Genomic DNA, 58,615 nt, shown 5'->3' on the forward strand with positions numbered 1-58,615 from the left:
GAGATTCTATGGTTAGAAGATACAAAATTTCCACCGCAAAAAATATATTTATCGATATTAATTTGATATTTGGTAACATCACTATTGTGATGGTATTTATCGATATTAATTCGACATTTTGTAACATCACTATTGTGATGTGTCAAAATGGCCATCAGTGTGTCACTAGTTATAATAGTAGCATAGATTAATGATGACTATGATGTACGTCAGTATTATTAAGAGACACTGTTCAATAGAAATTATTTAATAACATTAAACTCTTATTTCACAATTCTCGGTAACATCGTTTTACTTACACATATTATTTACAATAGCGTTTCATATACATAATATAATATCTAATATACATTCAATAATGCTTTATATCTACAGACACCTCGGCGCCAAGCTTGTACCGGTTACAATAGAGAATATAACTAACACTTATATAACTCAGCGAGCGGCAAGGACCTACCTGAAAACTAATAGCAGTATTCAATATTACTACGATTTTATATTCCTATACTAACTGAATATATTGCAGTGCACTGTTTTATAATTTCTGATTGATGGTTACTACAGGCGGCCATCTTCGTGACGCCATAGTGACGCCCGGCACACTTAAAAACAACCAATGAAAGTACCGTTTGCATAGCAACGACTGCCTACGTCACAACGTCTTTATAATATCAGAGTTTCGTCACTGTTTTAACGCGCGGGTTTATATTATATGAGACCTATAACTGCATATAAGTATTATTTAATAAATAATATTATCGATGATCATCCATTATTGATACAGTATTTTATGTAGGGAGCGTTCTTGCAAAGGCATTTCTTATGAAGAGTCCCAGATAACTGTCGGCGCAGCGCCTAAGCATTACTTCAAATAAGAATTTCAATAGCTGCAGATATATGACATATCCCTTAGATAATTTATACCTCTAGTCCTGCTGTTAGACAACCGATAAAAACAGGCCAGAAAAAATCGTTTAGTGTGCGTGACAAGCTACGTATTACACTCGCGATTTGTATGAGACTTTGTGTTAGTGTGTGTGCATTGCTCAAAATAGAGCTTAACTTCTAAACTCAACTTTTTTCGACGTCGTTTTCACAGCTGTCATAGCCTTTCTAGTTGTATTAACGATCTAAGACATATGACATAAAATTTAACAAAAAATAAATTCACAAAGGGCACCAAAACAGATATAGACCAGTGTCTGTATAACTACATAAAGTAGGATTGAGATTTCTTCACACTAAATAATCATTTAATATAAAGTAGCCAGGTTTAAAATAATCAGATTTAGGAATTCAACTGGTGAAGTTCACTAGTTACTACACGCATCACAACACAATCACTATTAGACAGTACTAAACCATGGGCACGCTATGATGGCTGGTTTCATATTTGGTCTCCGCATAGTATAAGTATCCTGAAACTTTATAACTACATTTGAAGGCACAAATTGGTGTTCTTTATCGGAAATACTCATATAATGATATTATTGTGACCCTGACTTCTGATAGATAGCTTATATTTCTATTATGAATATCAATGATTTTTCCAAGTCATGTATATTTTGTAATATATATTATTGTATTAAATACATAGTTGTCTGACATCAATAGTACAGAATATGCGTAATGGCTCAATAACTTGTATAAAATAAGACTTTATTAAAATTACTTATAATATAATAGAAAATTTACAATGTCTCACGTATGTCTAAACGGCCTAATAACATTCTACTAGTGTTGACTCTACTCAACACGAACCGGTAATTGTATATAAATATTATACTATAAAAATATACAATAAAAAGACTCTGAAAAGCGTTACCGGATATACTCGAAGGGAATGAGTGCGAGTAATAAGACTAGTCATATAGCAAGACATGATCGGTTCGGGCGATTATCGAATAACGATACTTGGGTGTTCCGTTTAAGTATAGATAATGTCTTTATTATGCTATAGCACATATAAAATAATTCATAATAGCTATAAAATAAATGTTTACATCAATTTAAACTTTACAGTACAGTACTATTAGGGCTATTTTTCATCGGGACACCAAGGTGGTGCAACCAGTCCCACCACCGTGGTGTCCGGAAGCTACCAAATTGTCATGACGACTCGGAACTGGTTGCGCAATCAAACGGACACCAGGTAAGTACCTCCCGGTTGCGCCACCATTGCGTCCCGGTGAAATATAGCCCTTAAGGTTTAGGACGTTAAAGCGACGCACCAAGTCAACGGTTCACGATCCTCAGACAGCGGACTCTCTATCCAGCAACGGCGGAGCGCGACGCAGCGAGGAATCGCTGCTGCGAGTTCCAAATATTCCGATGAGCCACGAGCGGATGGCGAAGCGGGGCAGTTTGCCGCGCTCCTTGTCGTCCGCCACGTTCTCGAGGCTGCGCCACTTCTTGTAGAACTCGATGTAGTCGGAGTCGAGCCGGCGGCGGGCGAAGCGGTTGGTGAGGCTGGCCTTGCGCAGCAGCGGCTGGTGCTCGGGCGGCCGGCCGTTGTCGAGCGGCCCGCACACGGTGGCCACGGCCTCGCGCTGGTCGGGCAGCGAGCGCCACGTGGGCGGCCGCGGGCGAGGCCAGCGGCCCAGCGCGTCCAGCGAGCGGGCGCCGCGCAGGCCCGCCTGGCCGCACAGCTCCTCGCACGCAGTCGACGACGCGATCGAACTCAATGCAAATCTGGAAAATATAAAATCAATAATCATTAGTTCAACAAGTGAGCAAACTTATTTATTGCTGCGAGTGCCGACTTTAGCTCACGAATTGGCGAAGTAACCTACAATTCTAATATCGACTTCTGAGGTAGTAAGTGATTTAAAGGCACGAGACAAAAAAAATTTTTCTCTCATGTAAAACATACAACTTTTTACCTCGACTAGCGAGAAAAGCATTATAGGTTAAGAAAAACCATTAAGATAATAAATTTTTGTGAAAATGAGATAATACGCTAGGCTAAAATGAGTTTCGGAACGCACCGGATCGATCGCATTGTTTATTTTTTTTAACGCGGAGTAATTGACGAATGTATGGTCACGTGGGGTTCGAACAGAGGCGTGCACATCATATAGGCAATGAGGCAATGCCTACCTCATTATGAACCCAAATAAATATAGCACTTGTGTTAAAGTTAATTTAAAACCTACGTAGGCAATCTACAGTTTGCATGTCCGAAGCAAGCAGCGTTTCATACAACTTATGTCGGACTGTACTAAATAAAGCTCAACTACGACTTGTTAGATCTATGGCCCAATCAAGAGGCTAAGTGTGTTAACAGCGCAACTAAATTAACTACTTTATTCACCTTAGTCAATGAAATGACAATTTTTGAGTGTCACAAGTTTTTTCTTTTTACCAAATAGTGATATTCTCGTAACAAACCAGGAATAAGATCTTATTCAAATGATTTGAGTTTTCTTTAGTATTATCTCCGTCAATATTTGTCTTCACGAGAGTCTCGTGCCAGATCTTGGCAACTCAACATGTCCTGAGGATGCCTCGTATAGAGGCGAAACACGTGTCGAATTGTTTAAAGACAAATATTGGCGGAATTAACACTAAAGAAAACTCAAATCATTTGAATAATTATGGATTTCCGCAAAGTAACGCCTACTTCAATAAATAGCATCTTCTGTCAAAAAGTTCAATTTTGTTTTTTGTAACACAAATTGACGGTTCAGTTCCGATTGTGACGAAGTTACGTTTCGATTTAGGGAAATCTATGTGTGTGATATAAAAGATTATGTAACAAGGGGATAAGGCAGTGTCTTATGTCACGGGTACAGCGTGAATCGTGAGCGTAATGGTCATTATTTTTCGCTTTTCAATTTAAAAAAGGTTTCAATTAATACTTTTTTGAAGTTATACTTCTTTTGGCGCTATGGAGAAAAATAATGAGAGTGAATTTTTACGATGCGCGCTTACACCGACACCTGAATTCTCCGTCGTGAAGTTAGTTCTAGGTGGCATGAAAATCGATAACTATGTTCAAGTTGTATATTTTAGTTTTCTTATATTTAGAACACGTGTTTCGTAACAGTACAATTAAACAGTGTGAATAAATAAATATTATTTTGGTGTTTTTATTAAATCAATTTCATATAATAATAATAATAATAATATATTTATTTGCAAAAAACATAGTATACAATGGTGTTTAAATTTAAATAAATAATAAGAGCTTACATGTTTTGCCAGCACTATTCCCAGCATGCAAATATTTAAACACAATGAATATAATCAGAATTTCATTTCCATAAATTCCTTAATACTATAAAAATTATAATCATTTAGCCAACTATATAGCGTATTCTTAAATAATCTAGAATTTAAATTTTTTATGCTACTCGGTAACTTATTATAAATACGAACACAATTACATACACAACTTTTATTATATTTGGTAATTTTTGGAACATCATGAAGAACGAGTCTTTGTGGATCACGTCGTTTCCGCGGATTTAGATCATTAGCTGATTTAAACAATTCTTTATTTTTTTTACAAACATACATATCTCGAAGATGTAAAGCAACGGCAAAGGTAACAATCCTAGTTTTTTAAATATGGGTTGACACGATTGCTCAGGATGCATCCCGTACATTGCCCTAATACACTTTTTTTGAGCAATAAATGCTCTGTTGATATCTGTGCTGTGTCCCCATAATATAAGCCCGTAGCGCAGTACCGATTCTACATGTGCGTGATAAGTCATTATAACAGTTTTTAAGCTTGTTACTCTTTTGACTTGCTTAAGCGCATATACGAACTTATTTATTCTCTTACATATATTATCTACTTGCTCTTTCCAATTGAAGTTCTCATCTATTATTACTCCTAGAAACTTTGTATGTGCTTCTTCTTTAATTGTCGTTATTTTTAGTTGTATATTGTATTTAGGATTATAACATTTATTGAAATTGATATATACGGATTTATTAAGATTTATTTTCAAATTATTTATATCAAGCCATTGTATTAATTTATTTATAGTGTTATTAATTTTAATCTCATGATTATTGATACAGTTATTATTTTTTTCAGACGCTACAACGACTGTGATATCATCAGCAAATAACACACATTGATGTTTGGTTATGTTAATAATATCATTTATATATAATAAGAATAGGATAGGGCCCAGCACACCTCCTTGTGGAACGCCACATTTATTGTGCTTGTATTCGGACAAGAAAGGGACCATATCTCCATTGTCATCTATCTTATCAATAACGACACATTGTTGCCTGTTGCTAAGATATGATGCTATCCACTAAAGTGTAGGACCCCTGATACCGATTAATTCAAGCTTATCTAGTAGCAGATTGTGGGAGACTAAGTCGAAGGCTTTCGAGATATCAAAAAACAGTGCAGTAGTTAGATTGCTATTGTTGATACTAGAGTGAATACCGCTATAGTCGCTTAATCTTCTGTACATGCACTTTTCATATATCTTAGACAATATGGGTATCAAAGTTATTGGACGATAGTTATTAATATTACATTTTTCACCTTTTTTAAATAATGGCTTAACCAATAAATATTTCAGGGCGTCAGGAAAAGTGCCCGTCTCAAACGATGTATTTATTAAATGTGTTAAAATGGCAGTTAATTGATTAGCACACTCTTTAATAATTTTGGTGTTGATTTCATCATAACCTACAGAATTGGAGTTAGTTAAAGACATTATTTCTCGTCTAACCTCATTTTCTGTCATGGGTTTTAGGAACATTGAGTTTACATGGGCACTAATATTATATGATTTTTTAATGCTTTTTTGTTTTGTTTTATGTGTTAAATTAATGTAGTGATTGTTGAAGGCAGTAGCAATATCAACGGGTTTTGTTATTGTCGTGTTGTTAACTATAATTTTCTCTATGTTTCCTTTGCAGTTTGTGTCTCGTATTTCATTTTTAATTACTGCCCATGTGGCTCTACATTTATTATCATGTTTGTTTATATACTTAATGTTTTCTTTTTTTTTTGAATTCACAATACATTTTTTTAGAATATTAGAATATGTCTTATATCTATTTTTATTACTAGTATTTTTATTTTTATAGTATTTACATCTTAGTTTACGTTTATTCAAACAACTTTTTTTTAAGCCTTGACTTATCCAGTTTTGTTTATTTTTATTTTTGTTATTTATTTTTACTTTCACTTTTGGGAAGCAAAGATTGTAAAATAGACATAATAGTTCATGAAACTCACTGAATGCATTTGCGTCATTTTGCATATATATATGTGCCCAGGATAAATTGTTTAAGCATTCCCTGAACTTGCGAATATTGTCCAAATTATAATCTCTTTTATAAATAAAATATGTAGTACTTCTTTGCGGCTTTTCATTAACAGTAAAGCTTAACATTTGGCCTGTGTCATGGTCAGAGAGATAAAGCGGCATGACTGTTGCGTTAGCATTTGGAATATTGCTAAGAATATGATCTATGCAAGATGACTTGCGAGTAGGTACGTCTATGTGAATTTTCATGTTAAAATTGTAGGTTATGTCTCGTAAATGATTAGTAATATTGCCTTTTTTTAACGTGTTTATATTAAGGTCCCCTGCTATAACTATACGCATTTTAAATTTATATTTATTAGTCGAGTAGCTTAAAAGGTCGTTTAATTTACATAAGAATTGGGTGGGATCTGAGTTAGGTGTTCTGTATAGGCAAATAACTAGCAGTTTATAACATTCAATCTCTATGCCACAGGCTTCAAATGTGTTTTGGGTAGCATATTTTTTTATGTATGGTAAATCTTTGAAAGGAATGTCGTTTTTTACTAAGATACAAGTACCTCCTCTTTGCTGTTCTCTGCTGAAGTTGGCAGCAATTTGATAATTATATATTTTGATAAAATGCTCATATCCTTTTTTTATAAAAGGTTCTGACAGGCATATTACATCTGGATCTTTCTGTGACGCTTTTAACTGCTGGACTGTTATTTCTAATAGTTCCCGTTTTGATAAAATACTAGCAATATTTTGGTGCATAATATGAAATGTACGGGTGTTAGGCTCGAAAAAGATTGTTTTTATTTTTTTGTACAGGGAAGTAGTAAGGTATCGTACCTTTGCTTACATTTTCGATAGATGGCGTGGGCTTAACATTTTGTTTATTTTTATCACAGTTTTGTACATCGAAATAGAAAGGAATTGTGCCTTTTTTAGGCTCCTTTCTACACGTAGTCGTGTTGCCGCTAGTTGCATTACGCATAACAAATTCCCTAATATTCTTAGGGTACAAGTAGGTCTCATCATAGTCGTTACAGTCTATTACATAATTTATAGAGTTACAGATCTCTGAAAACTTAAAATATCGACTGTTAATAAAGTAGCTTTTTTTAAACTTTTTACATAAATTTTCTATACTGTAATTCAATTTTGAAGTGTTAAAGGAGTGACTTTTATAAGCATTTAATACAATTATTCTATTGTTATAAAAGGACTGCAGTATTAATTCTAATTGTAATGTGACTTGCTTTAAATTGTTATCATTTTCCCCTATACATATCACTAGTTTATCGTCCGGATTTAAGGCTGTTCTTATGCAGTTCTTCACTATGTCATAACATTTCGCGTTAGGCTTCGTTTCCACAAAAACTCTGTATTTTTCATACTTAGTATTGCTTCTCGACTGCAATAAGGTTGAGGCCAAGCCGACACATTGTTGGGTTCCGAATATAAGTATTCTTCGTTTAGGTTCGTGCTCGAATTTTCTTGTTGTGATCGAAAGGGTGCATGTATCGGGTGGAGGAGACGTTGTCAATTTGAGGTCCCCACTTTTATTGTGCAAGTATTGTGTTAGTGTCTCAGTGTGTGTAGTGTTTTATTAGAGTTGAAATTTCAATTTTAGCGCTATCCAACTGCTGCTGTAGATCTGTAATTTGTTTTTTCAGGGACAGTGTTCTATGTTCGTAAATAGGGTTGCCGTTTGAATAATTTTTGGGCGAAGAAGGGGTGGATGTTGTGCATTGTGCATTTTTAATACTGCTATTAGACATATTTTCCACTGACGAAGAAGTTTGTTGTGATGATTTTAATATATTGTTTTCATCAGTCAACCTCTGTACTAGACTTCGAAGATCGATATACGAAGGTGATAGTATTTACTAATAATTTATTAGTATATCTATATATATTGAATGTTAGTGATAAAACTGATTTGAATAAACTGTTTTCAGTGCATTTATAGATTTGAGGTTAATTGTCGGCATGTTTAATAATTTTATATAATTTATTTAAATCATTAATTAAAAATTATTACATTATTATCTAAAATTTTTTTTTTGTTTTGTTTTATTACTGGTATATTAAGAAATTTGATGTATAAATAAAAAAAAATCTATACTTGTTTATATTAACCTTAAATGCTGATTGTTTACACTATCTTTGATCTTAACTATTTGTTAAAATTTGATTTATTTTTCCATACGCCAAAGAAGTATAACTTCTAACGCGTGGACAAAAGTACACACATTCTTTTTTTTTATTTTAGTGTACCAAGTACAAATTAATTCAGTTCAGTGCTCGAGCCTTTTTTAGGGGTCCCTAAAGCGACAGAGTCCCTAGAGCCTGAATGAAATTCAGTAGGGGCTTTTAATGACCAACTTAAAGTCGATAACTAGTCACAGATTTCATTTTTGAGCAGCATTTTTTCCTATTGCTAAATGAGAAGTAAACAAATGATATATCAAGCAATAAGCGACACAGCAAACGTTAGCTCACCTGTTCCGATGCGAGTCCCGCTCGAGCCGCCTTGCCCCGGGCGGCAGCGACGTGCCGCTGTGGAGCCTCTGTCTCATGCGGCCGCCCTCACGCAGCTCTGACACACATCGAGCTATTAGTGATCACGTCGTCAAACTGTCTGCGTTCAAGGCATACTAGCCAGCTTGCGACTTAATTCTATATTATTAAATCCACACAGCATGCAACAACACTATTTCACACTAAATTATCAGTACATATTTTACACCCTTCTCAATAACGTTTCAACAATATAAGTGGCTTGTTTTATCTACTTGCATAACATTATATTGCATTATATACCTACCAAATTCATTGTTTGTAAGTACCTACTTCAAATGTTAAAATATTAATTTCTCATTTAAGTGACAATAGGTCTTAATGAGAATAAAGTTATTTTAAACCTAATAGGCATCAGATAGCTGAAATTTTGTCATATTACGTGTTACTATCGTCGCCTTAACGCTTTAACAACAAATGACCAAGATGGGGAATTACAAAATGCAAATCTCTCTCAGAGCGTCATTTGTTTCCGAAGCGGTAGTAGCATCTAGTGTATTAGAAATGATATCAAAAAGAATTCTAAAGGAATCAATTTTTAGAGAATGTATGCCTTTTTATGCCAAGTAAAAAGAAATATGTTACAAAGGTATTTGCAAAGTACATATTATATCTTGTACGATGGTACGGACTAAGTGACCAAATAGCACTTGATAATTTTTTTATAAAAATGACGGATGAAGAATGGAGGTTGCACGTTGTTATACTTAGAATCTTGTACGTTGTGCAAACAACGAAACCGTTACATATATATTGCGATCTTATTATTAGACTTTCTATGTAAATGTAGTAATTAAAGCTATTATGTGGGCGATTTTCCTGCTATATGGTTTTGATAAAATAAATTTAACACTAACCTTGCGTCTTAACAAAACTTTTCGAAAGGCTTGACGGTCTTTAGTAGTTTTAATTTGTACATATAAAGTCTACCTATCGTAACTATTTAAATTAGATCTCACTAAAATGGCCACCTATCTTATATTTAAACCCTTAGCGATCTTGATTAGTAACTAAGTGTGCACACGAAAAGGAATGCTCTAGAAAAAATAAGTTCGTATTTGTACCCGATATAGATGGATGTCTGGAGTCAGTCAAACGGGGACTACGGCGTGGTCTGCAAAACAACGGTCTCTCCTCTCCCTCCACAGGCCTCTTCTGTATCGCTTTCTCTGTCGCACCCACCAACCAGTACGTTTGTAGCTATAAATATAAATAAAATACAGAACGTAATAAAATGTTCACAGGTTTGTCCATAATGAATTGTGTCTATATTATATTATAATAGCAATATATTAATCTTAAACGGCTCAGGCTGTCTATTCATTAAGCAAGGAAATCAGTACATCTTAAGAAATAAAATTTAAAAAAAGGGGATTTTGTCATTTCTTCAAACAAATGAACTCAAAATTTCAGTTTAACACACATTAATGAAATGTACTTATAAATATTAATTAAATTCAAAAGCAGTGCAAATTTGACACTAATCGCAAAAGATTATTAAAACAAAGTGCACAAATAAAGAAAATCAAAATTTTATGAACGATGCGGGATTCGAAAACGGTTAGCTCAGTTGATTAGAGCACCGGCACGGAACGCCGGAGGTCGTGGGTTCGAATACCGCATCGTTCATAAAAATTTTGTATTTCAAATTTTATTTGTGTATTGATCCTAGAAGTGAGTGATCACTTTAAAAACATAACATATTGTTTAAAACAAAGTGTATAATATTACTATAACGAATGATATTTGAAACAGTAGTAAAATAAACAAACATCAGAAAATACCGTTTTCCAGAAGAAATATAATACTGACGCATAAATAGAATACTTTTTTGAAATGAAAGAAATTTATTTATTGCGTCGAATACAGTACATTATATTTATACATTATACATTATATATCTTAAATTTATTGTAGCGTCTTCTACACAAATAAAATTAGAAAAACGATGCGGGATTCGAACCCACGACCTCCGGCGTTCCGTGCCGGTGCTCTAACCAACTGAGCTAACCGTTCGAGTACCGCCTCGTTATAAAATTCTGTTTGCTTTGTTCAACTCTCAGGTTGTGGCTTCATCTACAGGATCTACTTTACAGTTGATAACCTGCTCAACCCCAATATTTGCATATTAGGAAATTGACTTGAGATTTCGCTCTTTTTAATCTAAAAACATAACATATTGTGTAGTGTCTTCTATTCGGCAAATTTAAATAACCATGCAAATTTTTTTTAAAGGAATTAAATCCCGATGTGACTTTTAACACAGACTATTTCACATATTTTAAAGACCGAATTTGATTATTTGATAAGATCGCTGGGACGCAGGTATCGCGAGTTAAGGCGCGGTCATACCTCAATATTAACAAAAATTCGTTTCTTAGAGAGTCGATTACAACATAACGTAATGAAAATATTCCGACGCAAAAAATACAGTGCACAAAGAAGGATTTAATGATAATTTTTAACCGAATAGAATATTTATATATAATTTGAAATATCCAATAAAAAATTTGGAAGTTGCTTCCCAAAAATAAACTTTGGAGTCAAAAATCTCCGAATGTTAAGCGATAACAATATTCTTTTTTTAAAGAACTTAATAGAATTAGTACTTTTCTAAAACTTAAACCGAACAATTTTTCAATTTATTATGTAAATTTTGAATAAACAAAAGAAAACCAGTAAAATAAATGCCCATTTGCTTAGCTTACCCACATGACCAACACAAATAATGTAGGGTTGGTTGTAGCGTTTACAATCCTAGTCAGCCTTACGTGGTTTCGATTTTACCATCATTCATAAATTTAAGTACAATTTAATTTTCATATTAAACTCCAAAATTAAGGGAATCTCCTTTACTTTTACGAAAAAGGGCTTTTAGTATTACCTAAAAATTACAAATTGTATGATAATCACTTGAAAAAAATTAAGTTCCGTTTAGCGATCGTCTTCTTTCATTATGTTCCAACATTCTTAAAAGTGTTTTCAAATAAATAGAAGTGAGGATTTATGTTGGACAAATTTTTATTTCTAACCTTAACAAGCCATAATAACACTTAATGTTCAATGAAACACGCTGTACATTTATGTAGGTATTATGTTTTAGAAAATTAATTTGAAAAGAAATGAGTAGATTATTGATAAAAATGGTAAAACTTACCACACCCTTGCCCTTGATGGGTATGGAGCCCCGGGGCTCGACAATGTATCCGCCAATTTTATCGAGCGCTTGCTTGCAGCTAGGCGATATGTGAATGCGCAAGGGTTCTCCGTTCGATTCCATTCGAGATGCCGTGTTCACGGTGTCGCCGAACAGGCAGTAGCGCGGCATTGTTAGACCGACAACTCCTGCCACTACGGCACCTGTGTATATATTAATATTAGAGATGAAACGGATATCCGTTAACTATCCGGTATCCTGCCTATCCGGCGGCCTTAATACTATCCGGCCGAATACCGGATAACTACCTACTATTCGGCCGGATAGGCATCAGGCCGAATTAAAAAAAATCTGCATAAAAAATATATTTTTTAAGTAATTATTTGCTTTATTTAGTTAGTTTTAGTATCACTTAAGAAATATAATTAGTTTTAGTTGTGTAAATCACACTATAGTAAATTAATGTAATAGAAAAAAATTAATTAATTAGTACTCATACTGCACTAAAGGCAAATTATGGTGGATAAATACTAATTTCTCTGTATTTGCTTGAGACGTTGCTAACTTCGCTCATTAACGAAAATAACCGAATCTAACCGAGTCAACTCGATAGTTCGCGCGCCGCCTACGCAAGTCTGTGTTTGTGTGTGCGATACACCAAACGGCTAAGTTCCGCCGGATATCCGGCGGCCGGATATTCGGCTACATGGTTGGCCGAATATCCGGCATCCAGTATCCGGCCAAACTGCTATCCGTTTCATCTCTAATTAATATATAAAACGTAAGTACAGACACACAGAGAATCCTTAAGATGACAAGCGCAGTGCGACGTGGTCGTGTTTAAGTGATACTCGCGGTACAGCAACTTTTTTATTAAAAGGCATAAAAAGGCATTTATTTTCTCAAAATTGATTCCTTAAGAATTCTTTTTGATGCCATTTCTGATAATTACTATATACTACTACCGCTTCGGAAACAAATGGCGCCCTGAGAGAGAAGAAGCGGCGCAAGAAACTCTCCCAGCATTTTTTTGCGCTCTTATCAATAAAAATATACAATATTGTACAGTCATTTAGTTACAAGCAATCCCTTATTTCTAGTGTTATAATAATGAAAATCACTATTAAGAGCATAAAGGTGACGATTTTTGTGAACATATATTAAATTTTCATAAATGTACTGACAATGAACAGTCATAATATTGATTTCTTTAAATCTTTCTTTGAGAGACTGTCTATAACCAAGCTGATATATAGCACGAACAGCTCTCTTTTGCAGAGCACACTATATCAATGTTACACTATTACAATAAGAGACGAGACGAGCATGACGTTCAGCTAATGGTTATTGATACGCCCTTCCCGGTACAATGCTGTGCCGGTCAAGATTCTTGAAAAACCCAAAAAAACTGAGCGGTTGAATTACAAGACGTTAAGTCTCATTTGTCGAGTATTTTCTCTTGCTACGACGCCCTTCAAACCAAAACACAATAATGTTTACATATTATTGCTGAACGGAAAAATAAAGCCATTGCGGTACCCATAATCTAGCCTGCATCCTATGCAAAGAAGCCTCCCAATATTGTTAGTAAACAATATATCGGTACCTGTATGGATGCCAATGCGAAGTTTAAGTATTTCGTTAGGCCTGTGCGATATTTTATGACTCTTAACAGCATTCAGCAGTTCTAACGCCATGGATGCTATCTCACCCACGTGCCTGTCGCTGTTCCTTATTGGAAGGCCGGACACCTGGAACATAGTGAATCTCAAATAAATAATCATAGCACAGAAACTAACTTTTTCCAAATCTAGTTAACAAATTATTATGTTATTTTCTTATATAATAAGGAAATTACCATGGCGATGTTAATGCCTAATCTACATTTTGTTTGAAGAAATATTCCTTAACAAACAGAGATCAATAAATCAGATGATAATGATAATTAATTTAAAATTAAGCTTTTATTCAATATGTCCATTTAACAAAGCTTCAAGCGCGAAAGAGATGTATATATTTTCAATTTGCGTTTGAAGCCTTTCGTATTCTTCTCAGCACTCGTACATTTCATACCCACTTTATGGGAATCACTTGCGCTGTTAGGAGTTACCATGTAAGGTGTGTATATCTTGAGCGCAGGGGGTATGTCATGGTGATAAATTAAAAAAGCTTTCATAATTAAAGGCATACACAAAATTTGGGTTCTGTGCTGTTGGATAATGAACAATTCCTTTATTTAGACATCTGAATGACGATCCAAGGTATGCATATGGTAGTAAAACAACATGTAGAAATTTAAAAAAAATCTGTGAGATAAAAGAGAAAGTTGCGAACGAACCTACACAGCAATTTAAATATGGCCGAAAAGATATCTTAATGCAACATACCACCATATAGGCGTCACCGATCGTCTCCACTTTGTACACATCGTAGCCTCTGATGATCCTGTCGAACACCGTGTACAGGTCGTTAAGGAAGTTCACCACTTGTAGGGGCGTGCTCTCGGCGGACATCGCGGTGAAACCTACGATATCACTGAAGTAAATCGTCACAGAGTCGAAGGACTCCGGTTCCACGCCCTCGCCTGTCGTCAGACGCCGGGCCACGGACCTGAAACAATACTTACTCTATGGACAAGCACGCGTCAATACTATAATTAATTACCATCACAATAATAAAACTCGCCGCCATTTTGTTTTATACAATTCTAATCATCATCGAGTTTGCAACGACTTTTATTTGAATGACCGTGTATTCTTACTGTATCAAAACGTATGATGGGTTTAACTCATGGCTATATTTGTTTTGCCTCTACAGTAAAAGCAGGAATATCTATTGTAAAACTTCGAACTGTGTCGCAGTAGTTTTAAACGCCGCAGTGTTCAATTTAGAACTGAATTTACAGGACGTAATCAGTCTAGTAATAAAGTATAATGAATGACATACTAAAGCATAAGCCCCTCCACCTCTCGTGACCTTGAGCCCACTCATCTTCAGCAGTTGCAAAGTCTATGCCCCACTGTGCGTTTGACCGCATCGTTGATGAGTTACAAAACTTGTTTATGGCCTCTAGCTTTTCGGGTTTATTTTTTAGACAGCGCATAGTATGAAAATATTTACTCGGTGGACACAGATTCATTTACTTTGAGACTCCACATAAGAGCATTTAGACACAGGTACTGCATTAAGTTTACTTCTAAAATACTACTACAAATTCATCAAGGAAATACTCTCGCTTATTCTCTTCTATTAAGAAATATAAAATCCTATAAAAATAAATAGGAAAAGAATATAAAATTCATGCGATTTATACAAAAAAAATATGTAACTAAAATCCTATTTAGGTAATTATAGAACTACAGACGGTGGACGCTACCAAACAATAAAAAGTTACACTATCTACAATAAAAAAAAAATACTCACCTCCCCTGCTGACAACGCTACTTCAAACTTACATATCAATTAAACGTAGAGCCATCAGTATAAGAGCTACAAAGAGGTAAAAGCATGCGTCGTTCACAGAACTAATAAAAACAAATGGTAGGTTAGAAGCACCAACACCGACCAAAATGCTTCACAGTTCACCCCAAGCAAGCTACTACTACTTGTGTTAATCAAAACAGTGCAGAGATCGCTGTGAGACGATGGCCCGCCACGTAACGTACTAACTACAGTCACCAGTAGAGAGTTAATTACCTCAAAACATTTTCACGACATTTCTATAATGGATTCAACCCCCACATCTGGAAAAGAACACAAGTACAACAAAGTGAATATTATTAGCGTCTTTATTCGTCTTCGGATTATTTCCACTGGTTTACATCGAGTCCAAACACGCCTAGACAGAATGCGCAGTTTATATCAACTGATATTATATGTCAGTATATTTTGACACATGAATAAATAAAGACCATTCAATACATTCCTGACGCAAGGATTGCCATTGAAAGCCTTATAAGTAATTAACTTGCACCAAATCGTATCTTTAGAGAAGAAAGTTTGAGGACAAATTATTGACCTGTTAAATTTCAAACATCAATATATAAGTATTGTTAAAATTAAGGGTGGGGTTAGAACTTACTATGGACCAATGTAAATCAGTGCGAAAATTTCGTAGCTGCTTGTTGTATTTGCGTCTTCCTCACACATTCATTACACCAAGATTACACGTAATACATAGTCTTACATATTATCTTACACATAACGCATTATATTTAGCATGCATTAAAAATGTTTCGATTATAAAATACGCAACAGCGAAAACACGAAACCTGATAACACACATTCATCGCTAGATCATATGTGTGTCCTTACGTCCAAGCCTTATATGCTATTTCACACGCAAATGTGTTTTTGTAAGGTTTCCGGGAATAGCGGTGATAACCATTGAAAACATGGAACCGTTTTTTTTTGTATTACAAATTTAACAATAGATATATTGTCAATTTTAAGGTACGTATACATGAGAAAGCTGTGACGTGGAATAATGTAATGTTAACACTGAGGCGACAAAGGCAAGCCAGCTGCAAACTGAAGGATTGGGAAGGGTATCGTAATTAGAATTATCAGACTGTTTTTAAACAAATTTATCACTATATATGCTAAAAATCATGACTACCCTCAATTTTTTATGGAATTGTGGACAAAGTAAGTCTCCTTATTGAAGTGACTCATGACCTCTCTTACAACAGTGTCGCGAAAAACCTATATACACATAGTTATATATTTTTTAATAATAGACTGTCGAGGAAGTTAATGGCACCACTCACGTGACATCTCGTTGAAGCTAAGCAGCAGTGATATGAGAACACAAATAACAGACTATATTAACTGTAAAAAATATGGTTCATTAAGGATTAAAATAATTCTATTCTGCTTTCAAGTAATGAGATGGTTTAAATTATCTTTGAATTGACTGCTTGATAACATTCAGAGTATTTATCGCACTTATTAGAAATCTGTACGTAAGAAACGCGACAACATACTAATATGAACCAGCTTGTATATTTACGTCGTAGTCAACATCATCACAAATAGTCACAGCAGTTACACCAATCTTGTCATTTGTCTTCTCTTTTGTTTAAACAGTAACAGTATACACAGAAAATTTATTATTATTATCTTTTATTGTACTATACAACATGTATTGAAACTAAATTAAGAAAAAAAAAGCCCGCTAGCTTTCTTGCGCCCGTTCTTACCAGGTCTGAGGCATACTATTTCGAATGGATGGTAGTATTTAATGTTCAATATGTGATTTTAAATCATATTTTGAAAGCACTATAATGAATCGAGGGGTTTTAGTACGAGTAACGCTGTGATATACGATAATATTACAACCATTGTTCGGACTTACTTTGGTAGCATTCGGTGCAACAAGTCTTCTGTCTTCTGCTTCTCTTCTATCAGCAGCCTCGTTCTCTCATTGACTAGTTCTTCTAAATTGTTAGCGTACTTCTCCATCATATCCATCATTTGATCCATTATATTTCTGGACCTAAAACATTTACGCGTCAACTAGATATTAGAAATTTAATATGATATTTGGATTATTTTTAATTGATTCTAATTATTTAGACTCTTTAAAACAATGACTAGCTGTTTGTGTGCGCAACCATATAGCTCAGTGGTTAGTGACTAATTAGTGACCCACTAATCTGGAGGTCCCAGCTTCGAATCAAGGTAAGTGCAAACATTTATATTATGAACATAAATGCTTATATGTATGTTAATGTGTTTTGTATATCATATATATCGCTGTCCTGCACCCATAGTACCTACAGGCTATGCCTAGTTTGGAACAAGGTATTTTGTGTAAAATGTGTGTCAATATTGTTAGTGTCGCTAAGAAGAATTAGCGAAGATTGTCACTTATTGTCTATAATTAATTAATAATAACCAACCCAAGTATGGATCAACTTCTTTGTGCGGTGATTCTAGGAGGATACAACATGGGTACCTTCAAAAAAAGTACGAGACATTCCAAATGATTTGTAAAAGATGAAAATGTTGGTTTAAAAGAGTGGCAATAAGTTTCTCTGCACTTCTTCTCATTAAAGCTCAACCTTTTCCGAAGTGCCGGTAAATATAACAAGTAAAGAAAACTTTTGACATTCATAAGTGTTGTATCTTTGACCTACATGCACAAATTGATTTTGATTTGAATACTATATTTTACAAACAGTACTAGGTACCAATGGTTATGGCTTGGTTAGCCGTGACTGTGACACTACATGTGTAGTTGGATCAAATCATCAGCTTCAATATAATAAAATATTGGGAGTAATTAAATGATTGATTAGTATTGTTTAATAAGTTGATAAAAATATTTAAAAGTCAGCACTAACTTTCCCGACTTCAACTTCTTCAGCTTGCTCCTTATGGTGGGGAAGTCTGGTCTGCTCGCCGGTTCCTCGGCCCAGCACTCGGCCATACACGACACCAAATAATCTTCGGTCTGCTCCACCAGCGCGCTGGTATCCGGCCGGAAGATCTCTTCGTTCTCTGTCCGACCTCGCTTCACCCGCTCCACTATCTCTGAACGGTAACACAATGTTTTTAATTAACGATATTAAAATTTGTAAATATTTGGAAGCATATTATGTCAAGTAGCATCAGGTAAGCATCCAATTATGGGAATAAAAGGAAAGTACTGAATATATCTGTTGATAGAGGGGTCTATTGCACGACTTGGTAATTCCAAATACTCGAAATTGAAATATAAAAAATAGAAACTGTAATCACTTATTGGAAGTGTACCACCAAACCGTAAAAGATGTGCCTCAAAGAAGAACGGGCGCAAGAGACTCAAAATGACGTTCTCTTCTTGTAAATGTGGTTAGATAAATTGTAATGCAATCAAAATTATTTTATAAATTAAATGTTACCACGCCCCATTCCCGATCGGACACCGGACCCAAAACTGGCCCCGCGCAGTATTCGTTGACTCATTAATAAAATTTGAAAAACCTTGGCTCATCAATAGATACATTTTTGTCAATTGTGCCTGATGACAACTGCGAGTAATTGAACCTAACAGAAGCATAAAGGTCTTCAAAAGCCGGCATTGCTGCATAATTTGGTTCACCAGCGGTTTCTACAACTCATTAGGTTCGTCTAATGCACGTACAAAGTCCAGTCGAATAATATCGATCGTAGTGATATCCAACAAAATGTATCTATTTTATATTGCAATTATACCCGTCCGTCCGCTCAGTAATACACCAGTTAGTTACAAATTTGTATACTATTGACAAGACAATAGACCAGTTGACTGAATCTTAAACAGTGGTTAAAACATTATTCTCAGGTCTATTTTAAACGCAAATTGTATACATGAAATAAAAAACATTGTACACTTATATTATAAAACGCGCAAGCGTCAGAACGTCTTGTAACGTAAGATCGGTCTATCTAGTATGTATTTGTATAGTCTTCGAATTAGTTTTCAATTAAAAATAAATTCTAATGGGCGCCAAACAATCTATTGATTAATTCAGAATTAAGTCTTATTTAGAAACAATTATGTATGCCAAGTGCTGAATTTCAAGATACAAGAAAACAGACCTTGGACGTCTGAAACGACTACATATTTAAAAAAAATAAAGATTAATGCTGCTATTATAGCAGAAAGTTTAAATAAATCTCAATCCGATGAGGAACATTCACTGTTTTTGGCGAAAAAACGGCCAATCATAACCGTCTGTCTATGTTGGGCCAATTGTGACTATTGGATTTGATAAATCCTGAACTTGTATATCAAGATATATTGAACCGAGAAGAACTGAACCTTCATCGTGCACATAAATTAGTAAATATGCAGCAAAAAAAAATATTCACGCGGCGTTGGCCTTGATGATTACTGTTTTGCACAATGTGATGTCATGCTCTATGTTAGGTGTTCTATGTTACTACTGAATGTCTAAATTGCAAAATTAAATGTGAAAAATATCACTTTGTTTATTTTTTCAATAACTGATTAATATATTTTCTTGTTTAAATTTTATCATGATTAAAACATTTAAACCAAAAAACCATTCAAAAGCAAATGCAATTTAAAAAAAAACAACAATGAGTAACCGTGACACAATATTAACTGTGAAGTACACTAATTTACCTTTAGGTTCCAATGAAGTTAACCCAAACGGTCCTCTGCGAGCTATAATTTCGTATAATATAATACCAAAAGCGTAAACATCTCCCTTCTGCGTTCCCCCCACTGTGCCATTTGGGTCATCCAACTGACGCAAAAGTTCCGGTGACTTCCATAATAAGCCTGCAAAACACCATACAAATGAAATTTAAAACTTAAAAATAATATTGTGGCCAAGTATTTAACACATTCACTGCCAAACTGGAATAAATCAAAGCGCGATGTTTCGAGGTTAAGACGACGAGGTACGAGAGTAAAAATGGGCGAGCATCCACCTTATTGTCCGACACCATCCTCTGGAATTGTTGAACAGTATGAGCCCACTTATCATAAGGACTTACGTTCGTTTATACTTCACTTCATCAAAATAAAAAAATAACATTATTTATTTATGCCGACGTTTCATTTAGCTTATAATCAAGTAAACAGTGTAAAATTTTATGCGTTTTTAAAAAATATTTCTTTTAAAGACTCGCGTCTTTTAAACAGTTTTAAATTTTTTGTGTACTCGTAATATGTGTGTATAAAAATCCACAATAGTACAGCCGTACGAAATCCATTATACTAAACGCGACTAACATTCATTGTGTTTATTAATTAGCGGTTGGCGTAAAACACATATGCTGTGATTTGGGGATGAATGTGCTGTTTGTCTTACAAATGCCTTTAATAGTTAATGTTATCTACACAAATTTTATAACATTGAAAGGAAAATATACTAAGATAATAGTATAATATTTATATAAGAAAAGAAAATATACTAATATTTCTTTATTATAAATAAAATTCAACTACTTGACCAATGTTGAAAAATTATTTCACAAGTACCTACAATGATATGACTAAGTAACATGGGCCGTATTTTGTTCAAATAAGATCAGAAAACTAGTACTAAATCACACACGACAGATATTTTTAATCAGTGTAACTTTTTCAGGTCTACCCATTAATGCGTTCACGCAAGTGTTGTGTGAAGGCTTCTTTCTATACACGTGATGCCGGCTGAATAGATACCACATCTTAGCCTCTTCTGCCGTGAATCACCATTTGTGTTACAGTTCGAAGGGCGCCGTAGCTAGTGAAATTACTGGGCTTATGAGACTTAAAATCTTATTCCGCAACAGTTCATACGCAACGCGCTCAGATTTTTCAAGAATCCTGGGCGCTCCATTATATTGGCTCTTGGTTCTCTCGTCATTCATTCTCATAAAAAAGTCTTGATTGCCACCGCACAACTGTATTATAACTTTCTAGGTATATCAGTGAATGTGTAAACGTTAACTATACAGGATTTCCCAAAGTTATGATGCCTATTTTATGATGCCTATCGAAAGAATGGTCATCTACGATATTTAAGGTACTTTCCCTTCATGTCCCATAACTTTGGGACATCCTGTATATAATGATATAATACTATGACATACCTCTGTAGTATTGGTGTTCACCAATGAAGTCACTCTCGGCACTATATCTTAACTCATGCAAACCAAAATCGGTCACCTGAAAAAAAATGACATTATTGTTGTAAACAAATGATATCCAAAAATATTATAATGTATAGGTATATAATATACATTGCTTTTTGTTTCACCTCAATTTTTCTTTAAATACGGTACATGATAAAAAAAAGAATCATCAAAATCGGTTGACCCAGTCGAAAGTTCTGAGGTAACAAACATAAAAAATTACAGACCTATTAGGAACTTCCTCCTTTTTTGAATGCGGTTAAAAACTGACATATATAAGTGTCAATTATACTTAGCTTAACGCCCGTTAAGCTAAGTAAAAGATTAGTATTAGAAGAAACCACAGTTACATCAAATATTAATACAGTGTTTAAAAATACTGTATTCAAAGAAAAATAAGAATTATTTAATTCCACATAATTATTCTGTAGGTTGATACAAAAATTCTGCCTTTTTTGACACAGATATTTAGACTTTAATATAAATATAATTCTAAGGCGCGCATACCTGAAGCATCCACCTGGACGTCACAACACAATTCGAGGATTTGAGATTACCATGGAAGATCAACGGTGAGGTGTGTATAAATATCATACCCTGAAAACAACATCAACATTTTAGACTACAATAATTCCGGATCAAACCATCAATCGTTCACTAATGGAAACTTCGATTACACGTTTCGGCTTCATTTTATGCATTTGAGTATCATTCACAATTAACATTCGACGTCGCAGCATTAATAAAAAAGTAATATTTACAACTAACTGTTACCCGCGACGTCATCCGCTTTGATACTATAAATCGAATAAATCAAAATCACTTTATTCGTGTAAGTCAACGTAATGACACTTATGAATGTCAAAAGTTTACTCTTCTATCTACATTTAACACCACTTCGTAAAAGGTTGAGCGTTAATGACAAGAAATGGCAAGGAACTCATTGCCACTTTTTTAAATCAACATTTACCATTTCATAGTTTTACAAATCATTTCAATTACAATATATGTAGTGATGTAATAAAAAAATATTCTTTAATAAAACACATCCTATGTGTTAATCCAGCTTATAATTTATGTATGTGCCAAGCTTCATTGAGAGATGAGTCTCACACATTTATAAAATTAGGTATAGATTAACCATCTAATGGTTAAACGGAGTTTGTTATTGTATTTTCAAATACCAATCTCTTACAAGAGTAAATAAGCAAAGAGGGCAATGTGGCCATAAAATACAAAAATTCACTTCACCGGTGTTGAAGTAAATAACATACACGTAGAAAGTCGCAATCATTGGCGTAGATAAAGTAAAACCAACGCACACTAATACACACAAGTGTGATGACAAAAAAATGTGTTAGTGTGGCGTCAAAAATGGTTAATCCTTTTCAATAAGGAAACTCTTGTTAATGTTGATGCGAGTTAGTTAAATACTTTAAGTAAATATTGTACAAAAATATTATACCGATTAAGCCAATAAAGATTCTAAAACTAGAACACATTAATCGCGATACTAACATGTGCCATTGCGCCGTGCTTGCTTCATATCAATATTAAGTTATAAAAAATAAATGAAGTAATGATTGCCGATAATTCGCAGCAATGTTTCTACTCTTAGACAAAGGAACACATTTATATATTAGCACACGATAATTAGGCAAGAGGTGAAGTGATGAGTAAGTAAATAAATGAATTCTTGAGTCATGTTCATGGACAAGCTCGAAGGACCAAAGGTCGGAGTGGTTTTAGATAAGATTGGACGTTAGTTCCCAACGTAATTATTATTTACGATGAGATGTTTGAGTTGTGATTAGAGTACGGTATGGGGTCTGCCGCGAACTGCTTATTTGAGATGAAGGTAGGATAGGATATGGGATCTATATGGGTACTGGTAAATAACAAAATTATTTAACTTATAAAATAAAAAATCGACACTTTTCCTAAAGAAGTGTTTCTACCAACGCGTGTATACTGTGCGGTCGTAAGGTTGTACAGATCATATCTTGACATCGTAAACTTTCGTTTAATTATTATTTATAACTTTGATTATTCCACACATGTCTGTGGCAGGTCTGGCTGTAGGTATGGGCTAAATACATTTTAAATTGCAGCCATTATTTTTATTGGTGTAGAATTTTCAATGGCGAACAAACTATAATTATAATTAAATGCTGACTATGAAATATGTTTAATTTAAAACAGTGCCAATAAGTAACTTGCCCCTTCTATTTTAAAAACTTGAATTGTAAAACTTCAGACTTGAATTTAAATTGTGAATTACATAAATGATATTTTACTCTGACTGATGATATATGGTCTTACCTTAATGAGATCATGTACCAACGACGATATAAACATCTTATCTAACTTTATATCTTCATTCTCTATTATATCCTGAAACAACAATATAATTATGTTAATGCAATTTAAAATAAATTTAGAAAAAACGTTTTCAACATGGTATAATTTGAAATAAAAAAAAAACACAAGCGCGAGTCGGGGGTTTCGTACATATTTATAGGTACATATTATTAAATAGATATCTAAAGTACCTATGCTGAAAGTTCTTTGCCATAAATCGTAAAGTATACATCATAGGAATAATAAAAAATATGTTTAAGCTAATGCTAATGAAGCCCTTTCATTCGATACCCCACATAGCATGGTTAACTCAATTCAAAATTTGGACTACCGTTCCTTGCATAAAGACGATGTTGATTATCTTTTTGTTTTCATTTATAGATTTGATTAATTGTAAGCCAATGTTTTGCTGCTACGAAATAACAGGTTTGAATTCTCTATTAAATACCTGTTATTGGGCTGAAATTTTCCGAACATTTAGCACAGTAATGTGTATTTTTTTTCACACCATAAAAAAGTAAAATTTAAATGAATAAGCCGACTATTTTAAAAAACCTGATATTTTGACGTGAGAATTGTTGATTGTAAATTAGGGTTCTTTTTCGATATTAAAGGTCACCCTAAATAAATATTTCAAATCAAAAAATACAGTAATAATAATACATAACCTCTAAAACCAGAAACATGGTTATTTGAATTTTTCACATAAATTTTGAGGTTATGTGAAAAAAGTGTGAAAGCAAAAGTTGTAGATCTTTTTATTACTTACAACTTTGCTTTTTAACCTTTTTTCCATAGGCTTTGTAGTTTCGCCGGAAATGGAGATAAACCGTTTTCTTACCCTTAAACCCCACCTGCCGACCTCAGATCGCCCGTAATTTATTTTTCCTTTCATTTCTGTTATATTCTCTTTTCAATGGGTTTACTATTTTTTTTTTATTTCAAAAATTGACGATCCTGGTCTATTTATACAAAATGAGTGTTATTTTGCACTTACATACAAGCTCCCCTTGGCGCAGTAGTCGGTGATAATAAGCACCCGCAGCGGCTCGACCACCGCGCCAATGAACGAATTCAGGTTGTCGTGACGTAGTTCGCGCAATAGACGCATCTCCTTCATCACTTCGCGGGATATATCCTGAAAACGTTTACTGTATTGAAACAACTAAAAGAAGAAAAATATTCAATCTGCCAATACTGGCAAATATGACAAGTCATAGTTCTAAACCAAATCTTACAACGGTGAAGGCAAGTTTAATTTATATTTTTAAACTCTACTGTTTAACAACGCTAAAAATATAAATTAGAAATAAACATATAAAAAACCATCATAAGTATTATTTGTTAAAATATTAAGGCAATTAGTTCTGTTTTTTACGCCGAATAAGGTTTATTAGGTATGTTTTAAGGTCAATAGTCCTTCGAGCCGGATTTCTATCAAAAATAAATGAAAAGGATTGTCTTACTTACTTTCTTTTTAGAAAACTTCAGCTCTTTTAATCTGACGACGTTGCCCCGATACTTTGCGGTCGGGGTAAATATCTGGGTGCAGCATTTACTCTCGCATGACATACCACTCGCTAAACTTAACTGAAAAATAAAATATAAATATTTTTAACGTTTTAGTTGTTTTATTTTTGCCTTCCAAAGCATTTTAAGTAACAGGGAATATTTCATTTGTAAACTTTTTAATTCAAGAAGCATAAGGTAACTTATGTTCTGTAACAGTTTCTTAGAATGCATATGCTCGGAATGGTAGTTTTTTGGAGGTAACATTAATTGTTTTTCTATAACATACCTTACTAGGCGACCATACGAGGCCGCTGCTCATATAACCATCGATTTCATGTGGATCAATCTTCCACAAGAGACCTTCGATCTCTTGCTCGATCTTCCATTTCCGATAAATGCTGATGGTGACGACGAGCGCGCAGAAAAGAGTGACAGCTAACGTCCCGGCGACAACCAACGACGTTATTTGAGAATCGTCTTTCGGACACTTTTCATTAAGGAATCCACATGATGGCTCATCTTCCGGCTTCACACTGTCTGGCCAATCTATCGGTAGACGTGGATTTAGTTTGTACTCCTGTGCAAACCAAAACAATACATATTTTTACATTATCATTGGTATTCTCATACTTAGTTACATAAAAATATCCATGATTCAGTGAATTGATGATATGTATATTTATCAGTAGAAACATAACTTCTGGACTTTATGAAGGATTACACACTGTCAAAGTTATTCAATTAGGATTAAACTAAGCGCTTTTGAATCGTCACTATAAATATTTCTTTTATATAACTGAAACTACTGTGTGGACGTTGAGTCAAGAAACTCAATGTCCACTCAGTAAGTATTTTACAATGGCTGTAATATACAAAACAATTTGTAAAGTGCTGCATCCAATATAGGAATCGTGTTAGTTAAAAGCGTTTTATGTATCAAATATTTTTCAAAAAAGTAATAAAGAATAAACTGTATAAATATAAATTAATGTATATTGGATGCATCAACCTTTAGAGCTTGAATTCAATGTTTGTGTAAGGATGCTTCATGAATATGATGGTCGTTATTACTGTCATAATTAGTAATTGCATACAACAAATACAATGATTCCATAACAGCTCGAACTGGCACCACGGCACCCGTTCACGAGTTGACGTATGGACCCAGCCATCGTTCTCTTTGCACATATTTGAGGGAAGAAGACAACCCGGCACACAAAGCCCCCGTAAGCAATGCCATTTCAATGAGCATGCCGAACCGTGTTTTATGTCAGGACTTAAGCTCTTATCAATAGGTGTTCACCGCCACTCATAACATTATTAATTATTAATCCTGATGAAATTATTTTATTAAACACTTTACGGTACGGTAGGTATAGATTTAGAAATGCTCACGGGAAATTCCCTGCCGCACTGCTGGAAGTGTCCGACGGGTATCATGCTGTGGCTGCAATTGATGACAGCCTCACTTGAGTTGACCGGCTTGAATGCGAGCACGGAGAAGTTACCCTCGGAGTCAGCACGCTCGTCCAGACGTATTGACATACCAGACACACCTGCAAGTATTCAAGAATTAATATATTTATTATACAAGTTCTTTAAGTTATCTTGAGTGTAAATTCGGCTAATATTTGTCTTCAATCAATTCGACACGTGTTTCGCCTCTACACGAGGTATCCTCAGGAGATGTTGAGTCGCCAATTTTTATGGCACGAGAATGAGATGAATGAGCCGGAAACCGCTCTTTTATACCCTAGTCGCATAAATTGGCGTGCTGTGATTTGTCGGTTTTTATGACGTATTACCCCCGGAAGTGATACGTAACAATGGTGAAGAGACCAAATTTGTTTGTTCAAATAATATATTTATTGGTATACAAAGGGAATCACAAGTGCCGCGGAGCTATTCAACGGCAGTTAGATTCGCATATAATACTATCTTGTCTGGCAAGTCTTGATGAGTTGCGAGAGGCATTTGAAGAAGAAGGAGTAATTCAGTAAGTTTTCAGTTTCCCAAAATTTTAACTTAATTTAAAACGTCATGACCAAGCAACGAATGTCCTTGGATCATAGCAAATATCTGGTAAATTATTGCTAATACTTAATACATTTAAATAAACAATATTGAGATCTAAAATTAAATGATAAAATATATTCGTTATGTTGAAACTAATGATAATATAATAACAAGACTTTAAAAATAATAGAAGCATTTCACACATACAGCCGGTACAAGAAAAATTAAGTTTTTTGTTAAATAAAATATTTTTTTTATTGTGACTGTTTACAAAATACGAATACTATTTATTAAAACAAGATAATTAATAAATTTGTAAAAGTAATAACTTATGACAACATAATATGCAATACTCTAATTAATAAATAACTGCCCATATTTTACACAAACTATCTAGCACAGTATAATAAAAAATTAAAAAAATTATATCTATTTAAAATTATTTTCATTTAAATTAAAATTATTATATTCATTAAAAAAAAATCTATATAAAAATTGCTATAAAATGATCTAACTAACATTGATGAAAAACCACTTACTCTTAAAAGGGGTGATGCGAATCATAGTGGACACAATCTTGGAGCCGTTCGTAGCGATACTCCTCAGCTTTCCCCACGTAAGAGTTTCGTTCTTAAATGTCGTCTCTTCCTCTATCAACTTGTGCAGTGCCGTCGCGTACAACTTAACTGAGTCGTACAAATATGCCGCGTATATCGAGACAAACTGAAAAAATAAATGTGTTTTATGATGTAGGAGGATAGACGAGTGTACGGCTCACCTAATAGAAGTTATCCCAGTCGCTTTCATGCAACACATGATATCTACATATGTGGTGGAATCGTTATTCCACCCACTTCAAGATGTACTATTAACAAGACCCTTGTGCGTGTTGGTGTTGGACCTCCTTGGTACGTGACTAAATGACAAATAAGTAGTAGATTTTACAACGAGTGCACAAAGCGAACCATTTTTTATCCGAGAGTTTTAGCTTGAGGATAAAATGGTTTTGTGGACGAGTTATAAACTGTGCTTTTCATTTCAGTAGTATAACATGGACATTTTTAGCAATTTTAGCAAATTTGAAGAAATTAATATACATACGGAAAAATAAGACCTGTTTCCCGCCGCATTTTTTTTAATCTTGCGACATTGGTATTAGGTTTGGGCTCCAGACCTATACAGCCTACTATTAAATTAATTTTGTAATATATATTTTTTTTATTATTAATTAAATAACCTACTGTATTTAAATTTAAATTTTAATATTTTTATGCCTTAAAACACACATGAGGCAAATAAATTAAAGTAAATATTATAAAATAACAAATTCTATCTCTGAACTTTTTATTGTGTTTGGCTGTATGGCTGTCTTTGAAGAAAGAAAATGTCTTTGCCTTAATATAGACACATTTATGAGTAGATAATTTTGTGCACTTGTGCACAAAAATCAATTTTGTGCATCCTATATCGTGCACAAATAAGCAATTTCAGAGCATGAGAAGTGAAAACAGTATTTTCATTACTTTCTATGCATGTATATGGACCGCGCTAATGAAACTGTAATAATACATACAGAAGCGAAATATTAAATTTGATTCTTGCGAATTTATTTCTAAATATAACTAGCACATAGGTACTTATATTAATAGTTTAATTTGCAATACATAATTAACCTTTCGGTGGTATTATCGACGCTTTGACACTGGCATCTTCATACAAGCACGTCTGTATCCTAAAAGGGCAGCAGCCTTGTAACTACTTACACTTAATTTCGTGGTTATTCATTACACATATATTCAAAGTTATTTATTCCTTACACTTAGTTACATTCAGGGTTATTCATTTCACCTACATTCAAAGTTATTCTTTACAGAGTTATTCTTGCTTTAAGTTTATTCATTCTTTTTTTATGGAATAGGAGGACAAACGAGCGTACGGGTCACCTGGTGTTAAGTGATCACCGCCGCCCACACTCTCTTGAAACACTAGAGGAATCACAAGAGCGTTGCCGGCCTTTAAGGAAGGTGTACGCGCTTTTCTTGAAGGTACCCATGTGATATCGTCCCGGAAACACCGCACAAGGAAGCTCATTCCACAGCTTCGTAGTACGAGGAAGAAAGCTCCTTGAAAACTGCACTGTGGAGGACCGCCACACATCCAGATGGTGGGGATGATATCGTAACTTGTGGCGTGTCGTGCGAAGATGAAATTCGGCGGCAGGAATCAGGTTGAACAGCTCTTCGGAACACTCCCCGTGATAAATGGGGTAGAAGACATACAGTGAAGCGACGTCTCTACGCTACGCCAAGTGATTCAGCCGTTCACAGAGCGCTAGGTCCCCGACAATTCGAGCTGCTCTGCGTTGCACGCGGTCAAATGGATCGAGCTGATACTGGGATGCGCCAGACCAGAGATGACAGCAATACTCCATGTGAGGCCGGACCTGCGCTATGTAGAGCGCTAGAATGTGGGCCGGCTTGAAGTAATGCCGTGCTCTATTTATAACGCTCAGTTTCTTCGAAGCCAATTTGGCTTTGCCACGGAATTGGCATTCGCTCGAGATTTCGAGACCCAGTATTCCGATACTAGGCGAAGCTTTAAGGGAAGTGTTCTCGAAGAGCGGTGATATTACACTTTCTTATTTATGCAACGGAATTACAAAGGTTCAACGCAACTAATTGATATTACTTATTCAATCATGAAAATTTTAATCTAGTTGGCTTTAAATTATTCATAATGTGGCTCGCAGACCTACAGGCAATATAAAACCGCATAACAAAGACTCCAAGAAATTGGTCGATGCATGATGATACGAGTGTGTTTTGTCGAATCTTTTTATTCGAATTCGAGTTATTAAGCGTTGCAAAAGACGAATTATTAATTTACATTCGGCAATATACCATTACCCGGTATTTTTTGATGGAAAAGGAGGACAAACGAGAGTACGGGTCACCTAGTGTTAAGTGACCACCGCCGCCCACATTCTCTTGCGACACAAGAGTAATCAAAGGAGCGTTGCCGGCTCTTAAGGAATATGTACGCGCTTTTTTTTAAGGTACCCATGTCATATCGTGCCGGATACACCACACAAGGAAGCTCATTCTACAGCTTCGTTGTACGCGGAAGAAAGTTCCTTGAAAACCGCACTGTGGAGAAACGCCTCACATCCAGATGGTGCGGATGATATCCTATTTTGTGGCGTGTCGTGCGATGGTTAAATTTGGTGGCAGGAATCATGTGAAACAGTCCTCTGAACACCCCCCGTGATAAAGAAGACACACAATGAAGCGACAGCCCTAAGCAACGCCAGAGGATCGAGCCGTTGACATTTTAGTATATGTTAACTCACCACATTCTTGAACTTATGTTCAAAAACAGCAGGATAGTGGAATCCAAATGGTTCCTTGTTGTTGTACATTTGTACTTTGCTGGTAAAATTCTCATAGCTTCTCTCTGGCTCCGATGACACAACGACTAGTAGAGACTGCGCCCTCTTCCTGAACTCCGGAGTGTTGTTTGGACAGACGTATCCCGAACCGCGGTCTTCCAACTCTGCAATGTTCAACCGAATGTCAGATAGAACACAAAGTAAACGTACAAATACTATATAAATCAACTACATTATATTACAAACAAAAGTTTATTAACGATGCGGGACTCGAACCCACGACCTCTAGCGTTCCATGCGAGTGCTCTCCCAACTGAGCTAACCGTTCGTATCGTCATAAAATATTGTATGCTTTGTTCAACTCTCAGGTTGTGGCTTCATCTACAAGATCTACTTTAGTTGATAACCTGCTCAACCCCAATATTTGCATATTAGGAAATTGACTTGAGATCTAGCTCTAGCCTTCACTCCTAGGATTAATACAGAAACAAAATTTGAAATCAAAAGTATTTGAACGATGCAGGACTCGAACCCACAACCTCTCGCGTTCCGTGTCAGTGCTCTCCCAACACTAGCTAACCGTTCGAGTGACGTATCGTTATAAAATCTTGTATGCTTTGTTATTAATCCTAGAAGTAAGGGTTATCACTTTAAAAACATAACAAATTGATTTTATCTCTTCTTAGGATGATACCTTTTTAAGAATAGCGTGGTAGGAGGAACTAATAGTTCATTGGGAGATAAATAATATAAAATGTATGTTATGTGTATAAAAAACATACATAAAATATACAATATAAAGGACGATACGACAAGCGTTCATTAAAAAAAGGGCGTACAATTTCTTAAAAGGCCAGCAAAGCTCCCGCGATTCCTCTGGTTTTGAAAGGTGTGGGCGGCGGTGATCACTTAACATCAGGTGACCCTACGTTCCTTTGTCCTTTTCTTGCTTAAAAAAGCCTTAGGTAAGGCACTTGACTTGTTGCTTTTGGTTTTTGAATCCATACGTACGTTTATTCGATGTCTTATAAGATCGACAACGCTTTCCAGATTTCACTGGTGTTACAATAGAGTATCGACCGCGGTCATAACATTCTGTTAGGTGGCCTGTATACGCTCGTTTGTCGCTCATTCATAAAATAATTACTATTTACCTTCTTGCTGCCCAAGGTTAAATCCTTTTTTTTTAAATGAAAATAAGGAACGAGACGAGTAGGACGTTCAGCTGATGGTAATGATTGATGCGCCCTACCATTTACAAAGCAGTGCCGCTCAGGATTCTTGAAAAACCCAAAAATTCTGAGTGGCACTACAATTGCGCACGTCACCTTGAGACATAAGATGTTAAGTCTAATTTGCCCAGTAATTTCACTAGCTACGGCGCCCTTCATACCGAAACACAGTAATGTTAACAATGCAGTGCCGCTCTGGATACTTGAAAAACCCAAAAATTCTGAGAGGCACTACAATTGTGCTCGTCACCTTTAGACATACGATGTTAAGTCTCACTTGCCCAGTAATTTCACTAACTACGGCGCCCATCAGACCGAAAACACAGTAATGTCTGCACATTATTGCTTCACGGTAGAAATAGGCGCCGTTGTGGTGCCCATAATCTAGCCGGCTTCCTGTGCAAAGCCTCCCACTGGTAGATTGACATCCCGATTCCTAGGTACTCCTACTAATATATTCCCTTCATTGGCGTGCGTCCGTGCAGAATGGAATGTCGCTATGCTGACTAACTTAATAGCTGACAGGCTTGAACTGCATGTTTCAGTATGAAAACTCTCTCTGTTATCTCTACTTAAACATTTTATTGAGATAAAACCACTACTAGGTAATAATAAAAGACGAGAAATTGTCAATGTTAATTTGAGATTTAGTTTATTTCAGTTATACAAATGATTTAAGTTTTCTTTAGTGTTAATTCCGCCAATATTTGTTTTTTAAACAATTCGAGACGTGTTTCGCCTCTACACGAGGCATCCTCAGGACGTGTTGTCTCGCCAAAATCTGGCACGAGACTCAAGACTTAGTCTCTTAGATTTTTACAGACAGAATAGAACTTAAATCATTTGTATAATTATGGATTTCCGCAAAGTAACGCCTAATTCAATTTTTTTTTTAATTTCAGTTAATAATATTCAGTTTGGAAGGAATACATATATTACAGTTATTATTGAAAAACTTCGTTATATTCAAACCTTAATATTCTATTGAATTGTATTCGCATAACGTCTTTTGAGCGAACACTTGTTCAAATAAAAGTACAGTGAAGGGCATACATTCTTTCGAAATTAATGGATGCATGGTCCAACTATAGGCTTACAATATAGAAGCGTATAGATGAACAGAGCGTAGGAGAGAGAGAAAACATCCCAAATGGACATACAACGAGACAGAAAAGGAAAGCGAACCTACTGTTACTGTTGTTACTGTACCGTATTGTTTTTTTAATAGTCAAAGTCAACGTCAAAAAATCTTTATTCACTGTAAAACTTTATAAGTTATTTAGTGCAAGTCAGGATAAAGTAGAAAAGTTACAATAGCATTCAAATGAGTATAACAATATTCATTAACAAAATTTAGAACATTAATTACAACTATCTTTATCATTCAAATAATCTTTCACATTATAATAGGCGTTCGATGTAAATTTATTTTTTACGATACATTTAAATTTTTTAATAGGTATTATTTTAATTTAATTTGGGAGTTTATTATAAAATATAACACAATACACTTTAAAAGATTTAACAGTTTTACGGAGCCTAGTAGATGGAATATGAGGACAAACGAGCGTACGGGTTACCTGTTGTTAAGTGATCACCGCCGCCCACAATCTCTTGCAACACCAGAGGAATCACAGGAGCGTTGCCGGCCTTTAAGGAAGGTGTGCGCGCTTTTTTGAAGGTACAAAGGTAAGTTTTGATTGACAAGTCGGCATTGGCCAGTTTCGGCATTAATTCCTTAGTATTTTGAATATTAAACCACTAGCTACTCTAACCAGTGGGAGGCTCCTTTGCACAGGAAGCCGGCTAGATTATGGGTACCACAGCGGCGCCTATTTCTGCCGTGAAGCAATAATGTGCAGACATTACTGTGTTTTCGGTCTGATGGGCGCCGTAGCTAGTGAAATTACTGGGCAAGTGAGACTTAACATCGTATGTCTAAAGGTGACGAGCACAATTGTAGTGCCTCTCAGAATTTTTGGGTTTTCAAAGTATCCAGAGCGGCACTGCATTGTAATGGGTAGGGCGTATCAATTTTCTGCTGAACGTCTCGATTGCTCGTCTCGCCCCTTATTTTCATTAAAAAAAAACTAGGTAAGGCTCACATTGACAGATCGAAATTGGTCACAAATTATCGGGCGGTGAGATTGCCCGTAACTTAGCATATACTATGTATTTGGGTCTAACCGATAATAGATCAGTAGTGGTTGAAAAATCTCAAGAAGTTGTATCAATGGGCAGAAAATTTAACTCACACCCAAGCTGTCTTCCTGACCTCCATTTCTATAAAAAACTTTATCTAATCGAAAATAGTTATTTATTTTATTTATTTAATTCAGAGACATCTCCATATATATTATTAAACGTATTACCAACAATATTTCTTATGAACTACGTTAGTATTATTAGTGAACTATATTTATAAACCTAGAGCTAACTGTATCCAGTGTTTCTGGAAGGAACAGTCAGCTCTGGCAGCAATCATCTTTAGCATGCTGTTACTGCTAACACGAAGACGCTGCAACATAGAAACCTCTTTTTTGCGCATTATGGCATGGAAACCATCCACAGATGCCTCTGTTTCATCTATGTGGCATCCAACGTGTGTGCTGCTCAGTTCCTCAATCAAGTGATTCATATAAAGACTTAAAGTTATACTCACTCATTAAATATTTCAAAGACTCTTTAGTGGAGTAAGTCATCATATCCACAAATATAACCATATATTCTCCTTTCACAAATAACTGCAGCGACTCCATCGCCGTCATCATTTCTATCAGGCCGCCAGTTGTACCCAAGAATACGTAAACTAAAACAAAAACGAACAAATTAATACATGTTCTGTGCACGGACGAGTAAAAAAATAAGGACTCCGTTTCACCTTATATAACAGTGAAGCACCAAAACAAGCCGGTAAACGTGTAAATACATAGCCCCACGCACACACTTACACTAATACACGCCGATCTGCCGCCATTATGAGATTTGCCATCGTCTGTGACAGATCAGTTTTCGTCGAAATAAAATATTTTAAAAATGCCGTCGTGCGTTGTGAAAAAGTGTAAAAACGATATTATAAAAGTATTTGTGGCCATATATGATTATTTAAAGGAGAAAAAATTGTGTATCCCCCGTAACCGCACACACACTAGCATAAAGGTGCTTCACTTGCTAATATCACGGCGCGGAGTCCTTACTTTTTGACTCGTCCGTGGTTCTATCAAAACGTCTTTATTACCAAAGCTTTTACTCATTGTATCCTTGCATGTAAGATATTCATCGTATGAGAATTTCCTAAATTAGTACAAATATATCTGAACCAAAAAATTGTAGGAGTGGTTTTTTCGAATTGTAATATTATTTATTTATCTATATTTTTTATTTATTATACTCATTTGTATTATCATTTACCATATTAAATGATGAAATGAAATGTTTATTGGTATACAATACTCGTTTTTCAAGCTGTAGGTTTTGAAGTATTTTAATGTTTAACCACGTCAGGCTAGGAAATCGCACAGTCCACACGCCTACTTGAACGGACATCGGCGTATTATATACGACTATTAAAATCATGGAAGTTAGGTATGGCAGAAGAAACATGAAAGCAGAATAAATGCAGTTGAGATGAGAGCGTTGAGAAGTATGATAGGAGTTAACTGAGTGACAGGATAAGAAATAGTGAGATTAGGAAACGTTGAGGTCTGAAAGAAGATGTTGTGACAAAAAAAGGTATGCTGAGATGGTTTGGCCATGTCGAGAGAATGAATGAAGAACGATTGACGACGAAAAAAGTGTATACGGCCAGTGTGAATGAAAGTGTTGGAAGGGGTAGACCTAGGCGGACGTTTCGAGACCAAATCAGAGACGTCTTGAAAAAAGGCCAGTTCAAGAGTACCCTAAACCGAAGAGCATGTATGAAAGGAATAATGAAAGTGGACGAAGCGAAACAAGTCTGTAAGGCTCATAGCAAGTGGAAAGAAGTGACAGCAAATTTGCCGTCAAAATAGAACAACAAATTATATATTTTCAATCTATTCTCTCCATTTATTGTTATTATGAAAAGCCGTGACGTCATAGTACATAGCAAACATACGTGCATACTAAGTCAAAAATATGTATTCGTAATCATAGCAGTACGTATAGTTTAGTACTTTTTTCTGGACAGTCCGTGAACATTCTAGGTATGATCACGGGCTGATTTGGTGTAAAGGGCACAGTTTAAAGGTATAGGCAGCATAGACAGCATGGGAGTTCCATTGGGAGGCTTCTTTACACAGGATACGGGGAGGGGGGAAACCAAGCCGTCAAGCCGAATAATATTCTGGCAATTTATGATGATCTCACTGAAAATATCTAACAGAACAATTAATGCTCGCACATTCTACAATCGCCTATCATTTAGGACATCTACAATTTTCCTTCAATAGTGGCAAAGACAAGATTTAAAATGGTGTTTAATTCTTTAAATTAGATGAAGAATTATGGATGTTATGGCGTTCCGACACTTTTGAGAAATAATCTATGGATACTCACTTCTAGTCCTATTCTTTGTGTCCTGTATGAACTGGTACCAGAATCCTGGCGCACAGCAAGCCATCTTCTCCTCGCAGCACTTGTACGCGTCGATCACCGGACGCTGGTGGTTCACAGTCATGTTGTTCTTTTTCGCGTGATTCTCCAACGTCAGAGCCACTGTCACCCATGACTCCTCGTACAAAATGGAGAACTTATTCCATCTGTAGTAGCGCAGGAGCGATATAACAGATTTTGTAGCCTGTTGATATTAAATAATATAAATCAATTAAGAAAAGGAAAAGGCCTTCAATAAAACAAGGCTACGGTCTTTTATACATCTAAATAATGGGAGTATTACCACTAAAATATTTAAATCATATAATTTTTTTCTGAGCCTAAAGCATGTCCTTAGATTTCTTCCCCGTTGGATTTTTATTTATTTATCAGATAATGCACAACAAAATGGTATTGTAAGTCGATTAAAAAAAGCACCAATGGCTGCAATATAAATTAGTAGATATGTGGGTACAGATTGAAAAAACATAATAATAAAAGTGTTTCAATACCTGAGTATCCGGTGGTTCCAGTCTCGCAAAATTCGCTAATGTCGATGTTTGATAGTCGGAACATTTCTGAAATTAAGAGCTCTCATCATTCTAAGCTTTAGCAATACAATGTGTTGAAATGGCCGGCTATTAATGACGTGCCAATATTAGTCAGAAATATCTCTGGAGAAAGCAGTGGGTGATTCCTACATGAAAAGAGTGCGTGAATGATTAGTGGTCAGACAAATTAAAGGCCTATCTCAAAGACAAACGTCTTCTTCTTCGGCGTTACACTCTTGTCAGAGTGGTCGTGGTCTTCACGTCGAGGTTAGTGGGCTGTTTCACAATGCGACGCCACTCGTCGCGAACTGCCGCTCTTCTCGTGCATTCATGCAGAGTACCGTCGACAGCTTGCCTCACTTGGTCCGCCCACCTCATCGGGGACCTGCCTCGTAGTCTAGTGCCCTCGACTTTACCCTGCACTATTAAGCGTTCTATGGAGTCGCTTCCACGTCGCGATACATGCCCGAAGAAAGTGAGAATGCGAGCTTGTAAGGTAGTAGACAGTCTCTGTTTGATGCACAGCTTCCGAAGAATGGACTCATTGGTTCGGACAAACAACACAAAAAGACAAACGTGGCAATATCGAATATGCAGTGGACTTTATTCATAACTTAATCCAATGTATTTTGTGGATTATGTATATCACTACATAGTATAAAACAAAGTCGCTTTCTCTGTCCCTATATCCCTATATATGCTTAAATCTTTAAAACTACGCAACGGATTTTGATGCGGTTTTTTTAATAGAAAGAGTGATTGAAGAGGAAGGTTTATAAGTATAATAACATCCATTAAATAGTGGAGAAATACTGTTATTTTTGTAGTTTCTAATGTGATGTCGTAAATAATTACATTTTTTCCGCTTACATTGCAAACACAAGCTGAACCCCACGAGATTTATCAAAATAATGTACTAAGTATTGTACACATTGAAAAGGTATACAGAAAACTCCGCTATAGTATATGTCTTATCTTGAAAAGTAAATAATTAAAATTGACGAACGGCTTTTCGTATTAGATATTATTGAATAATTAAAAATACTGGTCATGTGGCCAGATCAACAGCTGGACGGTGGACAAAGCTGATCACCAACTGGTCTGGACCGCGAGCCAAAAGAGCAAGAGGACGTCCTAAAGAACGATGGGTTGATGAAATCATCAAAATTGCTGGAGAAAACTGGACTCACAGCACAAAGACAAGAACAACCTGAAAAGTGTTGGAGGAGGCGTATACCCTGCAGGGGCCTTAACTGTGAGAATATAATTATAAATGTATATATTTTATTTTTCTTTTATGCGAGTTAAGGAAATAAAAGAACTTTACAATTAATTAATAATATATAAATAATTTAATGATCACATCATTCTATAAATAAAATAGTAAAATTTCTCTGGCCTGCGCCAGGATACTTTCTATTATTCCAAGACATTGTATTTACTTACATATGTGATCATCGGCAGGTTCCTCGACTGTGCTATGATCGCTTCGGTGTGACAGCGTCCCTCGGGACCGAAGAAAGCCACGACGTCCGAGCAGCTCATCTCGGTGAGCAGCCAGGTGGCCCTCACCGTGTCACCCTTGGTGTCATTCCAGGTCAGCACCAGGTTCACATCGGGCAATAGCTCTGTACTGTTGTTGATCTGGGGATACGGGCATATTAATTACACGACTAATTATATTATTTTTGCCCTGTGCTTCCCGGGGGCATAAAAAGGATGGGGAAGTCCCAGGCCCAAGGGTGTCGTGAGAGGCTACTTTACGACGGACATTTATTTACCAGGGGGAGGCTCCATTGCATAGGATGCCGGCTAGATTATGGGTACGACAACATCGCCTTTTTCTGCCGCGATGCTTCACGTGTGTGTTCAATGTGTAAGCATTACTTGTGCTTCGGTCTGAAGGGCGCCGTAGCTAGAGAAATTACTGGGTAAATGAGACTGAACATATTATGTCTCAAGGTGACGAGGGCAATTGTAGTGCCGCACAGAATTGCCACTCAGAATTTTTGGGTATTTCAAGAATCCTGTGCGGCATTACCATCAGCTGAACGTCCGTCTCTTATTATCATTAAAAAAATTGTACTTATCGATTTTTCTTATATCCAAAAAACCTGTATATATAAAAAGTGCGCCATATCTTTCTCAGAAGTAAAAGTAAACAAATAACAATAGAATAATGACGGTCACTGAAACCACCGCCCATACTCTCTTGCAAAAGTAGAAGCATCACAGGAGCCTTGCCTACCTTCTTTTTATCTATTTGTCTGTTCGAGCGAATCTCCGAATTGGCTAGATCGTATTTTAACGGGTTTTCAACGGCAAATAGGTTTTGACGTGTCAAAACCTACGTGTAACTAAAGCATTTTAATTCCAGAAAAAAAAATGTGTTTATACTTTACAATAATAATATTGAAATTCCATAAAATTATCAAAATATTTTAAAGCGTATTCATTAGTCAGATTGCGACGAAAGCGGAAACGAAAAAATTATTATAATACGTATGTTGTAATAAGACAATCTAATTCAATATTGAAAATGAGGTACCCAGCGGTGGATTTACACTAGGGGCAGTTGGGGCAAGTGCCCAGGGCGCCGAATATTTTAGGGCGGCAAAATTTTGACAGCGAAAAAATTTTTTTTCTTAAAGTCTTATCAAGATTGCTCAACGTTTAGATTGCGAAGATTTAATCGACCTATTAGCAATTCAAAAAGTCAGACGTGTTTGCCTGTGAAAAAAATTATGTAGGTAATATAATTATGAGTCACCCTTAGTGCCAAATTTATAATTGTTAGAAAAAAAACAAATATTTATTCATGTTTTTAGAATATATAACATATAATAAAGTTTCTGCAATAAATAAGTTATTCCAGTATTGAAAAATAAAATACATAAAATAAGTTAAAGTAAAATTACAGTATTGGGGCGGATTTTTTTCCGGTGCCCAGGGGCGGCATTAAGTTTAAATCCGGCCCTGGAGGTACCCAGCTATATACATATACGATACCTACATTTGAAATACGTAAATTTGATGGGTAAAACTCTGATTATACATTCTGTAATTGTTTTTATAGTGAGTGATTAATGGGATAACACACGAGTAAAACCAAAAGTGTAAGAACGCCTGATTATTAAGTTGTCCCATTAATTATTTATTTATTAATATGAATTATTACTTATTCTAGAGCACGCTCTTAAGTATCTATGATCATCATCATCATTCATCATCATTTCAGCCGCAAGACGTCCACTGCTGGACAAAGGCCTCCGCCAAAGATCTCCACGACGATCGGTCAGGCGCTGCCCTCATCCAAGCTACTCCGGCGGTCTTGACCAGATCGTCGGTCCAACTCGTTGGGGCCTACCAACACTACGCTTTCCGGTACGTGGTCACCATTCGAGGATCTGAGTGCCCCAACGGCCATCTGTCCGCCGAGCTATGTGCCCTGCCACTGCCACTTCAGTTTCGCAATCATTTGGGCTATGTCGGTGACCGAGCAGCGCCCTCTCCATTGCCGGATGAGATGAGAGAGATGAGATAGGTAATCTATGATAGAAGTTGTAAACCTCTCTTACACGCTAACTCAACATGCTTAATGAATGTAATATTTAAAGAACTGAAAAACAGTACAATACATTATTTAAAATAGAAATATATTTATTTACCATAGGGAGTGACAATAATATTACATATTGCAACAACACTTAGTAAAGTTCCGAAGAGCTGTTTAACCTGATTCCTGCCGCCGAATTCCACCTTCGCACGACACGCCACAAGTTAGGATATCATCCCCACCATCTCGATGTGTGGCGGTCCTCCACAGTGCGGTTTACAAGGAGCTTTCTTCCACGTACTACAAAGCTGTGGAATGAACTTCTTTGTGCGGTGTTTCCGGGACGATACGACATGGGTACCTTCAAAAAAAGCGCGTACATCTTCCTTAAAGGCCGGCAACGCTCCTGTGATTCCTCTGGTGTTGCAAGAGCTTGTGGGCGGCGGTGATCACTTAACAATAGGTGACCCTCCTATTATTAAGTGATCACCACCGTGAGTTTGTCCTCCTATTCCATAAAAAAAAAGTCATGAAGCTACATCAGTTCGTAAACTACTTTGGCATGGGGAGAAGAACTGATAAGAAACTCCAGCCCAAAAAAGCTAGCATAACGGTGCTTTGCAAGTAGTGAATTTAAAAACTTACATTACTAAAAATATTAGAAAAAAAAAGCAATAAACAAATAAAATACTATATGTCAGTGCGAGAATAGTTTTTTGAAGTTATACTTCTTTACGCGCGTTATGAAAAAATGATGAGAGTGAAATTTTAAGACGCGCGCGCATCACTGTATCACAAAAGTAACAGGGTGAAGTTGGTTAAACTAAAATTTTCTGACGTTTGTGACATTTGTTTTTTTCTTTTGGTTTCTTCGTCCATTATTAGGACAGGCAAAGGGTTAAAGCCCATACAGCTGTATTCGTTATTTAATAATTAATTGTCAAAGCTATCTTTGTAAGATTATTACAATATTATTCTATTCTACGTTTGTTTGAATAGCACGAGGAATAAATAATTTTAATGATTTTTGCTTTGTTACGCTGAAATATATCTTCTTGCGTGCATACATAAGTACACATATTTTTTTTTATTAAACATTACCTCTTCAAGGGCCAAAGACAGGGCCCCTGAGATGGCAAGCCCTTGGCGGTCCCGCAGTTCGCCCTTGATCGATGGTAAGTATCCGATGGTGAGGTTGTACTTCTTGTTGAGTGCTTGGACCGGAGACGCGGCCAACAGGCCCAGCGCCGCGAGTACGAAGACCCGCGCGCCGTGCCCCATGCCGCCTTCACCGTGCTGCTACCACCTGCGACAACATCAACACTATCTGTCAGCGGCATGGAGTATTGCATCCTAAGGCTAGGGTTACTATGGATGCGAGTTCTGACGAAAATTTGTTCTGACGAGTTCTGACGGATTCGTCAGAAGAAACAAACGCCTGGTATCCAACGACAGTGTTTACACTGGCAACGACGAACGCGTCAGAACATGCACGACGTCGTCAGGACCACTCGAGCGTTCAAACGAGTTTGATTTTTTCGCACGACCTGCATCTGCGAATTTCGAGTGATTTGGTTTCCACCATGGATAACGATAAATTGATCAGTCTCGTGTACGAGAACAGGTATTTGTGGGATATGAGAGACAAAAATTATCACAACAGAGATATTTCTCGGCAAACGTGGGAGAAAGTTGCTACAGAACTCAACACTCAACAACAACACATTTGGAACTCTCCTTTTTCGTCTCTTCTAGAAAATAACTCGTTGACATGCTCTGTCTTTCCACCATTTAAAAATAATAATTTAAGTAATGGACTTTCAAGGAAAATTATATTCATCAAATTCGTCCATCTTCGCTGGACGGCAGAAACGAACTGGGTATCATAATAACAGAAAACGCGCACAGTGTAAACGCCTTGTTCTGACGAGGATTTCGGACGTACTCGTCAGAACAAATTTTCGTCAGAATTCGCATCCATAGTAACCCTAGTCTTAGATGATTTACGGCTGTTCCCAATATACAATTTACAGACACGGACGAGTAAAAAAAGAAGGACTCCACACCGTGATATTAGCAAGTGAAGCACCGTTATGCTAGTGTGTGTGCGGTTACGGAGGATACTGTTTATACAATTTTTTCTCCCTTAAATAATCAATATCCGGACGACCGAGCCTTGCTCGGATTTTTAAGAATGTACAAAACTTGAACAAAAAAAAAACTAATAGGACAATGAAAATCGTTGGAGCCGTTTCCGAGATTCAGATTATATATATATATGCAATTCTTGTATATATATACAAGAATTGCTCGTTTAAAGATATAAGATATATCACCACAAATACTTAAAAAGTATAGTTTTTACACTTTTTCACAACGCACAACGGCATTTTCAAAATATTTTATTGAGACGCAAACTGATCTGTCACAGACGATGACAATTCTCATAATGGCCGCCTATCGGCCTGTAGTAGTGTAAATGTGTGCGTGGGACTATGTATTTACACGTTAATCGACTTGTTTTGGTGCTACACTGTTATGTAAGGTGACACGGAGTCCTTATTTTTTTACTAGTCCGTGTCTAGATACAGAAAAATTACTAATAGTGTTAAAATAAACATTATATTTTATTTGTATTAGTTAATAGTCATTACTTTGAAGATATTGTTTACTTATATACTTAAGCTGTAGATTAATTTACACCTTTTTACTTTATTAAGTTTCTCTTTTTTGTGATTATTTAATTTTAATATAAGCTCTTTACGCCTGAAACACAGGTTTACCTAGTTCAGGCACAGTGTTAACTAGCTTTTAAGTAAAATTTGAAATTGAAAATAAATTGAATTGAAATATCTGTCAGGCGCATCCTTGGATAATTTATACGTCTAAACGTAGTGGATTTCGGCTTGTTTAAATATCACTGGACTGGCTGTTCAATATAATTGACAGCAATTTTTTGGGGTTATTTGAAGCGCCACTCGCGAGCGTCCAGAGAACTAATTTTGACGTGTAATTAATACAAATGGCTGCGAGCGAAGCGTATAGTACTCTGAAGTATTATTGCATTTTGAATTAATTTCGGACGTTTTCCGTGTTATTTATACTTCAGGAATCAACGTAATAAAGTACACATTTTAATTATAAATAGTTGTCCAGGGGTCTATGGTAGAGACTAGAGTGAAGTAGAAATGTGAAAGCATTACTGTGTTTCGGTCTGAAGGGCGCCGTAGCTAGTGAAATGGGCAAATGAGACTTGACATCTTATGTCTCAAGGTAACGAGCGCAGTTGCAGTGCGCACAGATTTTTTAGGTTTTTCAATAATCCTGAGCGGCACTGACTTGTAATGGGCAGGGCGTATGAATTACCATCAGCTGAACGTCCTGCTTGTCTCGTCCCTTATTTTCTTAAAAAAAACTATGTATAGGAGTTACAGGGAGTGGCCCTGGTGGCCAAGGAGTTCACTCATTTACTGAAGGTATCCCATCCCAGAAATCCCACGAGGTAAATAGATATAAGCGCAGAGCATGGAACAAGGACGCAAGTCCAGTAAGGAAGTATTTTAGTATTCTCTCGGAAGTCTTTTAGTACTAACTTCCGCACGATGTCATCATCAATCGTCAGACTGTGTAAACAGTTATTCAGATTGGTGATTTTTGTCGTGTCTGCTTAAAATTGACTGCACTGTGACGTCACTAAGATGGTTGTCTGTCCCTTTTTTAATTTCGAGGATAAAACGATAAGAAATGCAAGATAAAAAAAATGGATTGTGTTGTTTTATGAAACCACAGTAAAAATGAAACATTTTTCACATTATAGACATTAAACTAAAACTTTTGGAATAATATTCCATTAAGGGTATAAAAATCGCTTTATAAATCCTTATTTTATACTTGGGAAATTGGAATGATAATGGGAAATAACAAAAACAAACAAAATAGCGTGGAGCACTGGCACAATTGAGTAATAGTCTATACACTACACGGTCAGCTGCTGCGAACTATAGGCGCCGCTCGACCGTCTCGCGACATGCAACACACAGACGAAAAAGTTTAAGACGATGTAATAAAAGTTTCAATTTAAAAAGGACGCTACGTAAGTTTGCAAAGAACAAAGAAGCGGATGACTTTGCGACGAAATTCTTAATCGCAAAATTTCAACCAGTCGATAAAAGAACTTTCTTAATAATATTCTAGATGTTCTTTAAGACAATGTATTCGTACCTCAATAAATGGGAAATCTACCTGCAGCTCGTCTTCCGCCCTCAAATACAGGAATTACTTCCCTGCTGTCAACTAAGTAATTGGCTCGCAGCCGGCGACCGATTAAACCAATTGACATGAAGTTATTTCGGCTTCAGATCTCTACCACAGTGTGTTTCCAGTAATTTTAGTAGTTTATTTTAACAAAAAAAGTACTAAAAAGTCCACATTTTATTAAATAAATTATAAGTATTAAAATAGCCACAAAAAATAAAGTTAATTTAATCGAAGTATGTAATGAATCAATGACATGAATTTACTCATATAACTCAAATTGGATAAAAAATAAACCAATTAAGTCTTAATAATAAAACATAACTAATGTTTAAACTTTCTTAGACAACAAGAAGATTACTTTAAGATACTAATTTTAATTAAGATATTAATTTAAGATACTTTAGTTTGTATTATAATCCCAACATGCAACAGACATAAACTTATAATGCCTACTACTCGGCTAAGTCGAGTTAGTAAGTCTTTTGTGGAGCGATGTATATGCTTTTACAACAAGATCCCAAAAAATGTTCAAAACAAAAGTATCACGTTATTCAAAAGAATTGTTAAAAAACGCTTGTGTGGTAAAGGTTACTATAACATAAATGACTTCCTTAATGATACCACAGATTGGGAATGGAGTGACCGGCCTCAGGCTATTAAATAATAAGTTTAATTGTACAATATTACTTTGTAAACATTTTTTCGATAAAAAAAGGCCCGCTGAGTTTGTTGCGCCCGTTCTTCTCAGGTCTGAGGTATTCATTTTGGAATGGGTGGTAGTTTTTGACTTTCAATAAGTGATGTCACATCCTCTCAAAGTCTCAAATTTTGAGAGAAATTTTTAATTTATTTCTAGTTATTTTTGCATCTATACGTTACACAGTTCAGTCGAAGATAACAATAATCTAGATCATACTAAATGTTAATCAAATCTCACTTCAAGCTATACTAGGGCTGAACTGTTAATTCATTGCCCCGTTGGAACTCCTTTGTCAGCCTGCTTTAACACAAAGAGTTGAAGGCGTGCTGTTGACGCAGCTCAATGCCGGCCGAGAGGAATGATCAGTGAGCACGCCAGCGCGGACAATCTGCCACAAACTACACAAACACTCATCTCGACTTGAGATAACGCGCGCGATAACGCTCCCGACTTATTTTTAGACATAAATAAAAAGGTATGTGATTATTACTTAAACGTGGTCTTATTATTTATACTACACTGAATACAGCTACTTAGATATAATATATTATAATAATATTGACACACTTTTACACAAATTATCTTGCCCCAAACTAGACATAGCCTGTACTATGGGTACAAGACAACTATATATTTAATACAATATACTTACTTAAACATACATACGTACTTATAAACATCCATTACTCGGAAATAAATGTTTGCACCAACCGGGATTCGGACCCGGGACCTCCAGCTCAGTAGGCAGGTTCACTAACCACTGGGCTATAGGGGTCGTCATATAGTAGATGTATTCAGTCTTAATTTCAACATTACTGTTTACACTCGTATACATTATTATGTATATTATATGTATCAGCCGCGTCATCCTCATTTGTATGAGTTATGAGGCCGTAAGCAATATATTCAATTATCATAAATGCATCACAGCAAAATAAACAGGCCTTTCCAGCACAAAGACGGGTATTCACATATACTATTCGAGCAAATTGAGCACATTTCGTTATTTCTTTGTGTTCGAAACACTATATCCGACCACTAAGCATTTGACCATAAACAGGCTAATTAAGCGAGATACGATTAAAATACCCACATTTTGACTATTAGACGAGTATCTACAGTTCATAAAAATAATTTTACGAAGTGATACGTGACGTCACTTGCATACCACATACTCGTGTTGAATATTAGTAACCTCGACTTTGGTTACATATTTACTGAGCTATTAATAACTTACCAAATAGATATAAAGCACGCTGATTCAGCAGTCGCATTTGTTACAATATTATGTACATTCATGCTGGAATCAACATATTGTTAACTATGTCTAATGGGAACACATATCATTTTTAATTTCACCCGCACCACAATTATATTTGCCATCCCACAATGGGGCGATTTGCAAAGAATTAATTTATTCACGAGTTTTTTTTTAATTAAATTTGGAAATTATTGAGCACAGGCTGCCGGCTAGATTATAGGTACCACAACGGCGCCGGTTTCTGCCGTGAAGCAATAATTTGAAAGCATTACTGTGTTTGGGTCTGAAGGGCGCCGTAGCCAGTGACATTACTGAGCACATGAGACTTGACATCTTATGTCTCAAGGTGACGCAGATGTAGTGCTACTCAAAATTGTTGAGTTTTTCAATAATCCTGAGCAGCACTGCATTGTTATGGGCAGCACGTATACCGTCATTTAAACGTCCTGCTCGTCTCGTCCCTAATTTCATATAAAAAAATTGGCAGTTATACTTAAAACTTTTTAAAGCATGGGCCAGATCACTTGAGATGATTAGCTTACAACAGCTACAACCTATTTGGTTCCAGATTACCGTTATGTTTTTTAAAAAGCAGTCTCTCCTTTTTGATATGGATAAATTTTAAGGCATTCAAAGTGAAAGTTGCCGCTAAAAATGCGAACGAGCTAAACTAGCTCTGTATTGTTTAGGCAACATATTATGTGCACAAGTATACTTCAGGCATAAAACCTTGGCAACGCGGGATTAATGGCGGGGCTTCACCATTCATTATGAGCCAAGATTGAGGCAAAGAGTCGATGCAATGGTAGGACGTAAGAGGACGATGACAAGAGATCAGAGAGGTAATTTTTGGAGTCAAGCGCATTAATAATGAAATAAAATGACTTTCAAATATCTCCCCCTGGAATCAAACAAGGACGGAATATGGTCATCCATGTCTGGGAGCCGCGTGGGCAAGTCTATTGGGACAGGCCATGCGGAAATGCAAAATATTGCATGGATCGCCCTGCGATGACTTTAGTGCGCCAAGAAGCCCTTCAGCATTTTGCACGGAGAAGTTACCCAAGAGTGGGACTTCAACGAAAGGGATCTGTGCAAGCACGTGATCGACCACCCAATGCACATGAAACGATCAGCCTCTGTATTACCACAATTGTACCAGTGGGAGGCTCCTTTGCACAGGAAGCCGGCTAGATTATGGGTACCACAACGGCGCCTATTTCTGCCGTGAAGCAGTAATGTGTAAGCATTACTGTGTTTCGGTCTGAAGGGCGCCGTAGCTAGTGAATTTACTGGGCAAATGAGGCTTAACATCTTATCTCAAGGTGACGAGCGCAATTGTAGTGCCCCTCAGAATTATTGGGTTTTTTGAGAATCCTGAGCGGCACCGCATTGTAATGGGCATGGCGTATGAATAACCATCAGCTGAACGTCCTGCTCGTCTCGTCCCTTATTATCATTAAAAAAAAATTGGACTGCGTTGTAATCTACGCGCAGCCATAGCGTACCCTACACAAAAATTTTACATAAAAATTTTCGAGACGGCGAAAACAAAATAGCATCCCTAACAAACACGAATCCGCTGGCATGAGGCATAAAATCATTGTACCCGGGGTATTATTATGTATTAAATGCGGTGTGGCGCTCGGTCAAGATATTTGCGTCTTCGTCAGTAATAACAACGCCGTCTGGGCCGTCTCAACGCGTCAAGTTGGTGTGGAACATCAGGGGGTGTTAAATATGTCCAATTGGACAAGTATGGAGCGGGGTAAAATAAACATAATCATCCGAAGTTTCCTTCACTCGGCCGTGATTCCACCTTCGCACGACACGCCACAAGTTAGGATATCATCCCCACCATCTGGATGTGTGGCGGTCCTCCACAGTGCGGTTTTCAAGGAGCTTTCTTCCACGTAGTACAAAGCTGTGGAATGAGCTTCCTTGTGCGGTGTTTCCGGGACGATACGACATGGGTACCTTCAAAAAAAGGGCGTACACCTTCCTTAAAGGCCGGCAACGCTCTTGTGATTCCTCTGGTGTTGCAAGAGAATGTGGGCAGCGGTAATCACTTAACACCAGGTGACCCGTACGCTCGTTTCTCCTCCTATTCCATTGGAACATTAACAAATGTCATAATAATTGGATAGGGCTACTTTTGCTTTAAATAATTCAAAATAGGATTTCAAATCACTTATTGAACGTCGAAGAACTTAAAAAAAACTACCACCCATTCGAAATAGTATCCTCATACCCGAGAAGAACGGACGCAAGACACACAGCGGTCAAATATGTAGCATAATACAATATAATTTATAATTAAATAGCCTGAGGGCTTTCGCTATATTCCCAATCTATATCATTAAGAAAATTATTTGTGTTATAGTAACCTTTAGCACACAAATATGTGTAAACAATTCTTTTGAATTTGGTAACAATTTCTGGGATCATGTTGTAAAATACATCGCCCAATAAAAGACTTACTAATTCGAAAAATAATGCTTAAATTCAATTCATATTCGTATTTAATTCATATTTAATAAGAATTTCCATACATAAACGGACACAGATGTACGTTTATTCTAATAACTAATAGTAAGATAGGTTAGGCCCCGTTTAGCCGTCCCGTTTAGTAGATTCGTTGGATTACTGGATACCGCAAAACTAAACTGAATAGTTCACATACATCGTGTTTTCATTCGTGACAGATGCTGCAGATGTTTATAATATTAAAGTCGAACGCGATGGTATTATCGCCGGCGGCAGTCTAAAAATAGACAGGCTGGGTCCTTGGCCGATTGTAAGACAACAATTTTTTTTTCATACTAGAGGGGAAAGCCCGCTGCATGTGATTCACCTGATGGTAGGTGATCAATAATTAATGAGACTAATCAGAAAATTTAAATAGCTACTGAGGTGATTTAGAAAGGACTGCTCAAATAGGCTACCTACCATAATATACGAGGGTTCATTGTTCCTTTGCAACTTGCTAATGAATCAGCAACTCAATATCTGTTAATATAACAAATATTATAGTTTCTTACATTATACTTCTACAAATTTTTGTTATTTAAGTGCAATAGTAACTTTTTATTTAGTCATAAGTATATTATCAGTACAATGTAACCCCGGGGTTTCGCGTAACACTAACATATAACGTGCGCTATTTAAATTATTATACAGCAATAATTTCGTTTTTTTGCAATTCATTTCAATACAAAAAGACTTCAGATACTGGTATACTACCTACTGCTCCCTAAAGGTAATAAATTACGATACGAAAGTCTACTTGAACAAGGATTTGTCCGTGAATTTGTTCAGGAATTCGTTATACATTGCCATTTGCACGTGTGGTAGTCGTGGAGGCTCCATCGCTATCACGCAAACTATCAGCACATGGACCAATAGTCCAATAAAGCATTTTGCATGTGACGCAGTGTCGTTTCTAGCACCTACCTACTTACAAGTGGAGTATTGCAAAGGCAGCAAAATATATTTAATTATTGGTCACCTGTCTCTGAATAAAGCCATGTAAATAGTAGCTATAGTATATGTAAAACGGAATATATATGTTTTTTTTGTATTTAACTAACTTATTTAAATAAATTTTTAAACGAATATTAACAACAAGACGACTAAGAAAAACTACCCAGAACGCCGTGTAAAGATTAGATAGGCAATATAAAAGTTATGACACCAATACATAATGGAACAGCAAGTAAATTATTCCTTTAAATAAAAAATAATATAAGAAGTCAATAAGCAGTGTGAACGAGCAAGCAATATCGACAATACCGCTCTATGTCCTTGGAAAATATAAAAATACAGTGTGTTAGTATTTTTTACATTTTATATTTGGGAGACAGAAAAATCGTAAAATCATATCTTATAAAAAACAATGCAAGTCTTTCGTAATTCTGTAATATCGCGGTAAAATCTACAAAAGCACAAATGCTTAAAAGCCGATGCTACTAAATTTTGGTAGCTAAACACATAACAAGCGGAATAGTTCTCGATATCGATCCTGGCGAGTGGATGTTTGGTCTGCCACTCCCAGCCACACCCACAACACAAGATAATAAAAATCGACCATCCAGCACCGCCCAGAATACTAACAATATTGCAATGACATTATAACACGATTCGACGTCACCTTCAAATCAATCTTTAGAATATATGTCTGTACAGAATTTAATATGTTAGTACAGAATCATAGAAAGAAATAAAATGTCATGGTATGCATCATAATAATGCTTATTACTTGATAATCAAGAGAGAAAAAAACACTCGTTGGTTTTGGTCGTTGGCGTATATTTTCAGCGCTGTCCTGTGTGATGATATAATTTGCCTACAACTGAAAGTTATAAGGAAACTCTTGGCCGCACAGAGGGATATGGAGAGGACTATTCCCGGAGTTTCCCTGCGAGATCGAATCAGAAATGAAGAGATCCGTAGGAGAACAAAAGCAACCGACATAGCCCATATGATTGCGAAACTGAAGTGCCAGTCGGCAGGGCACAGAGCTCGACGAACAGATGGCCATTGGTGCAAAAACTGTCCTCAAATGGCGATCACGTACCGGAAGACGTAGTGTTAGTAGGTACCCACAAATTAAGACCCACGATCTGGTCAAGATCGCCGGAATAGGTTGGAAGCCCTCTTACAGCGAAGGACACTGAAAATCCTAGAAAGGATCCTCAAGCCTTCTCGTTTACTCGGAAAGTCTATGTAGCTTAATTTAAATTTTTAAGGTACTAGAAATTAAAAAAAATATCCAACAATTGGGATCTAATAGTCTCTTAATTAAAACCTAAAACTACACACACCAAAAAATAAGAGGACACTGTCAGCAAATTTTGCTAAACAAATTGTCTACAGCTTAAACCACCTCCAAGGCAACAAATGGCACTAAACTTCACAATGAACAACTATGGTCCATGACACATAGGTACTATTCTCGACTCCTGTGTACCGCACTCCCCATTAAAACGTGCTCTGAAAAGGTCACGAAACGTCGGGTAAAATAAAAAATACAGTTACAACTAACTTATCTATCCTTAGTTTAACTTGCTAGAGGTAGACAAATCTATCCTTTAACGCTTACTTACATTTCAATAACCTATTGACAGAAAGCATTGGACTATCGGTCGTTGTCAATAACCTATCTATCCTAACTTACTAAACGTAGACAAATCTATCCTTTTACGATTACTAACATCTCAATAACGTATTGACAGATAGCATTGGACTATAACTTTATTGGACATATCTATGAATAGATAAGATCTTATCATTAAACGGTGACAGCATGTATCCGTAAGTTAAACTAAGGGTAGATAGGTTATTGAAAGCGGCCGTATAACTATATTGAACATAACTATGGATAGATAAGATCTTGTCATTAAATGGTGACAGCAATGTATCCGTAAGTTAAACTAAGGGTAGATAGGTTATTGAAAACGGCCGTAAGGCGATTTATATCCCAGAGACATCACATTTGGTTTCCTTAACTAAGAAAACATTTAAGCAAGCATATAGCTGAACTTTAATTATCGACAGGATATCGATAAATTATTTGTGATATGTTGTGTGAATGTTTGGTAGGTATGATAAAAACTCTTTTGTGTTATAAAAATAAAGCTTTATTTGTTTATGACAATTTATTTGAGGCACCTGTAATAATTTCGAAGTGTAAAATCCTTTCGATAGCGATGGAAGCCTTCTCACTTTAGATGAGAACGTATCTATCATACAGCCTCATCGTAGAGAAAATGAATGCGCTATCAACAACTTTTAAAACTGAAATGTATTTATGGAAACTAATCACTGGTTAATTATTTAAATTATATTAATGTATAATATTGCAGTTATTATTACAGAAATAGACATGTTAATCTCAAAATTTACAGGTCAACACCATTCCGTAACCATTTAAGCATAGGCCCGACGATACTTTAAGTATTCTTTAGGCCTATTAAAGAATCCTTAGGTAAAACATTTTTAATGCTATACTAAGTAGCTACTTAAGTATACGACGACTATGAGTACGGCGGTAAGACTTTAGCATATAAGAAAGTCGGCCTTACGCTCATTTAAAAACCCACAAAAAGTGTGCACCCCCATCATTTGTCATCAAATTATTACTACATTAAACCTATTGCAACAAAAAATACAGTATCAGGACTGAACACTGCGGTGGTATTGCTTCATGTCGGAAGATAAACGCAAAAAAAAATCAATCCAGTTAAGTTTCAGTTAAAAATGAAAAGACTGAACGCGAGAAATATGTCTATGCCAATGTTTTTAAACAAGCCGAAAGTAATGTAAAAAAAGATCTTTCTATGACAAAGTACTGAATTACAGGGCATTAAAAATTTTGACCTCATATTGAAATCCCCAGTTGCTGTGCCTTGATTTTCTTCTAGAAGTAAGGATGATGGAATATAATGGTCAGGAAGAAGTTCTATCATGATCGCGGTGCAGGCAATAGCGAGAAATAACAAATCCTGGAATTTGTAGATTTGACGATCCTTCATTTACGCATGTTTATATGGAGCAGTGCTGAAGTTAATAGAAGGTTAGGAAATTAATTAAGGTGTACGCCCTTTTTTTGAAGGTGAAATGTCGTATCGGCCAGGTGACCGCGGAATTGGCAATCTCTAGAGGTAAATGGGTTTTTTTAGTGGTAAACGCACAAACTTGAGTCTTCTGGGGTTAAATTAGACAAGGTTTAATTTACGCCTTTCCGCCACCTTTTCGAGAGAAGACTCGATAGAGGACACAAGTTTCTCCTGGCACTGGTCGACAATTTCCCGAGAGATTCCTGGGTGTATACGGCATCACCAGTGCTGTCGTTTGCATTGCAATGTATATTTATTGTATACTAGCTGACCCGGCAAACGTTGTTGTTTTATAAGTAATAAAATATTGGCTATATTATAGCCTGTACATCATTTTGTTCTATTGTCAATAGTTTTTGCAGCGCACGCAAAAATAGGTTTTCGATTTTACACCTGGTGTTACAAAATAGCAATTTTGTTATGGATCCCTAATTTTGAAAAAAAAACATAGCCTATAGCCTTCCTCGATAAATGGACTAACCAACACTGAAAGAATCATTCAAATCGGACCAGTAGTACCAGAGATTAGCGCGTTCAAACAAACAAACAAACAAACAAACAAACACTGCAGCTTTATAATATTAGTATAGATTGGAGGTGTCTAACATATCATTGATATACAGAGGAAATAGTGTCAGAGATAGCACACTGCCTTGGGGCACTCCAGCGTTCACGGGTTTCAGGTTCGAGGAATAACCATCGACAACGTCTTGTATGCTGCGCCAAATGAGGAAGCTGGAGGTCCACTTGCATAAGCTCTCGGAAAGCCCAAATAATGGAAGTTTTATGCAAGAAGCACCTTGTGCCATACACGAGCAAAGACCTTCGCTATATCAAAGCCTGCCGACAGACCATGGCGAAAGCCGTACTGTTGGTCGTTGATCAACTGGTGACCTTCTAAGTATACCAAGAGCAGGCGGTTAATTATGCTCTCCATGATTTTGGAGATCAGGGACGTAATAGCAATAGGCCTGTAGTTTGCCGGATCCAAAATGTATCCTTTTTTTGTATCGGAAGGACAACGGCTGACTTCCATGAGTCAGGGACTACGCCTTTTGAATAAGAATGCCGGAATAAACGCGTTAGCACCGGCGTCAACTCAGGGGCACACGTTCTAAGTATGATTGGAGAAATGCCATCCGGCCCGTTCAACTTCCTGACGTCCAACGAAGACAGAGCTCGTCGCCACCGCGGTCGGCGGTGGTTTTCCGTTGTCGTCCAGAGTCGAGTTGGAGGCAAAAATGAGCGCACAGAAGATCGATTCCTCATGTGCAACGGCGGCAGGGACGGCTGGTCGGGTAACTGGAAATCCACTCGCCGATTTGGACAACTTGCTTCGATTTCGCACGGTTAGGCTTCGGTCCTCGACACTAAAGTGCCAGGCCACAGGGTTTCATAAGAAGCGACTAAGGACATCCAATGTAGAGACACACTGACAACAGCAGCAATGGGCCACACTCTACTTGATTAGTACCACTCTCACACAGAACACTCGACTGAAGTAGACTTGCAGTCTACAACCACTATATTTTGCATATTGTTGAAGTGAGAACCGGTGGCCACCCGTCATATTGTCCCCAGAATCACAGAGGTCACAGTACCACAAAACATTAGCGAACAAGGAGGCGATGTTGCCTCTTTGTTTACCAGCAGCATTCTGTTTACCATTCTGTGTGTGAAAACCGCGTCCACATCTATATGTGTGTCTACATGTCCATTGTGTTAATGCAGAAATGGATTTTCCCATGGGCTACATGTAATCAGCAATTAACAATGTGCTTAACAGATTACACTAAAACCCTAATCATGGGTGTGTTCAACACCTATTATGCTGAATAGCTTCAGTTGTGCACCACTGGACCTGTGCTCAAACCCCAGCATCAGCTTGAACCATTCGACACATCCAACTAGGAGCTGCTTGAATTGTCCGAATGTAGTAGCACTGTGTTTCATAGAGAAATTACTTCATTGTGTGTCTTCTACCACATTATTATGGAAAGTATTCCGAACCTGATATTACAAGATTAATTATAATTATCACATTCTAGATTTGTGGATTTCCTCCACAGTGTGTTATGGTCCCCTCCCTACGCACATTACGCTCATGGGCGTCATATTTTCATACGAGTGCTTTCAAATAGTGCATGAATCAAATAGAATGTTTGTTGTGAACCCGATTTTGTTGTACTAAATTTGTAACAAATATTTTGCAGATATCTTGAGACTTGTGTAAAAAAGAACAAAAATTACTTCAAGATCTATTTGAATCGAGTGAAGACCCATTTGGTGATGATAGAGAGTATGTATCTGACGATCAGTATCAAACATACCGTGCCAAATGACACGAGTTCAGACAATGAAGCTCTTGCCTCACATACAAGATGTATACAACAGACTACAGCTGCTATATCATCTGGCGTGTCAGAATGCTTTTTGTCTAGTGATGCAGATGACAATGCTGAGAAAACTTCGTATTCTGACTAGACTCAACGAACATCATGAAAATATTGAAGTCACACAAAATCTGATTGCCCTGTAGACCTAATACAAGAACCTATTCCATTGATTACTGGTGGGTCTTCGAATGACGAAGTACCCCCTAACATACCAGCAGAGCTCTCTGATCAGACAAACTATGCCATTGTTAGTCCTAGCTTATCTCCTAGACATGTCTCTCATACACATGTCATAGAGCGTTTAGCTTTTTTTAAATGTGATTATGTTGTTTCTTAAATAAAACTACTTTTTAACTAATCAATCAACTTTTAACTATCATCCTATCATCACAACATCACTTAGTATTTTGCGATATATTATATGACACTACGGATAATAGCTTGTATGTCTAAGGCCATGTGTCATATCATATATTTTTTAAATATGTGTTATGAAACTACTTCCATGGGCAATGTATACAAAAATTTTTTGCTTCCCGTAACTGTTATTATAATCATAATCGAATTTAGTGTTTAAATTCTCTTTGAACATAATAAATGTACCGTACCATAAACAAACCTATGTAATCGTCAACATATTTTATATAAAAAAATATTTATGAAAAAAAAGAAGTTGTATCTGTATTATGCTATGTATTATTAGAATCAATATGCGAAAACTTTTAAATGGTGTAAAATGTTCACACTATTGTATAATAATTAAGTGATTGTAACACTAAGTTTTCCAAATAAAATAAAATAAAAGAATAAGTAGTGTCTCAGTAGCCGCAACCAGTGACATAGTACTGTCCACCAAAATGTTAAAGAAGTAATTTAAGTAATGTAATTAATGGAGGCTCACACTTTTAAAATATTTCATGTCTTTAATTTGTAAACAAACAGAAAATATTTTTGTTCCTTTGTTTTGAAGCAAGGTTAGTTTAGCTGGGCTATGTATTTGCCCACTTAGCCTCTTGATTTGGCCATTGTGCAAACATCTTTAATAACAAACGGTTCCGACACCGACAATGTGATTAGAGCCGTATTAATAAATAATCTTTAATAACATGAATAAAGTTGAGGAAAGCCCTAATTGCAAATAAAAGGTATGTCATTGTTAACAAAAAAAAAACAAAGAAAAATTAAAATCTTCACTTATAACTAAAATCAACATCAAATATTACCAATGCCTCCCTCAAAGAATTCAAATTAATTAATTGCTCTAAGTAGGATACAAAGTAATAACTGTCACATCAATATGAAACATATACGGCAAAAAGAGTTGGTTACATTTTTTCTTGGGTTTTTCCATCTTTGAGAAGTTTTGATTCGAAATTATATCTAGATAAAGGTATATATGTATATAGTAAAAACCTATCTGAAATTAGCACACATTAATTAGTTTTATTACAAGTTTTCTAACTATTTGTATTTAAATATTATGTTCTAATAACACTGCATCTTATTGTATTTTACAGCATTTAAAAAGAAAAAGAATCACAGAAATTGAACCACTTCAATTAATAATGATATTTTTATAATGTACACAAGTATGTAGGTAATATTATTGCCATATACTAAAATAAATATAAATAAAATGCAGATACATCATGTTATGCCATAGGACATCTCTTTTGCTATATTTTGTGGTGTTAGGTGTTAAGAAAAAATTACATATTACTTACCATAAGTTTATGGGAACCTCTATTGTTTGTTTTAACTTCATATGAACTGTTAATTTGCATCACATTCAAAATAAGCATCCATGAAGACCAGTCAACAAAACATTAACATACATAAAAGAGTAACAATCTACACGATATTATAATGTTTACAAAGACAAGAACTTCCAATACATAATGCAGGGATTCTAAAAATACTCTACTCGCGATAAAGCAGTATGATGTTATAGGCAACAATATAACTATACAAAAAGAAGTACGAACAGAAATTCGGAATTAACACTTATCTGTTTACAGGTTTAAAATAGTTGATGATAACAAACAATACGTAAAAATGACAGGTCCAAGAAAGTTCACATTATACTAAAGGCACACAAATAAAACTATAAGAGCGAAACGGTCACTTGTAATTACTGAGCACAATTTAGCACACGACTGAAAATTGACTATGCAGCGGATTTGCAAGAATGACAAAAATTATTATGAACTATAAAGTCAACTATTTAAAAATTTATGTTTGATTGCCGCTAACAAAATAGGGCAACAAACAATTTCAACCAGTACACATTCGACATTCGTGCCGACTTTTCTAGTGCCTAAAAAGCGAAAAATTCGAGCCGATCTCCGACATGACTGACATTGATGAGAAACGAAAACAGAAACAGATGTCAAGTTAGAAGTTCTTAACATTTCTTGACAACTCAAAAATATTGTCAATCTAGCAAACTCAGAGAAGATTCAGAACCAAGATAAGAATAAAAAATAAAGCAATGTCAAACTGCTTTTAGTGGTGATTAATGACGTTTTATACATATGGACATATCATTCGCAGTCTGACAACGGAACGGCAAAAGTGTGCTTAAAGACAATGTAAGCACACT

General features: G+C 36.0%; 1 protein-coding gene across 3 annotated transcripts; it reads right to left on the reverse strand.

Annotated features, from left to right (window-relative positions):
- Positions 1-231: 231 nt before the first annotated feature.
- Positions 232-58,373, reverse strand: LOC126970598 (receptor-type guanylate cyclase Gyc76C-like). 3 transcript variants are annotated; one of them, XM_050816610.1, is made up of 24 exons: positions 57,738-58,373; positions 41,884-42,088; positions 38,673-38,870; positions 37,188-37,253; positions 36,640-36,880; positions 34,766-34,912; positions 30,833-31,035; positions 28,023-28,206; positions 26,863-27,023; positions 25,754-26,044; positions 25,426-25,545; positions 24,953-25,093; positions 23,917-23,988; positions 22,102-22,191; positions 21,553-21,628; positions 20,093-20,251; positions 18,324-18,513; positions 17,333-17,473; positions 14,364-14,586; positions 13,583-13,727; positions 11,977-12,179; positions 9,884-10,019; positions 8,742-8,838; positions 232-2,691 (listed from the first exon to the last, which is right to left on the reverse strand). In XM_050816610.1, the coding sequence occupies exons 2-24, from the start codon at positions 42,061-42,063 to the stop codon at positions 2,253-2,255; spliced, it is 3,903 nt and encodes a 1,300-aa protein (XP_050672567.1). In that variant the 5' UTR covers positions 42,064-42,088; positions 57,738-58,373; the 3' UTR covers positions 232-2,252. The 3 variants fall into 3 exon arrangements, with proteins under 3 accessions (XP_050672567.1, XP_050672568.1, XP_050672569.1); XM_050816611.1 differs by lacking the exon at positions 8,742-8,838 and having other exon boundaries at positions 2,583-2,691; XM_050816612.1 differs by lacking the exons at positions 232-2,691; positions 8,742-8,838; positions 9,884-10,019; positions 11,977-12,179; positions 13,583-13,727 and adding an exon at positions 15,673-15,719 and having other exon boundaries at positions 14,440-14,586.
- Positions 58,374-58,615: the final 242 nt, after the last annotated feature.

The sequence above is a fragment of the Leptidea sinapis genome, chromosome 21, assembly GCF_905404315.1.
Source record: "Leptidea sinapis chromosome 21, ilLepSina1.1, whole genome shotgun sequence".
NCBI classification, from domain to species: domain Eukaryota; kingdom Metazoa; phylum Arthropoda; class Insecta; order Lepidoptera; family Pieridae; genus Leptidea; species Leptidea sinapis.

What these genes read in the sequence shown, in the direction of transcription:
- LOC126970598 (XM_050816610.1), bottom strand. Translation starts at nt 42,063, where the DNA reads ATGGGGCACGGCGCGCGGGTCTTCGTACTCGCGGCGCTGGGCCTGTTG. An exon ending in CCATCAAGGGCAAGGGTGTG is followed by an intron (nt 10,020 to 11,976) that starts GTAAGTTTTACC and finishes TTATATTTATAG; the next exon opens with CTACAAACGTACTGGTTGGT. An exon ending in CAGACATCCATCTATATCGG is followed by an intron (nt 8,839 to 9,883) that starts GTACAAATACGA and finishes GATGTGTGTCAG; the next exon opens with AGCTGCGTGAGGGCGGCCGC.